Here is a 72,089-nt window from a genome sequence, read left to right as displayed (position 1 = left end):
GATCAGCCACCACACTTCCTTTGATTGCTTTTTGTGAAGTGTATTGAATGTCATATTCTGTTAAGATCATTTGCCATCTCGCTATTCTTCCAGAGAGAGCAGGTTTTTCGAACACGTATTTGATGGGATCCATCTTGGAGATTAGGAAAGTGGTGTGATTTAGCATGTACTGTCTTAGTCGGCGAGCTGCCCAAGCTAAGGCACAACAAGTTTTTTCGAGTAGTGAGTATCTTGTTTCACAATCGGTAAACTTTTTGCTAAGATAGTAGATTGCGTGCTCCTTTCGGCCGGATTCGTCATGTTGTCCTAGCACACACCCCATTGAGTCTTCTAACACAGTTAGGTACATTATCAGAGGTCTGCCTTCCACAGGTGGCAACAAGATTGGAGGTTTTTGGAGATATTCTTTGATTTTGTCAAAGGCTAACTGGCATTTGTCATTCCACCTTTCCACTTGATCTTTCTTCAACAGTTTGAAGATCGGCACACAAGTAGTAGTCATGTGGGCAATGAATCGGGCGATGTAATTCAGACGTCCCAAGAATCCTCTGACTTGTTTCTCGGTACGAGGTATAGGCATTTCTTGAATGGCCTTAACCTTGGCGGGATCAACCTCAATACCTTTGCTGCTGACGATGAAACCTAAGAGTTTGCCGGATCTTACTCCAAAGGTACACTTATTTGGGTTCAGTCGCAACTTGTATTTCTTGAGCCTGTCAAACAACTTGTGTAAATGACCCAAATGTTCTTCCTCGGTGTTGGATTTTGCAATCATGTCATCGACATACACCTCTATTTCTTGATGAATCATATCATGAAATAGTGCTACCATTGCACGTTGATAGGTGGCTCCTGCGTTTTTCAGACCAAAGGGCATTACTTTGTAACAAAAGGTTCCCCAGGGTGTTGTGAAGGTTGTTTTTTCCATGTCTTCGGGTGCCATCTTGATTTGATTGTACCCTGAGAATCCGTCCATAAAGGAGAATACCTTGCATTGTGCGGTATTGTCAACCAGTACATCGATGTGTGGTAAAGGGAAATCATCTTTGGGGCTTGCCCGGTTTAGATCTCTGTAGTCCACGCACATTCTGACTTTCCCGTCTTTTTTAGGTACAGGGACGATGTTAGCTATCCATGGAGGATAACTTACAACTTTTAGGAATCCGGCATTGAATTGTTTTTCAACCTCGTCTTTGATCTTTTTTGACATATCAGGCCTACTCCTTCGTAGTTTCTGTTTGACTGGAGTGCTACCTTCTTTGATTGGTAGGCGATGAACTACGATGTCCGTGTCAAGGCCTGGCATATCCTCATAGGACCAGGCGAATATCTCGACGTAGTCTCGCAGCATTTGAATCAGTCTTTGCTTGACGCTGTGTTCTAAATCAGCCCCTATTTTGACTTCTTTCTTTTCTTCGTTGCTGCCCAAGTTGATGACCTCAATTGGCTCCTCGTGAGGCTGTATGGCCTTGTCTTCTTGTTCTAGCAGCCTTGCAAGTTCTCTTGGCACTTCACAATCTTCCTCACTTTCGTCCTCAGTTTGGTAGATCGGATTTTCAAAGTCATGACGGGCAATAGCAGAATCGTTGTTGACTGGATCCAGAGTGTATGTGAATCTGCATGTTAATTATGTGAGTGTGTGTGAAGAAAAAACATAGCTATTAGAAAGCGAAGAAAGAAGGAAAAAGGATCACAAAATTTAAATATGCAAGCGTCCCATGATTTTATTGAATGCACATGATCATGATATGATAAGCCCTTATAGAAGGACCGGTGTGCTAAGGCACACGGCTTTCAAGCTCATGGTTCGATTGTTCAGGAACCACTTTTATCTTTGCACATTATACACAAAGAAAACAGGAAATGGCATTTACTCCTGGTCAAAGGAGATCACATCCTCAGTTTTCCAGTTGTTCAATCCACTGTTGTGAGCAGGGGGGACCCAGCTGTTCCAGTTGCAGTTGTCTTTTTCATCTTCCACAGCATTGATTTCATTAGTGGGAAAATGAGCCGGTGATCCTTCGGGATAAGGGATATACTCTGCTGGATACGAGAGCCCAAGCTGAGATATCTCTGTTGGCTGAGCGAGATGCTCAATAAGGCCGTCCCATGCAGTCGGGATGATGTTTTGAATAGAGACTTGTGCATCTTGATGAGGAGTGTATGCTGACAGAAAGCAACCCTCGTTATTTGGTATTTCCCTGGCTTTTTCAAAAGCGAAATTGTCATCGTAATGTTCATCCCATCCAGTTGGGACAATGTCCTCCATAGGAATTTGTGAGCTCGGAGGAGCGGAGTATTTCACCATATAGTCATATTTGCCGCTGGGTTCTCCTAGCGTGTCCCATACTTCTTTGGATGGATTTTGATATTGCTCAGTGGCGGGACTTGTGAAAATTTGATCATTTCCAACTTCATCACCCCATCCAGTCGGGGTAAGGTCCTCCATAGCAATATAGGAATTCTGAGGTGTGGCATACTGATAATTATACCCGCCGTTTGGTTCTCCCACAGCATCCCACATTCCCATGGAAATGGGTGGAATTTCATCTGGATATGGCTGAATGATATGGTTCAAGAACACTCCTTCATCTTCAATAGCGTTTACTTCTTGGCTGACGAAGTGTGACATTAATCCTCCAGAACAAGGACTTTGATCATTCTTTTGATTTTCACTATCATAGCCCAAACCTAGCTTGTCAGATTTGTAGGGTATATCGGGAAGCTGTCCCCATACTGTGCAATCACCCTGTTCAATCATGGCTTTGGCATCTTTGAGAGAAGCCATAGTTGTAGTTGGAGTAGCAGGAATATGCTTGGTGGTAGAGACATCTGGAGAGACCACCTCAAATGATTGGCATGGAGTTTCGATGAATTCGTCCTCCAACTCGACATATTTGGAATTGCTTAGGTGACTAACCACATATTCCTCTTCGCCATAGACTGTGGCAATCTTTCCTTTTACTGGATATTTTAACTTCTGATGCAGGGTAGAAGTTACAGCGTTTGCCCCATGTATCCAAGGGCGTCCAAGTAAACAGGAGTAGGCTGGGTGAATTTCCATTACGTAAAAGATAGAATCAAAGATTTGAGAACCCACTCTGATTGGGAGATTCACTTTTCCGTATACCATTCTGGTTGACCCGTCAAAGGCTCTTACCACAACATCGCTTGGTTGTAACACAATTCCTTCGAAGTCAAGCTTTTCTAGTACTGTTTTTGGTAACACGTTCAGAGAAGAACCGTTATCTACTAGCACATGAGATAGAGTAGTGCCATTACATTCAATGGAGATATGTAAGGCTTTGTTGTGATTTTTTCCAGCAGGGGTTAGATCCACATCAGAGAAACCGAGACCATTGCTCACGGTTAGATTGGCAACACAATTCTCAAATTGGTCGACTGAGATCTCTTGAGGCACATGCGCAGATTTCAGGAACTTCATCAGAGCTTTGGCATGAGCTTCTGAATATTTTAGCAGAGATAGCATTGAGATTTTTGAAGCAGTGTGCCCCAGTTGCTCAACAATATTGTAATCACTCTTGCAGATGATTTTCAATATTTCCTCCATTTCTTGCTTTGATGGATCCTCAGCAGTGATCTCCACCGGGGTTTGAATTTGTTCAACTTGTGGCTCTTTGCCTCGAGCGTTGACATTTTGATTAGGAACTGGGACTCGGACTGGACCAGCAGCAACATTTGGAGAAATTTCTGGTGAAAAGATTCTTCCACTTCTCGTGATTTTGCTGGTACCCACAATATTACCCACAGTTGGAGTAGTTAACTTTGCGGTCTCTTCAGTCGAGGTACCCTGCTTAACTCCATGAATGTAAACATTAGTGTCATATCCCCATGGGACAGCTTTGTCTGAGGAGTATGGAAATGGAGTTGGACTAGCAATGACTACTGATGCCACTTTGAGTGTAGCAGAAATTTTGAATGGAGCCTTGGCAGAGATTTTGAATGGTAAGCTGGAGATCACTGAGGCATCCTCTATTCTCATCCCGTTTGCAAAGACTTTGCACAGCACGTCCATAGAAGGGAGCCTCTCAAACATAATGATACGGCGATCCATCCATTTTTGAATTCCCATCCTCAGATTTTCAAAACCATTGGGCAGGCATGAGCAATAAAAGCAGTCGGGGTCACACCCTGGGAAGTAACTAGCTCGGATTAGCTTTCCTTTGACTTTGTAGAGTGGAGTTGATAATTCGTTCACATCATAGATGTAAACAGTGTCCAGGATAGCGTTAACAGTTTTGTCATGCTTTGGCATAGGTGCAGTGATGACATTTGGAGTTTCTGGAGAATCGAACTCAATTTCACCAGCATCTATCATATCTTGTATTTTATTTTTCAGGGCCCAGCAGTGATCTGCGTCATGTCCTGGACAGTTTGAGTGATAGGCACATGTCGCATCAGGGCGATAATTCAGAGAGGAAGTGTTGACATTCCTTGGAGGACCTCTTAAGGTGATCAGATCTGCTTTTAGCAAGTGCTGCAATGCCTGAGAAATTGGCATGTTGATTTTGGTGAAATTTCTTCTTGGTGCATCTGGTCGATGCGTATATTTTGGCTGTTGATCTTTTTGAGGCGCAGATGCGGAGATCAGAACTGCCCCTACAGATTGATGCTGCTCACTTTTGCGACTTTTTTGAATTTGAGCTGCATTGACCTCATTTCTCCCACTGATGGGCCTTTTTGTAGTACCAGAGGTGGAACCTATCTGAATTTTTCCATTTTGAATGCCACTTTCGACACGTTCTCCGGTCAGTATCAGGTCAGTGAAACCTGATGATGAACTTCCCAGCAAATGGCTATAGAAAGGGCCAGTTAAAGTGCCCATGAACATGTCAACTAGTTCGCGATCAGATAAGGGTGGTTGAACTCTTCCAGCCATATCTCTCCACTTTTGTGCATATCCTTTAAAACTTTCTTTTGGTCCCATAGACATGCCCCTTAGTTGAGTACGGGTTGGCGCAAGATCAGCATTGTATTGGTACTGTTTGTAAAAAGCAGCAGCTAATTCTTCCCAAGTATGAACCTTGGTATTTTCTAGCTGATAGTACCACTCGAGTTGTGTACCCGACAGACTTTCTTGGAAGAAGTGAATCCACAATTTGTTATCCGTTGTATGAGGTTGTATCTTCCTCACATAGGATCTCAGATGTAGTTTCGGGCAAGAAACTCCATCATATTTTGCAAAGACAGGAACTTTGAATTTTGGAGGGATAACAACATCCGAGATGAGCCCCAGATCATTGAAATCTAGGCCAGGTATTTTTTGTATCTCCATAGCTTTCATACGGTCTTCCAGCTGTTGGTATTTTTCAATATCCGGTTCGTCCCCAGAATTATCATTTTCTTCATTTGAAGAGAGAGAGAGGGTTTAGCAGAACCCTGGTTGCTTTGATTGTCTTCTTGTTCATCATCACCGACTGTTTCAGGGATCGGTGGCTTTGTGAACTTTTTGACTGGAATTTTGATCTTTCTTCTCAGGTGACTCACACCTACAGATCCTTTGGGCTTCTTTTTCTTCTTGATTATCAGGGCTTTCAGTTCTTGCTGCCCCTTTGCCAGTTCCAGAATTGCCACTTGAACTTGGGCATTCTGTGCTTCGAGATTCTTGATGCTCATTTCGGATTCCATCTCTTCTGACTGAAATAAACAGCGAGAAGATGAGAAATCCGTCATGTGAACCTGTTATGAAATGTGTATGACTGGATGCCATGTGTATGCAATGTATGAAATGTATATGCAATGTATATGAAGTGAAATGTGTGTGCAATGTTTCAAGGATCTTAGAGTTTAGATTTGTTAAAGAAGAAACAAACGTTAGTTAATCAATTTATTTCTCTTTTTCTTTTTTTTTTTTGCTTCTTTTTTCTTTGCCTCATTTGGGCTTACAAGACAGAAATAAAATAAATGATCCTTCAGGTCTCCCGTGGACGCTTTCTCTTTGCCCCCAGGAATGTGTTGATCTGCTGTTCTTCTTGAAGCTTTCCGGTGAGCTCCAATATCCTTCTCTCATAGTCTTGACAGTATGATTTGAAGGTGTCTCTTTCCTCTTTGAGTTGAACCCAAGATTTTTGCAACTCTTCTAGGTCAGTTGTCATGTCCGGGTGTAGAATAACTTGAGGTTCATATCCTTCGACCTCTGGTTCAATAGTCACAGGTAGAACAGCAGGATATGGCATAAGGAGTTTCTGAGCATGAATGCGGACCCATCTGAGGTAGGGTTCCATAGGAATAGAATTCCATTGCCCCAGAGTTTTGCTTTCTATTCTATAGACACTTCCCCATGCATGTATGAACCTTCGTCGGTGTCTATGAGAATCATTCTCGTAATCAAACACAATGCCATGGATAATCATGTCATGAGGACCGTTGCTCCTTGCATATCTAAATTGGCGTAGAGCTAAAGAGGGATTGTAAGTGATACCTCCTTTGATGCCAAGGAGTGGCACATTAGGGTATTCTCCACAATGATCAATGATAGTAATGTCTCTTTGAAAGAAGTTGTTCCACCGGATATCTGAATGAGACAAAGACATAATCCTGCGAGACCAATGCATTCTTTGTTCATTTCTCAACACTGATCGGGGAAGATGAAATGTAAACCACCTAGCCAGTAGTGGTATACAGCACATGAGAGTTCCTCGTTTCTTCATGGTACGAGTGTGTAGAGAATGTAGAATGTCTCCCAGCAATGTTGGTACCGGGTTACGGATTAGGAAAAGGTTGATGATGTGTATACTTATGAACTGGTCGGGATTTGGGAATAAAACCAACCCATAGATCAAAAGTGCCATAACTTCCTCAAAAGCTGGATAACTTTTGTTTTCTAGCAGTAGTCGAGCCTTTTCCAATAAGAATTTGGCAAGTAAACCCTTAACTCCACTCTTTGTTTCCCAATTGGACTCGATTTCTGATTTCCGCAGATGTAAAGCAGCAGCAATGACTTCAGGTTTTGGAATCCTTTCTAAACCAGTGAAAGGTAATTGATTTCGAACAGGCAATCCAATTAGTTCAGAGAATTCTTCCAAAGTGGGTACCAACTGGTAATCAGGAAAGGTAAAGCAATGATGTTCAGGGTCAAAGAACTGGAACAGGACCCGTATCATGTCTTCTTCAAATTTTGAGGTAACCAAATGGAGTAGGTGACCATGCTTTTCAGTGAATTGAACATTCCTGGGGAATTCTGACACCAAGTCTTTTAGTTCAGACGGTACCGTTGAGATGTTGATTCGGATGTAATCTTTGGTGGCGGGAGCCATTACCTGCAAAAACAAAGGTAAACTCTTTGATCCTTGAAGTGTTTGGTGCAAAAATGATATGCTTATGATGCAAACATGTGGCACACAAAAACAAATCAAACAATAGCCTTAGGTTTAAAGGCTTGTATGGAGCTGATAGGTGATACCCTCCCCACTGAAGTTGAGTTGGTTAAAACCTGTCCTAGAATTGGATTTGGGTTCTATGATCCTTGGAAGTAACATCTCAATACGGCGCTCGAGCGGCCGATCAAAATATTCCTCGAGGATAACTAACTTCGATCAATTTCAAAGCTAGCCACTTAATAGGCCACAAGTCAAGTTCAACTAAAAAGGTTCTAAGACAAATTAGTGTTTAATGACATTTCGGAAGCCTAATATACTCCTTGATCGTTTTCAAGGGACATCAGTATAAACCAAAGTATCGCACTAATGATGACTACCAGATCAACCGTATCGGTACATGCCGTACAGTTTCCTTGGTCTAATGTCATATACTTAAGGTATCTCGAGATTCGGGTTAGAATCTTTCACACAAGCAAAATACCCAAGCAAGCCTTTGAAAAATAGAGCAATCAAGTCAATCAATTGAAAACATCGAAGTGATCTATTCTCTTAAGGTAACCCCTTTTGAAAACATTTTGTTTTTTTTTTTTGAAAGTATCTCCCCAGCAGAGTCGCCAGTTCTGTGGACCTCCGATTTTTTTTTTAATACCGGGCCATACCTCTGATCTGTAGAGATACGTGAACTGACTCTTTTTTGTCGCTTAATGCTTTCGCATTTTTTTTTGAAATTCACAGAGTCGCCACCGACCTTTTATTTTATCCAATTAAGGAAAGGTTTATAAAAGAAACAGAAAAAAGACCTTTAAGAAATTCTGGGTAAGGGGGTAGGTTATACAAAGGGAAGGTGTTAGCACCCTTTGTATCCATGGTTATCCATGGGCTCTTAAGTTTGCTTAGCTCACTTGTTTTTCGATCACTTTTCAATTGCTCTGAAATTGCTCATATGTGGTTTCAAATACTTTTGTAAATTGAATTTTGTAATGATCCGTGTGTGGATGTATACAAAATGCTTGTTTATCTTTCGAAAGATGTTTTGAAAAGAACGTTAACTTTGTAATAACCCGTGTTTGGATGTATACAAAGTATTGTTTTTTTTGAAAGTTTTGAAAAATCAACAGTGTATGAGAATTTTGTTTGTTTTGTTTTGAGCAAGCAAACTAGGAGGTCTACCCTGAGTTGTAAGGTCTTTATCCTATTTCCTTTAAAAATCTATCCTTTCACCGGATATAAAAGCAAGGTTCGATTTTGTACTCAAAACAGTGGAATTTTGACTTTGATTTTGAAAGATTGAAAAGGGATTTCCTGAAGAGGTGCAAGTGTGATTGTGATTGGATTCAGATATTTATCTTTGAAGTTAGTGATCTAACGGTTCAATTTTATCTTTGACATACACGCAGTTTATATGTGCTGGAAATTAAAGTGCGGAAATGTAAAGTGCGGAAAGTAAATCTACGCTATTACATCGATTGTGCGGGAAATGTAAACTAGCCTATTTACATGAATTTGACATCCTATACATTTATCTAGGAATTTTAAATTGCAAGAAAAATAAAAGGCATGTTTTTGGAATTTTTATGATTGGTTTTAATTATAATTAATGCATGATTAATTAAATTAAAATGAAGAAAAAAGATGAAAATAGATTTAAACCTAGAAATTAAGTTTAAAATATGTACAAAATATTTGTCAATTAATTTTAAAACAAAACTAATTTTTTTGGAATTTTTTGAAATTTGATTTGAAATTGATTTAAGTTAATTAAAACATAATTATGCAAATAATTATACAAATAATTAAAACTTAAAAAGAAAATTATTCAAAATATGTACAAAATTAGTTTATAATATATAAACAATATTTAACACAAAGAACAATTTTTTTTATGATTTTTTGATTGGTTAAAATAATTAAAAAGCAAATATATAAATATATACTAATTAATTATGTAAAATATTGAAATTTTGAAGAAAAATAAAATATTTTTATTTCATAAAATAATATATTATTTTAGAAGTCTAAAAATATTTTTTGTTTATTTTTTTGATTTTTAAAACTATTTTTAATTAATTTAACAAAGAAATTAAAATAAAATAGAAAATAAAATAGAAAATAAAAGGGATACTTATCCTGTGTGATGGGCTGGAAAGTGCATGGTATGGACTGTTTGATCTGGCGCGTTGGATTGGCTTTGAGATTGATCATGTGGCTCAGATTGAAGAGAACATGGTACACTTTTGTTGACCAGTCACGTGGGATTATCAAGACTTTTAGTAAGTCAGATTGGCCCCACTTTTGCCTGCGTGGACGAAGACAAGTTGACTGACGAACCACGCTTGGACGCGTGGTCGTCTTCAACCTCCATCTCTTTTATTTTTTAAAACAGATAGCGGGGGTTTTTAACCTCCCCTATTTGTACGTCAGAAACGCCATTTTTGATGGCTTCGTTAACCTGCAAAAATAAGTGTTAGGGATAAAAACAAGTGACCCAGATCTACTTAAAATCACCTCCTGAACACGACGATGGTGTTAGTTTTGCCATTTGAGCGCTGTAACTATGGATTCGAAGAGGTTAAAGCTTAAGTATGCAAGAACACTTGTTAATGGCATAGAGCTATCCTCACGTGGAAACTCACATGTTAAAGCCCAGACCTGCCCTATAGGACCTCATGAACTCATTAGAATGGTTAGTTTATATTGAGGTTAATTAAATATAGGAAAACGAAAATTGATCATGTATGAATATGAAGAACACTCATGCACATGATACGACTCTCATGGGACCACACAAAGAGTTTGTTCTTACTTTATATGATCTTAGAAGATGATTGGAATGATTGTTTTGTATTGATATTGATTGGAAATATGAAATTGAAAATTACAAAGTTATGGAATTTTGAGAGAATTTTGGTATGTTTCTATGCTATGCTTGAGCTGTAATTTCGTGGGTGTCTTGGCTCTCTTTGTTTATGAAATATGCAGCTTCATTTATAGGCCTTGGAGTGCTTAAATTTGAAGCTAAAAGCAATGATTGCCTTTGTTGAATTTTGACTTTCAAGCTTGGAACTCAAGCAACCTTGGCTTGCTCTTTCCTTAGCCTTTCCTTGCAGCTTTCTTGCTGCATAATTAAGCCACATGTGTGAGCTTTTAGCTTAGAAAATAAGCTATGATTTATCCTTCCTTTTTTTCCTTTTTAATTTAATCTTAAATGATAAAATTAAATCAAAAAATGGAGAAAAATGATGTGGGCTTTGTCTTGGTCGTGGGAGGCCCATAATATCATGGAAATGATGTTTGAATGCTGAAAACTTGGCCCCATTTGGAAAAAATGCCATTTTGAACAATGTTGATTTCATGTATTTTCCCAAAATTTAGCCAACTTCAACAAGGTGTAAATCCTTCAATTTTTGTCATATGAAGGAGATCTTTCACTTTTTGGAAACCTCAAAGAGTCCTATAACCAATGCCTTTGGTCTCATGTCAAAATGATTTTTGAAGCTCCTTGTGTGTCCTTTTGAAAAAAGTGTCTTTTTGTTGACTTTGAAAATGACCTGTAATGTCTTTGGTCATATTTTTCAAATGGTGAATCCAATTACCATGGGATCAATGGCATTTGAAAGATAATTGAATTTCCTTCAAAACAAGCTTTGGTTTGAATTTTTTGGATGAAGGATGAGAGAGTTATGATCAGTCAAAGTTGAGTTGACTTTTCAGGCAAAAACCCTAATTTTGAATCTTAGGGTTTTGTTGATTTTTGATCTTTCCTTGATGAATTATGATCATCCAATGATCAAATGATGAATCCTTTGACAAAATATGGACTTTGACAAAAAATTTCATTTTTGACTGTCTGTTGACTTTTTGGTCAAACGGGTCGTCTGTTGACTGTTTGAGCTGCTGACGGTGCGTCTGAGTGAATTGAAGTTTGAAAATTTGTATGATGGTACTTTGAGATATATGGATGTGTATGAAATCCATTTGATCTCTCAAAAACTTGTTGCTCCTGTAAAAACAAAAAAAACCCTGATTAGGGACTGTTTGTGTAGGAGACAGTTAAGCGTACCTGATTTTTGTGCAGTGTTGAGTCTCTGCTAATCGCGTGATATTCAGAAGACTTCTAGCACAAAGATCTTGGAATTTTGAATTGTGAAAGATTGATTTGATTGATGGTACAAAACACTGAGAATTGTACTGCCAGCAGTTTGGCTGTCGACTGACTGTTCAGGTATTGACGTAGCAGTTAGAGTGAAAAATCAACAGTCAAAGTTAATTTTCTTTTTTGTTGTTGTTTTTTGTTTTTGTTTTATGTGAAAAATGAAAGTTTATTTACATGACTTGTTAGAAAAACACAGACATAATAAATAACTAATGTTTACTGTTACCAGTACAGTCTGAGTTTCCTGATTCTGCGCCTGCAAAAAGATTTAACTCTGTACCAATTGTGTCAGTACTATTTATCTGTAAATAAATAAATAGCATGTGTGAAGTAATAAACAGTATTTGGTGTTTGCGTAAGAATAAATTCAACTGCAAGCCAAATTACTGTATAAGAAAGATTCTAAAAACTAAGTATTTCATATGTCAGGATATTTGTTGAAATAAAAATCCATGATTATATGAGACCCTTAATTTTCAGATTGGAGTTTTCTTGAAAAATATGTGGGCAAATTTTGGGGTATAACACATGTCTTTAAATTAAAGAAATCATTATATGGACTGAAGCAAGCTCCTAGAGCTTGGTATGAAAGATTAAGTTCTTTCCTTCTGGATAATGGTTTCACTAGAGGAAAAGTGGATACTACTCTCTTTTGTAAAACCTTTAAAAAGGATCTTTTAATTTGCCAAATTTATGTTGATGATATTATATTTGGAACATCTAATGCTACACTTGGAAAGGAGTTTGCTAAGTCTATGCAGGCTGAGTTTGAAATGAGCATGATGGGAGAACTCAAGTACTTCCTTGGGATCCAGATCAATCAAACATCAGAAGGAACGTATGTTCATCAAACCAAGTATGTGAAAGAAATTTTGAAGAAGTTTAATATTTCTGAAAGCAAAGAAGCAAAAACTCTTATGCATCCAACGTGTGTCTTAGGTAAGGATGAGGTAAGTAAGAAGGTAGATCAGAAGTTGTACAGAGGTATGATTGGATCTCTTCTATATCTCACTACTTCTAGACCTGATATTTTATTCAGTGTTTGTCTGTGTGTAAGATTCCAATCAGATACTAGAGAATCTCACTTAACAGCTGTTAAGAGAATTCTGAGGTATCTGAAAGGTACTACTAATGTTGGTTTAGTCTACAGAAGATCTAAAGAATACAACTTAGTAGGATTCTGTGATGCTGATTATGCTGGAGATAGAATTGAAAGAAAAAGTACTTCTGGAAGTTTTCAATTTCTTGGAAGTCATCTGATCTTCTGGTACAGCAAGAAGTAAGCTACCATTGCCCTCTCTACAACAGAAGCAGAATATGTTTCTGCTGCTGGATGTAGTACACAGATGCTCTAGATGAAGAATCAACTAGAAGATTATCAAATATATGATAGTAACATTCCTATATTCTGTGATAATACTTCTGCTATTTGTTTATCTAAGAATCCAATCTTGCATTCCAAAGCTAAACATATTGAGATCAAACATCATTTCATTAGGGACTATGTTCAAAAGGGTGTTCTATCTTTGAACTTTGTTGATACAGACCATCAATGGGATGATATCTTTACAAAACCCCTTGCTTAAGATAGGTTTAAGTTCATTCTGAAGAATATTAGTATGGATTTATGCCCAGAATGAGAAGATGAGAAGTTCTGACGTATGAATTAGTTCTGAAATAAAGTTGTTTTATCTTCTTATAAGAAGTTCTGATGTTGATCAATTAGAAGTTCTGATTCTTTTATCACTAACGTTTCATTATCTAAGTTGATTCAGAATCTCTTTTAAAGTAAAACAGCTGTCACCAGCTTTTCCAGAAGATGAACACGTGTTCATTCTATTTGGACAAGTACGCGTGCAGTTGAGGTGACGCCGCCCTAGGTAACTGTGAAAATCATTTCAAATATTATCTTATCTCTCTTAACGCCATTTCTCATTAAATGCATTTGATTCTATGTTTTTTTTTTTCTGTAATCATGTTCATTCAAACGCATATTGCATTTCATTTCAAATCCGTCTCTATATAAACTCATCTCCATAACAATTCATCTCTTTACATTCATCTCTCTCCTTCTCGTTCTTGCATAAACCCTAGTTTCTAAACCGAATCTCAGAGTGAATTCATGCTTTCATCCACAAGTACTCAAAACAAAATGTCTTCTGCACATCTGGTTCTTCTGGTTACTGCTTGGAGCTTGATGATGGTTAGTACTATCATCCAATCAGAAATTGGAGATCTCTTGAGGAGAAGAAGTTTGTAGATGAGCTAGAAGATGAACCATGTCTTGCTATGGTTGTATGGAAGCCCCAATTCTCTGTCCTGACTGGAGATTTTCAGTCTTTATTCAACTGGCTAAGGGAGAATCCCTCAGAGAAAGCACCAGATATGGTATATCCAGCTGTTGAATATCCTTCATAAGTTGCTGCTCCTACACCTCCAAAGAATCTGGCTGAGATTCTTTAAGCTTTTGAGAATGAAGATTCTGATATCCCTGCTCCAGAATATGCTGAAGATGCTTCTATGTCAGAAGCTGATGCTGAGAAGCAAAGTGCTAAGAATCATCCTGCTGAGAAACTTCCTGTTCAGGAAAATCAAGATGATGTTCTCATGATTGATACTGCTGTTGAGCATGCTATTCCTTTGGATGATAGTTGTGAAGCTTCTTTTGATGAACCTTCTGTTCTGGTGAACGCCATGAAGGCTCTTCAAAATAATCAAGCTGATCTTGCTTCTCGTTTGGATAAGCATGAAGATACTCACAATGAGTTTCGCTCATTCATGAAGACGCATTCTGCAAGCACTTCTGAGATTCAAAACCTTCTGGCCAAAATAGTTTCTAAGCTAGGCTAGTCGTAGTCCTTTGGTCTTAGTTGTTTTCTTGTTTCTTGCATTTGTTTCTTGCATCTACTTCTATCTTTGTATCTTCTCATATTGTTTGTTTTTCATCTGAATCTTTTATATGCTTTTTGATGTTATGACAAAAAGGGGGAGAAACGTGATAATTGATTTGGTTTACTATATCAGTTGCTGGGATTAAGTCTCAACATTCCTAACAATATTTGCAAGTTCTATGTCTTTGAGATTTTTTGCAGGATTGAAGATATTCTGAAAAAGCTCAACATGAGAAGCAAATACATGAGGAAAAGCAATTCTATAAAGAAACATGTTCTTGGAATTTGAAGCAAGCTTAGTGCTGTGAAGCTTCAAGATCAGAAGCAAGAAGGAAGAATGTTATGATATTCTCGTGACAGAATATGCTCTAACACATTCTTATCCCTCATATGTTCTGATACATATTCTTTTTAAGAACTTATCAAAGTTTGCTCTGATAGTTTTTCTAGCATTGCTCTGATACATGTTCTTTCTTAAAAGAATGTTCTGATTCATTCATGCTCTGACTTTTGTCGTCTAGTTTGTTCTGAAACATTTCAGGAGTTAAAGATGCTCTGATGAGGCTCTGGTACATTCAAGAATGTTCTGATACAATCAAGCATGCTATGATTCAAGAAGAAATTCAAAGCTCTGAAGCTGTCCTATGGAAACAAGAAGCAAAAGCTCTGAATGTTCTGAAGTTCTAGGAAAATGTGAACGTCTCGACTGAAATGGAAAATACTTAAGGAAGTCTTTTATTTATAAATTCTTCTAGTATTTATTTCAGGGGGAGATTGTTAATCTCAAGGGGAGATATATTCACACACTATGTTTATATGCTTATGCTATAACTGTGTAATTGTCTTTAGTCATCTGATATTCTAATTGCAAATTCATATCAATTATATATGTTTTTGTCATCATCAAAAAGGGGGAGATTGTTAGAACAAGAATTGTTCTGATCAATATTCTTAGTTTTGATGATAACAATGTATATGAATTTTGTATAAGACAATGTGGTACTCTAATCCTATGCACTTTCCATTTCAGGAAATATATGATGAGTATGCACAATTCAGCGCAAGAAGCACTGACTCAGAAGGTTCAAGTATGCAACATCAGAACATGCTCTCGCAAGAAATCAGAAGATGGTCAAGCAGAATCATAACATGGTCTAATTGAAGCATCAGAAGAACTTGAGTTCAGAAGCAGAAGCACTGAAATTCTTATGGTATCACGCTAGAAGCACTTCAAAGTCAGAAGACAAGAAGATGCTCTGCACCAAGCTTAATGACTCTGATATTCAAACGTTGTATCTACAAAGATCAGATCAGAAGCAAGTACAAGATGGTAGGCTACGCTGACTGACAAAAGGAACGTTAGAAGCTATTAAAGGCAAATTCAGTTAAAGCTGGAAAAGCAAGGCTCGAGGTAGTTGACAAAAGAGTGAAACATTAAATGCAATGCTGTATGGATCACGCAACACATTAAATGCTCCCAACGGTCATCTTCTCAAAACGCCTATAAATAGTGAAGTTCTGATCAGAAGCAAGGTTACCAATTTAGGAACAACTCTTTCAATCTTGCTGAAACGCTGCTGAATCAAAAGCTATCAAACTTCATCTTCAACCTCACATTAATTTTGTAATATCTTAGTGAGATTTAAGCTTAGAACTTAAGAGAAATATCACAGTTGTGATTATAGCTTATTAAGAAGCATTGTAATACTCTTGTAAGAACTTGTTTACATTAATTTGTAAAAGGTTCCTAGAGTGATCAAGGTGTGATCAGAATACTCTAGAAGACTTAGAAGGTATCTAAGTGGAAAACCATTGTAATCAAGGTTGATTAGTGGATTAAATCCTCAGGTGAGGTAAATCACTCTAAGGGGGTGGACTGGAGTAGTTTCGTTAACAACGAACCAGGATAAAAATCATTGTGCAATTGTTTTTATCTTAAGAGTTTTTAAAGTCACACTTATTCAAACCCCCCTTTCTAAGTGTTTTTCTATCTTTCACCTCTGTCCAACAACGAGAGTTGGAATCAAAAGAGGGGACTAGTGACGAGTCAAGGTCTGAAAGGGGACCCGTAGCCACTTAATGAGAAAGAAGAAAAAAATTAATTAATTAATTTTAATTTTTTAAATTGTAACATTTAATATATATTTTAATTTCAATTTTTCTGAATACCTATCAAAATTACATTCCATTTATTAAGAGTATGTTTGGCAAAAATAGCGGTTGGATGATGAGTTAGTTTATAGTTTATAACTAATGACTGATAGCTTATAACTGATGGGTGATGACTGATAATTTATAACTGATATTGATAATCTAATTGAAATGTTTAGTAAATTTAACGGTTCAACTAACTTATAAATGTAAAATCCCATAAAAAATATTTAATACATAATTATTTCATTTTAAATTAAAATAAATGTTAAATGATAAAAGTGAGTTTTTGTTAAAATAATAAAAATATTAGTTGAAGAAAAAATAATAAACTATAAGCTATAAGGTAAAACGTTATTTGAAAAACATATGAATAATAAATTATAAGTTAGTAAAATAAGGGATAAATACATTTGTGATGAAAAAACCATTATCAAACAGGTCTAAATTGTCATATGAACTTATAAACTATAAGCACAAAAATGAGCCTTACCAAATAGAGAGTATAATTTTTTTGGCGCTAATTAATTTTACAATTTTAAAAAGTAAATAAAAATTTTAATTAATAATTAAAATAATAATGTTAAAAGAGAAAATTGATAATGGATTGAGAGTGTAAAATTTTTTTACACTGTCAATTAATGACGACCATGTATTCCGCTAAATCAAATTGAAATATTTTAGTTAATTGTATGACATAGCAAATTATTATATTTTCATTGGATTACAATATAAAATTGTTTTATACCGTGTACTTCTCCAACTTTTTCATTGGTTTACACTATTTTTGAATTAAAACTAAAATAAATGTAGCAGATTGGAAAATTTGTTTCTTGTGGCATCATGAGCATTTTTTTCGATCTGGCAGTTAAATAAATAAAAAAAACTTCCAAAATTAAATTTGTTTCACGTTGCGACATGTGTTACGTATGCAAATTCACAATCACAAAGTGTCACAAATCCCACAGCCAAACTGCACTTTGTATTTGCATCAACAAACTCCCATTTTCTGCTTTCTCTCGGTAATCTATCATCTTCATCAACTTTTTTTCTCATTTACATTCACATTATTGATCATTATTCTTTCTTACATTGCATGTTTTCTAAATGGAATTTTTAATTTACCAAATTGATTATGTGTAGTTGATTCTATCTGGTTCTCTTGTTTTTATCAATCTTGTTTTGTGGCTTTGGATTTATAGTGAATTTAAAGAGACATGGGAAGACTTTTCCTGATCGATCTTGAAGGAGATTTCTATAGCTGCAAGCATTGCAAGACATGTTTTGCCCTCGTTGATGATATCATTTCAAAGGTTTTTAATTTTGCTTCCTTCAAACTTTAATTTAATGTATGTATTCAAATATAGAATTATGCTATTTCATTAATTATATTTGCTTTTGAGTAATAATTTGCCACCGAGTTTCGTCATGTGCGAACGTGTTAGTCAACGAAGCACAGACTCCAACACAAACATACCGACACAGGACACGACAAAGACACTCTTACATCAATAATCTCAATAACATAGGACACCGACACCACAACATAGATGATAATATATGAATTTCATTTATCCATTTATTATTAAAAAGTGTTAAAAATATCCTAATCAAAATAGACTATATGCATCTGAATCCTTAGTCTCGCGATACATTTTTGCAAAATCAGAACTTGCTAACAATCTAACCCTTGTTTTCTCTTAGTCTTTCCATTGCAGGTATGGGAAAGCTTATCTTTTTGATAAAGTGTAAGTTTTCTTTCACTCTCTCATTTTCAAATTAACACAAGCATTATTATTAGAAGCCTTTTAATTCCTTCAAATAACATCTTGCTAATCTATATTATGATAGTGTAAATGTCACGGTCGGAGAGAAAGAAGACCGGATAATGTTAACGGGAATGCATACTGTCGTCGACTTATTCTGTGTTACCTGTGGGTCCATTGTTGGATGGAAATATGTAAGGCCGGCCAGGTTTTAAATCTCATGATTTTTTATTCATCTGTTTACCTATAATTTTATATTTAATTTTATTTAAGGAGGCTGCTTACGAGAAGTCTCAGAAGTATAAAGAAGGAAAATTTATCCTTGAAAGGTAATCAATTAATCAACTATGTTAAGGTGTAATATGTAGTTTTTACTTTATCTTTTTGTCATAGTTACTACATATCATATCATAATTACAATCATTATTTGACATTATGTTGTACTAAAAAAGCATACATATCATCGAAAAATAGTGATTTGTTTCGATTATGAGTAGGAATCATTTATTATTCTGCATTTTGATTGTATGTGATTTATTTTCATAGGTATAAGGTGTTGGGGGCTGATGGATCCGAATACATACCTCCTCTAGAAGATGCCGAAGATGCTTGATTTACTTTAACATCATTTATGTTTTAAATTGTTAATTTTTATGATTCATTATGTTAAAATCTAGTAGTTCAAGAAATAGGTACTTTACATATTTGTTATATATAAATCAATGCATAACTATAACACAAATGTTTTGTGGCTTTGATGGGAAAAGGCTTTTCCATTTTCATTGAGAAACTGGGTTTTATTTCCACTATTAGCAGCAAAGTAGATGGACCAAAATTACATTTAAGTCTATAATTTTTTAGGACCCTTTTCTCAGTCACCACTTGTTGTTCAATTTTTCAAAGATGATATTAGCTTGGTTTTTCTTTTGATTTCTGCATATGTGTGGAAAAAAATTAGTATTCTTATCTCCAAAAAGATTCCAACCGTGGTCAACGAGTGAGCATTTTATACTTAGAACCACCTTTGTGAGAGACACACCACTTCTCCACCTAAAACCTTAAAGTAATAGGTGTGTGAGTTCTCTCACTTATAAAATGTTCATTCTTCCCTTTTCTAATCAATATGAGACTTCTTCCTCACACTTGATTCTCAACACTTCTAAATTTGTCTGAGCCTTCTTTTCTTTCTCTTGCATAACATCAGAAAGACCATGAATCTCTATGTCAAATTGGATTTCTTTATGAATCGTTTTAGCTTCAAAAACTTTCGTCTTCACATTGCCAAAGTTACTTTTGTTCCATACCTTAAGTCTAGCTTTTAGAACATCAAGTATTGGATACATGGGCGGACCTATTCACAGGCAAGGTGTGGCTATAGCCACACCAATTTTTCATTTTTTTTCTTTATATTATATATAATTTAACAACTAACCTTAAAATTTCATTATATAATAATTTAAACCTAATAACTTAATTCAAAATCCAATTAATTATAAATTTAATTAAAAATAGTATTAATTTTTCTAAAATATAAATATTATAATAGAATAAAATTAAATAATATATGTTTTTATATAAAAATAATAATAAATCCAACCACTTATAAAAATATAATATATTTTATCACAAAAATTTAATAATAAATAAAATGAGTATATAATAAACATTTAAATATTAAACTTATAAAATATTAGTACATCTAAAATATATGTTTAAAAAAATTAAAGTAAAAGGATTATTAAGGAATACAATAATTAAATTTAGAATAGGGTGACAATTACACCATTAACTCTTCGGCATATAGAATGCTCATTGTGTGCATATGAGTTATGCTTTCATGAACTCAAACTAAAGTATTAAGGCCGTGTTTATTAATCAAACTAAATAAATAGATGTTGAATATCGTATTCGTCTAAATACATCCCTTATAGATATTAAGTTTCTTTTGAGATGTAACGTGCCATTTAGAGGGAGTGGCGAGCCCCTTAACTCTTTATTTAAGGGGTCATTTTTTGAGTTGGTAGACACTTTAAAGACAATTAACGCAGAGATAGCTAATGAAATAAATTGCGCGCCGGGAAATAACCTTTATGATTGCTCATAAGATTCAAAAGGATGTTTTTTAGCTCACTTTCAAGAAATGAATGATAGACGATTTTCATTGTAATGTATTGCATTAAAAAAATATTATTAATCATTTTTATATGATTTAGTTTGTAATGTTTAGCCCCACCAATATATAATTTCTAGGTCCGCCCCTGATTGGATATGATATCAAGATCATGCAAGGATCACATTTTGAAAAATTTGAATTGTGAAATGAATTTGAAAATATGTAACTACTTGTTTACTTAACTGGTGCAATAATTGAAAGTTCAGAAACTCATAATACATAGGTAAAGAGAAAAATGATGGTCCAAGTAGAAGTAGTCATAAAGCCATCAATTTATGAAGTTTTTTAAAAACGATGCATAAAAACATTTTTTTTTCAAGAGTTTTAATTTATTTTCTAAAAAAATTTTAAAAAAGTAAATTTAAAAAACTAGTGATAAAGACAGATATGATGATCCAAGTAGAAGTAGTCATAAAGCCGTCAATTTATGAAGTTTTTAAAAATTGATGTCTAAAACCATTTTTTTCAAGAGTTTTATACTATTTTCCAAAACATATTTAAAAAAATAATTTTTTTTTTGAAAATTTAATTTTTATAAAAAAATTCTGAAAATTATTTTAAAAAATTCATCTTTTAGAAAAAGATATTTTCATCAACAATACTTTGTTGTAAAAAATATTTTGAAGTTATATTTTTTTGAAGAAATTGAAAAAAAAATAAAATTTGATATTTTAAACAAACTTTAAAAAAAAAGGCTTTAAGTCTTCCTACTTTAACTTACTAAGAAATAATTATGTTAGAGGCTTAAAAATAAAATGGCAAATAATGGACTTAATTATTTAGGTTTTGTCATGTAGATTTTTTTACACCAATATTAGTAGAGGATATAATAATATTTTTAAGAAAAAAATTAAAGGTTGTGCACTTAAATAAAAACAAGACTTTATCTATAAAATATATTGAGAGAATTAAATTATTCAATTTATTAAAATATCATTATAAAAGTTTAAAAACTTAAAATCTGTTATAAATGAAGATTAAAGTGGATGTTCATCCTTATTCTTCTTTTTAATCTTCCTATTCCCCATTAATATATGTGACTTTCCATCTCACTTGGATCCTATAAATAAGACTCACACTGTGATGTAAATGATATTTTTTGGAAGAAGATAATACAATATTAGTTTCTCCATTCTCTTCCTCTCTTTGATCTCTCTATTGTTTTAGTTAGTTTTATAACACGTTATCAGCACGAAGTTCTACCAAACTTGGAGAAATTTTTTTCTATGAAACAAATCATTTCAACAATTTCATAAAATCCTGCATGACTATTACCACTACATGAAGTCACTTCCAAGAAGAAATTTTAAGCAACTACTACAAATAATAATGTCTCACATGTAAATGTCTGCATGAGGGGGAGAAATACATATGTTTTGCACTCTTTTTTCCTTCACCATGGTTTTGTCTAACTGGGTTTTCTTGGTAAGGTTTTTTAACGAGGCAATTCACATTCAAAGGATATTGTACTCTTTTTCCTTCACTAGAATTTTTTCCACTGGGTTTTCTCTAGTAAGGTTTTAACGAGGCATATCCTCAATGGACATCCAAGGGGGAGTGTTATGAATAAATATTATTGTGGATGTCCATATATATTCTTATCTTTCATCTTCATATTCCCTATTAAGTGGTATAGTAAGGTTATGATTTTTCACCTTCCTAATGTCCTATAAATAGAGACCACTTTGCAATGTAAAGAGATCTACTTGAAAGATGATAATACAATATTACTTTTTCTCTTGTCTTTCTCTCATTCATCTTGTTAGAGTATAAATTATTTCATAATTAGAATTATAAATCTATATATTTCATATATATATATATATATATATATATATATATATATATATATATATATATATATATATATATATATATATATATATATATATATGATATAATTTTAGTGATATAATTTGATAATTACATGATAATATGTTCATATGCATGTGTATGATCAAAGTGTTAAATCATAAGATATTATTAGGATGATCAATGTTTGCGGATACAATTTCTTTATTCACATTATTTCTAAATATTAATGTTTTAACAAGAGAATTAAAACATTGCAATCTATTAAAGAATATATCAATAGTCTAAAATTGCTACATATTTTAAAGTTGTTATAATAGTGCTTAGATTTATCATATAAATCTTAATTAAACTATTCTTTTCTTTTTACAAGTATAGTGTATGGATGACATTTGTTAGTCCATCTTAAAGGCACACGAAAGTAAGCACATATTTTGATAGAGTCGAGATTCGAATGAACTTTAATCATTTATATTTTATTTTTGTGTGTTCTCTTTGTCTTTCCAAATATTTTCGTCATAGATAATTCACATGATTTATATTGGAGGTATTGAATATCTTTGTATTACACAAATGAATTTGGACATAAAATGTATAATAGAAAAGCTACCGACTTTTCCCTTGGGCTTGTACTACACTTATATTAATACAATTTAAGCACATGTCATTGTAAACCAGTAGTTTACAAATTACACTTAAATGTGTCGTTGGTAAAAACCGATTGGGTCATCTCGAATATAATATGATGCGAATAATTTGTATTGAAGAACCAGAAGTTTCTTCAATCCAGTCAATTTTTGTGTGTTTCTAAAGGAAAATAAAAATTTGAGAAATTGCGATTTTATGAAATTAATTGTTGTATCGACTAAAATATCATGCATATGTGTCTACTCACAACCAGAAGTTTGTGAAATTATTTTCTCAACTAATTAGACTAAGATCTTGTTTTCTGGATTTTTTAGAAATTCTTGTATAAGTATCACATATATTATTAAAATTGATATTGAATATCATATAATATATGTTCATAAAAAGAAAATGGACCCGAAGATCCATTCTTTAGACGTCTAAAGTTAATTATATGGTTGATACTTATGAGATCATCAATTCTAAATTATATATTTGAAACACCCAAAGTATGATATTAATATATTTATTCACATTAAGCCAACAAGATACTATATCTTAGTCCTTCCTAATTTATTCTACTACTTCTCATCTTAGTGAACATTTGGATGTGTTGTGTATATTCCAATTGCTCCAATATAATACATTAAGATGAGTCATGAAAGAATATTAGAAAAATATAATTAATATGAATCTCAATTTTGAGGATATACTTTGAGAAAATAATTAAATACTTGATTGCAGCCCAGTAGGCTGATTATCACTTGATAAATTAATATTCCCAATATTAGGGGGAGGAAATAAGTAGCTGAAATCATGAACAAGACATTCAAATGAACAGCTGAAATCATGAACAAGAAGTTCAAATGAATAATTTAAAATAAGTTGTTGTCTTGATCCTCGTACAAATCAATATGAACCAAAAGTTTAAAATATTATTCATTTGCAAAGTTTATGAAATAAATTATCAGCTGATAATACTCCACTCAAAGTGGATTCTCCTATATTGGATAATATAATATTGCAAATGAGTTGTTCCTGCGCCTGAAGCGTGGTATGAAAGTCGGTTCCAATGTTAAAAGTCCTCTACTAAGAAAAGAAACTAAAGATGACCCAAGTGAGGATATGAAAATGCTTAGAGCACTTTGACCTAATTTAATTTTTCAGTTCCAGAAGAACAAATCAAGTACTTGAAATATGAAATAAAGAGATTTCGATAAATTATGTCCTGGATGAAATGGAATGGAACCGAAATTGATATAACCAAATAAAGTCAATATTGACAATGTCTTTGTATACAATATAGAGCTAAAAGTGATCAATGATAACGAGGATCATGAGTCAAAGTCTATTAAAGATTGTAGACTAAGTGAGAATTGGTCAAAATAAATATATTCAATTGAAGAAGAATTAAACTCACTTTACAAGTTACTTACTTTTGGACCTGTAGTCCGAACACCTCAAGGTGTGAAACTAATTGGATATAAATGAGTTTTTGTGAAAAAGAAAAATAAGAATGATATAAAGTTTGATTTATTGCTCAATTATTTTCACAAAGACCTAAGATTGATTTTGATAAAATATATTCACCTGTAGTGGATTCAATCGATTTTTGATAATTAATTAGCCTTGTAACACATGAAGGGCTTAATTTGAACAAGATGGATGTAATGCCATCTTATGTGTCTAGCGTTCACTTAATAGTGACATTTACATGAAACTCCCTGAAGGGTTCAATATACTAGAGACACGTAATTGTGGATCTTGAGAAAACTACTACATCAAATTGAACAAGTTTCTTTATGGACTGAAAGAATTTGGATGCATGTGGTATAATCGCCTCAGTGAATATTTACTAAATGATGAATATACAAATAACTTAATTCGTACTTGTATTTTCATAAAATGATGTGGAAAAGAATTTGCAATACTAGTTATCTATGTGAATGACATACATATTATTGGAACTCCTGAAGAGCTTCCAAAAGCTAAAAATTCCTTAAAGAAAGAGTTTGAGATGAAGGACCTAGGAAAAAAAATTATGTCTAGGATTACAAATTGAGAATTTGGACAATGGAATATTTGTACATCAGGAAGGTTATATAGAAAAGTATTGAAAACTTTTATATGGACAAATCTCATTTGTTGTCTATTCCAATGATTGTTATATCATTAGAAGTAGAGAAAGATCCTTTCAGGCCTCAAAAAAATGATTATAAAAATTACTTGGTCCTGAAGTACCATATCTTAGTGCACTTGGAGCACTAATGTACCTTGCTTATTATACACATCTCGATATATCGTTTGTGGTCAATCTATTACCAAGATAAAATTATTCGCCTACACGAAGACATTTGAACGGAGTCAAACATATACTTCATTATCTTAGAGATGCTGGATTCTCACAATAGTAGATCAGAAACAGGTTATTTGTTTACATGTGATGGTACAACCATTTCATTGAGATCTATGAAATAACTCATGGCAACAACTTCATCAAATCCTGCATAACTATTATCACTACATGAAGTCACTTCCAAGAAGAAATTTTAAGCAACTACTACAAATAATATCGTCTCACATGTAAATGTCTGCATGAGGGGGAGAAATACATATGTTTTGCACTCTTTTTTCCTTCACCATGGTTTTTTCCCATTGGGTTTTCCTTGTAAGGTTTTAACGAGACAATTCACATTCAAAGGATATTGTACTCTTTTTCCTTCACTCGAATTTTTTCCACCGGGTTTTTTTCTAGTAAGGTTTTAACGAGGCATATCCTCAATGGACATCCAATGGGGAGTGTTATGAATGAAGATAAAAGTGGATGTCCATCCTTATTCTTATTTTTAATCTTCATATTCCCCATTAATATATGTGACTTTCCATCTCACTTGGATCCTATAAATAAGACCCACATTGTGATGTAAATGATATTTTTTGGAAGAAGATAATACAATATCAGTTTCTCCATTCTCTTCCTCTCTTTGATCTCTCTATTGTTTTAGTTAGTTTTATAACAAAATCTAAGTTAAACTATTATAATAAGGAAGTAAAATATATGAATAAAATTATAATAATTTACAAAAAAAAATCACAAATTTCACTCAAAACAAATTAATGAATACATATTGCCATTTAATCAAACAATTGGAAGATAATTAATGACATCGAAAGCAAATGCATAGCAGAATATTGGATTCGTATGATACATTTGGTGGTAACCAACGAAAATAAATGGAGTGACGACATTAAAGTAGTATCAAATGGTTTCGACAGAGATGCAATCAATTAGTGATTAAAAATGATTTTGGTGGTTTCACATATTTGTATTTGGTTTGATCCAACTGGAAACGAGTCCTCACAGCTGTGAAGTTTTATTATGATGCTTGGGTAACTTGCTCAAGTACGACACCTTTAACTTCTTAATCACAAACAACTTTACAACTTATATTTTCTTAATTTCAGGAGACTAACAAACACTTCTAAGCCTTCCGAAACCTAAAAAACACTCAATCTATCTTAAATATATTAAAAGACTAGAAAAAATTTATAAAATGAATATGATTTGTCAGTGTGTATGATATTAATTTTACATACACACATAAAGACGCGTTCATTTATCTATAAAGACTGGTCACTAGAATATGCGTGTTATAATTCAATTGAGTTTGCCATCAAATACCATAATAAACTTACAATTTCTGTTTTTTCTCTCGGTAATCATTCATCTCCACAAAATCCTTTTTCCTCATTCACATCAACATTATCATCATTCTTTATTTTCACTAGTTTTTTCTTTTCTTTGGTGTTTCAGATACACTACATGCTTTTCTAAATACTATTTCTCAGTTTGTTGTGTGGATTTTTGTAGAGAATTTAAAGAGAGATATGGGAAGACTTTTCTTGATCGATCTTGAAGGAGATTTCTACCGCTGCAAGCATTGTCAGACACCTTTTGCCCTTGCTGAGCATCTCATTTCAACGGTTGTTCATTTTCTTTCCTCAAACTTAAATTCATTATAGTTCTCATTTTTTTCAAAATCATAGTCTGCTGCGGACAATCTAACCCTTGTTTTCTCTTAGACTTTCCATTGCCCTTATGGACGGGCTTATCGTTTTGATAAAGTGTAAGTTTTCTTTGACACTCTCACTTCACTTCTATTGCTATGTACGTTGATTCCTTCAAATGACATCTTGTAATCCATATTATGACAGTGTGAATGTTTCATTCGGAGAGAGAGAAGAAGAGATGCTTATCCCTGGATTGCTTTCTACTATGATCGACATATACTGCGTTAAATGCGGGTCTATTCTTGGATTGAAATATGTAAGGCCGGACGATTCTTGAATCTCGTGATTTTTTGTTTATTTGTTTCCCCTTAATTTTATATTTTATTTTGTTTTAGGGGTCCACTCACGGAGAGAATCAAAGGTACATGCTTGTCATTGCAAGGTAATAAATTAATTAAAAATATGTTTAAGCATAATCGGTAGGTTTTACTTTATCTTTCTTGTCGCTCGAGTTATTAATATGGTTGGAATGTAGGAAATTATTTTATTTTTGTAAAATTCTCCGACATAGCATATTTATAGTGCATTTTGATTACATGTGTTTTGTATATTACATAGGGTAAAGATGTTGGGTCCTGGTGAAGACCCGGGAATTCCTCCTCTTGAAGATGCTTGATTTATTTATTTGAGGATCATTTCCATTTTTATAAATACATTCTTGATGCTTTATCATTCATTGAACTTTAAGAATTAGTAAGTACAGTTAGTAACTTGAATTGTAATCATCATTGGTTTTTGGATGTTGTGACTATTGACTGTGTCACCTAGCTTTCTTCAATTTTTGTAAGGGAATAATAGCGAACTAAGGTGTAAAATTGATTCCATCAGTTCTGTCAAAATATTTTTGTAGAGATATAAAATTGATTTGGGAGTTGATGTGAAGGAATAGAAAAATGAGTGAGGCATAAAAATTGAGAGTTCAGTTCACACACTCAACAAAATTACAAACATTGTTGTTTTAAAAAAATAATTGTGTTAGCGTGAATTGAGGCATTTATTTTTATTAATGATTTTTATTCAATGCGTCATAATGGTGCCTAACAGGTAGACATTAATATAAATTTATGCATTTTTAAATTTAAAAAGTGTATTGGTTGTGTTTAGGGCAGGACCAAAATTTTAGTCTCACACCCTCATCTATGTTCGTCTAACACCGTCCCTTTTTGTTATAAATTTTGTGCGGCGGATCTAAATGAGACGGGCATGCCCGTTTTACAGCTTGAAAACAATATCTCTTTTAAAGTAGTGCTATTTAGTATGAAAGAAATTGAAGAAGAAAGGCAAGAACAGGACCGACCCAATCAATACAGAGGTTCCGTTCTAATTTTAAAAATGAGCCCAAAAATATAAATTCAATTATAATAATTAAAAATGACACATAAAAAATACAATTATGTATTAGTCAATAATATATTTAATTATAATTATTTTGAGTTTTGATCTATCTCAATTTTTGTATGTACTGAATTTTTATCATGATATATTTTTTTATTTATTGTATTTTTATTATAACATTTTATTTATTTCGATTAATATTTATGAAAAAAAATTGAATCTTTCAAAAATTTGAGGCCTTCTGAAATATGGGGCCCTGTGCTGTAGCACTTCCCGCACATGCACAAGGCCGGCCCTGTGCAAGAATGTACGGATGATATTATTTTAGAGTAAAATTTTTAATTTATTTTAAATTTAATTTCCTATTTAATTGGGATCATGGGAATGGTGGTGATAATAAATGGTTGAAATTATTCTTACCTTTCTTATTTTCACATTTTCTTAACTATAAGCATTTTTCTTTGTAGTTATAGTCTCAAGTACATTAAAGAAGTGTATAGATTTATTTCTTCTTTTTATTTCAGTATCAATACATTATGTATTGTAATTATAATTTTTAATAGGTGAACATTTTATTTTACAAGATGGTATCACAAAACTTCCGATCTTCGAAACTCGCTTCTGTATAAATTTACTTGAAGTCGTCAGTAAATTCCCACCCTTCTTTTATTAAGGATTAAAGTTAATTTTTTCAATAACATTTTTCAGATTGTAATTATTTAACATCTTTGTTCTATTTCTAGCCATCTTTTAACCTTTATCACTATCAATTATCATTTCACCCACTAAGATATTAACTTTTTCCAACAAATAACCACACTACGTGTTAATGTAGGGAAATTTCTTTGTAGACCCTCTATGGGGAGAATTCCTGCTGAAAACTCAAAAATACCCTTACTTCGGAGATGCATCTCCGAAGTATTTTTTTCCAGATTTTCCCAAAATTCGGAGATGCATCTCCGAAAACACCCATTTTGTGGTGTTTTCGGAGATGCATCTGCGAAAGCACTGAAAATTAAAATAAACGTTGTATTTTAACTGTTAGGTATTTTTTCGGAGATGCATCTCCGAAAAAATCTGTTCATATACAATTTTCCCTCCTTCATTATTTCATCATTTTCATCACAAACCCTCTCCAAAACCTCCATCATTCTCAATCAATTTTTCGTCTCAAAATCAAATTTCAAACGGTTGATCATACTAAATGGAGCATAGAAAGTTACAATTTGAGGTAAACATCATTCATTTTATCTCCTATTCCACTACATTGTTGTTGATTTAGGAGACTGAAAACTGCGTCAGTTCGAAAGTACATTTCCGAAATAAATCACCTAACAAATTTAGAAAATGTACTTCCGAAATAAGGTTTGGCAGAAATAAAGAAAATATTTTTAACAGCTATAGTATATTTTTGCATATGTTAGCTATGGTGCATCCGGACAACATTGTCGCCGATGACTTAGAAGTTCCGGAAGAGGTCAACGTTGATAAAGAGCCGGTTAACGATGTTAAAACCTTGATCGTTGCGGGAGATGTTCGACAACAATTTACAAATGATATGAGCTTCTCTTGTCGTGAACAATTGTTTTATTGGGTTCGAAGTGAAGCTAGTAGACTTGGATTTGGCATTGTTATATTAAGGTCCGACAATGGAAGTAGTAGACGGAAAGCTTTTGTCGTCTTGAATTGCGAGAGGGGTGGGAAGTATGTACCAACAAACCGGATGTTAAAACACGAAGACACGAGATTGAGAAAGTGTGGGTGTCCGTTTAAGTTGCGTGTGACTCGTAGGATTGATGATTTGTGGCGTTTTAGCGTCATTTGTGGAGTTCTTAATCATGCCTTGGAAACCAAGCTACACGGGCATCCAATTGCGTGTCGGTTCTCCCGCGAAGAGAAGAATGTTATTTCGGACTTATCGACAATCAAAGTGGCGCCGAGAAACATACTTGTCGATTTGAAGCGAAAAAAACCGGATAGTGTTTTAAATATCAAGCAAGTATACAATGAACGGCACAATCTTAAAGTCTTGAAAATGGGCACGAGGTCGGAAATGCAAAAACTTTTGAAACTTTTGGGCGATAACCAATACGTTTCAAGCTTCCGAACGTGTGAGAACAAAGTTACAGTGCGTGAAATATTTTAGAATCATCCCGAAAGTATCAAGTTGTTCAACACATTTCCAACCGTTCTTGTAATGGATTCGACGTACAAGACCAACAAGTATTTTTTCGATCTGGCAGTTAAATAAATAAAAAAAAACTTCCAAAATTAAATTTGTTTCACGTTGCGACATGTGTTACGTATGCAAATTCACAATCACAAAGTGTCACAAATCCCACAGCCAAACTGCACTTTGTATTTGCATCAACAAACTTCCATTTTCTACTTTCTCTCGGTAATCAATCATCTTCATCAACTTTTTTTCTCATTCACATTCACATTATTGATCATTATTCTTCCTTACATTGCATGTTTTGTAAATGGTATTTTTAATTTACAAAATTGATTATGTGTAGTTGATTATATCTGGTTCTCTTGTTTTTCTCAATCTTGTTTTGTGGCTTTGGATTTGTAGTGAATTTAAAGAGACATGGGAAGACTTTTCCTGATCGATCTTGAAGGAGACTTCTATAGCTGCAAGCATTGCAAGACATGTTTTGCCCTCGTTGATGATATCATTTCAAAGGTTTTTAATTTTCCTTCCTTCAAACTTTAATTTAATGTATGTATTTAGATATAGAAGGATGCTATTCCATTAATTATATTTGCTTTTGAGTAATAATTTGCCACCGAGTTCCGTCATGTGCGAACGTGTTAGTCAACGAAGCACAGACTCCAACACAAACATACCGACACAGAACACGACACAGACACTCTTACATCAATAATCTTAATAACATAGGACACCGACACCACAACATAGATGATAATATATGAATTTCATTTATCCCTTTATTATTAAAAGTGTTAAAAATATCCTAATCAAAATAGACTATATGCATCTGAATCCTTAGTCTCACAATACATTTTTGCAAAATCAGAACCTGCTGACAATCTAACCCTTGTTTTCTCTTAGTCTTTCCATTGCAGGTATGGGAAAGCTTATCTTTTTGATAAAGTGTAAGTTTTCTTTCACTCTCTCATTTTCAAATTAACACAAGCATTATTAGAAGCCTTTTAATTCCTTCAAATAACATCTTGCTAATCTATATTATGACAATGTAAATGTCACGGTCGGAGAGAAAGAAGACCGGATAATGTTAACGGGAATGCATACTGTCGTCGACTTATTCTGTGTTACATGTGGGTCCATTGTTGGATGGAAATATGTAAGGCCAGCCAGGTTTTGAATCTCATAATTTTTTTATTCATCTGTTTACCTATAATTTTATATTTTATATTGTTTTAGGAGGCTGCTTACGAGAAGTCTCAGAAGTACAAAAAAGGAAAATTTATCCTTGAAAGGTAATCAATTAATCAACTATGTTAAGGTGTAATCCGTAGCTTTTACTTTATCTTTCTCTCATAGTTACTAGATATCATATCACAATTACAACCATTATTTGACATTATGTTGTACTAAAAAGCATACATATCATCGAAAAATAGTGATTTGTTTCGATTATGAGTATGAATCATTCATTATTCTGCATTTTGATTGCATGTGATTTATATTCATAGGTATAAGGTGTTGGGGGCTGATGGATCCGAATACATACCTCCTCTAGAAGATGCTAAAGATGCTTGATTTACTTCAAGATCATTTCTGTTTTGAATTGTTAATTTTTTATGATTCATTATATTAAAATCTAGTAGTTCCAAAAATAGGTACTTTACAAATTTGTTATATATAAGTTAATGCATAAATATAACACAATTGTTTTGTGGCTTCGATGTTAAAAGGCTTTTTCATTTTCATTGAGAAATTGGGTTCAATTTCCAGAAGAACCAAAATTGCATTTAAGTCTGTAAATATATAAGTCAATGCATATATATAACTCAATTTTTCTTTTCATTTTTCCATATGTGTGGAAAAAATTAGTATTCTTATTTCCAAAAAGATTCCAATTTAAATTTGCTTTCTCGTTCCAAAACACTTCTTACAAGTTGAGAGCTACGTGTAGATTAGCCCGAGCCTTCTTTTCTTTCTCTTGCATAACATCAGAAAGACCATGAATCTCTATGTCAGACTGTATTTCTTTATGAATCTTTTTAGCTTCAAGAACTTTCGTCTTCACATTGCCAAAATTACTTTTGTTCCATTCTTTAAGTCTAACTTTTAGAACTTTAAGTATTGGAGATATCAAGATCATGCAAAGACCACATTTTGAAAAATTTGAATTGTGAAATGAATTTGAAAATATGTAACTACTTGTTTACGTAACTGGTGGAGTAATTGAAAGTTCAAAGACAGAATGATGGTCCAAGTAGTAGTCATAAAGCCATCAATTTATGAAGTTTTTAAAATTGATGCCTAAAACCATTTTTTCAAAAGTTTTATTTTATTTTCTAATTTTTTTTATTTTTTATTTTAAAACTAGTCATAAAGACAGATATGATGGTCCAAGTAGAAGTAGTCATAAAGCCATCAATTTATGAAGTTTTTAAAAATTGATGCCTAAAACCATTTTTTCAAAAGTTTAATTTAATTTTCTAAAAATTTTTTAATTTTTTTTTAAAACTAGTCATAATGACAGATATGATGGTCCAAGTAGAAGTAGTCATAAAGCCATCAATTTATGAAGTTTTAAAAAATTGATACCTAAAATAATTTTTTTCAACAGTTTTATTTTATTTTCTTAAAAATATTTAAAAAATAAATTAATTTTTTTTTTGAAAATTTAATTTTCATTAAAAAATTCATCTTTTGGAAAAAGATATTTTCTTAAACAATACTTTGTTTTGAAGTTATACTTTTTTGAAGGAATTGAAAAAAATTAAAATTTGATATTTTAAACAAACTTAAAAAAAAGAAGGCTTTAAGTCTTCTTACTCAAACTTACTAAAAAATAATTATATTAGAGACTTAAAAATAAAGTGTCAAATAAGGGACTTAATTATTTAGATTTTGTCATGTAGATTTTTTTACACCAATATTAGTAGAGGATATAATAATATTTTTAAGAAAAAAATTAAAGTTTGTGCACTTAAATAAAAACAAGACTTTATCTATAAAATATATTGAGAGAATTAAATTATTCAATTTATTAAAATATCATTATAGAAGTTTAAAAACTTAAAATCTAAGTTAAACTATTATAATAAAGAAGTAAAATATTATAATAATTTACAAAAAAAATGTCACAAATTTCACTCAAAACAGAATAATGAATACATATTGCCATTTAATCAAACTATTGGAAGATAATTAATGGCATCAAAAGCAAATACATATCGGAATATTGGATTCGTATGATACATTTGGCGGTAACCAACGAAAATAAACGAAGTGACGACATTAAAGTAGTATCAAATGATTTCGATGGAGATGCAATCAATTAGTGATTAAAAATGATTTTGGTGGTTTCACATATTTGAATTTGGTTTGATCCAACTGGAAACGAGTCCTCATAGTTGTGAAGCTTTATTATGATGCTTGGGTAACTTGCTCAAGTACGACACCTTTAACTTCTTAATGACAAATAACTTTACAACTTATATTTTCTTGATTTTTGGAGACTAACAAACACTTCTAAGCCTTCCGAGACCTAAAAAACACTCATCTATCTTAAATATATTAAAAGACTAGAAAAAATTTATAAAATGAATATGATTTGTTAGTGTGTATGGTGTTAATTTTACTTACACACATAAAAACGCGTTCACTTATCTATAAAGATTGGTCACTAGAATATGTGTGTTGTAATTCAATCGAGTTTGCCATCAAATATCGAAATAAACTTACAATTTCTGTTTTTTCTCTCGGTAATCATTCATCTCCACCAAATCCTTTTTCCTCATTCACATCAACATTATCATCATTCTTTATTTTCACTAGTTTTTTTCTTTTCTTTGGTGCTTCAGATACACTACATGCTTTTCTAAATACTATTTCTCAATTTTTTATGTGGATTTCTGTAGAGAATTTAAAGAGAGATATGGGACGACTTTTCTTGATCGATCTTGAAGGAGATTTCTACCGCTGCAAGCATTGTCAGACACCTTTTGCCCTTGTTGAGCATCTCATTTCAACGGTTGTTCATTTTCTTTCCTCAAACTTAAATTCATTATAGTTCTCGTTTTTTTCAAAATCATAGCCTGCTGCTGACAATTTAACCCGTGTTTTCTCTTAGACTTTCCATTGCCCTTATGGACGGGCTTATCATTTTGATAAAGTGTAAGTTTTCTTTGACACTCTCACTTCACTTCTATTGCTATGTACGTTGATTCCTTCAAATGACATCTTGTAATCCATATTATGACAGTGTGAATGTTTCATTTGGAGAGAGAGAAGAAGAGATGCTTATCCCTGGATTGCTTTCTACTATGATCGACATATACTGCGTTAAATGCGGGTCCATTCTTGGATTGAAATATGTAAGGCCGGACTATTCTTGAATCTCATAATTTTTTGTTTATTTGTTTCCCTTTAATTTTATATTTTGTTTTGTTTTAGGGGTCCGCTCACGGAGAGAATCAAAGATACATGCTTGTCATTGCAAGGTAATAAATTAATTAAGAATATTTTTAAGCATAATCTATAGGTTTTATTTTATCTTTCTTATCGCTCAAGTTATTTATATGGCTGGAATGTAGGAAATTATTATTTTTTTAAATTCCGCGACATAACATAGTTATGGTTCATTTTGATTACATGTGTTTTGTATATTACATAGGGTAAAGATGTTGGGTCCTGGGGAAGACCCGGGCATGCCTCCTGTTGAAGATGCTTGATTTATGTACTTGAGGATCATTTCCCTTTTTATAAATACATTCTTGATACTTTATCATTCATTGAACTTTAAGAGTTAGTAAGTACAGTTAGTAACTTGAATTGTAATCGGCATTGGTTTTTGGATGTTGTGACTATTGACTGTGTCACCTAGGTTTCTTCAATTTTTGTAAGGGAATAATAACGAACTAAGGTGTAAAATTGATTCCATCTGTAATGACAGAATATTTTTGTAAAGATATAAAATTGATTTGGATTGGTGTGGAGAATTAGAAAAAAGAATGATAGAAAAATTGAGAATTCAATTCACACGCTCAACAAAGTTACAAACATTGTTAGTTTTAAAAAACATATTATTTTAAATTGAGGCATTTTAGTTAATGATTTTTCATTCAATGTGTCATTTTCCTTTTTAAATTAACTAACATGAGAAAACACATCTCTATTTTTTTATATTCGAATCTCAATTGTATTATTAAAAGTGATAATTGTTTAAAATAATATACTCCATCCGTTTAGACAGAAAATTTTAGTAGAGATATAAAATTGATTTGGGGTTGACGTGGAGAAATAGAAAAATAGAGTGACATAAAAATTCAAAGTTCAGTTCACACACTCATGCAAAATTACAAGCATTGTTAGTTTAGTAAAATAATTGTGTTAGCTTGAATTGAGACATTATTATTATTAATGATTTTCATTTAATGTGTCATAACGGGGCCTAACGGGCCGACATGTTGGCCATTTCATGTTTTACTAACAGTGGGCTAGACAAAGAGTTTAGTCTCGTAGTAGGAAAATTTTACTTTGTACCCTTACAATTATACATATATCCCTACACGATAAAATTTTGGACCAAAATACCCTTATATAAATAGTTTATATTTTAAAAAATTTCACTTTTTCCTCACATTTAAGAAAAGTTTCCGGAACACCCAAGAATAGTTTCCATTTGAGTTTGGAGTGTAGGGGTATGGACGGTTATTACCTTCTTTAAATTTAAATTTTTAAATAGTCTCCATTTTTAAATTTAAATTTTTAAAAATAGAGTGAAAAATGGAGACTATTTAAATTTTTAAGTAGTCTCCATTTTTCACTCCAAACTCAAATGAGGATGGAAAAGTAAAACTCAAATCTAACTCAAATGGGTTCGAGTTGGATTCAGATATCCCCACCCCGCCACCTTCTACTTTGTGAAATCAATTTTTTTAATAAAATACTCATTTCTTTCAAAATTAAATTATATTATATATAATAAAATAAAATAATTTCCAATAAATACGTTTTAAATATTTTAAATAATAAATACAAATCAAAATATCAAAACATTGGCCACATATTTAATATTCTAAGTTATCAAAAATAAATAATAATATACACAATGAAATAAACGGGTCGACCCGTCCCCATATATTATAATCGAGAAAAACTCAAACCTGAACCCAAACCAAGTCAAAACGGGTTTTTCCCGTCAACTTCGGGACGGATTCAGGTGGGTACACGCGAATACGCGTTTTGCTACCATGCCTCATACCCTTTAATGTGCCATTTTTCTGCGCACTTTGACGGGCACAGACATTAATATAAATTTATGCATTTTTAGACTTAAAAAATGTGGTGCTTATGTTAGGGGCAGAACCAAAGTTTTAGTCTCACACCCTTAACTAAACGAGACACGGATATGCCCATTTTTCAATTTGAAAACAATATCTCTATTTCATTTTATACTTTATTCTTGATTTATTATGAATTTGATATTTATAAAAGATAATTTTTTAAATATTATACCGTAAATAGTACTTTGTAGTTAGAGTCTCAAGTCCATTAAAAAAGTGTATAGATTTTTTTTTCTTTTTATTTCAGTATCAATACATTCTGCATTATAATTACAATTTTTAACAGGTCAATATTTTGTTTTACGACATGGTATCATAAAACTCCCGATCTTTGGAACTCGTTTCCGTATATATTTACTCGAAGTCGTCAGTAATTTTTCACCCTTCTTTTATTTAGGATTAAAGTTAATTTTTTAAATAACACTTTTCAAATTGTCGTTGTTTAACGTCTTTGTTCTATTTAATCATCGTTTAACATTTCTCATTATCAATTATCATTTAATCCACTAAGATATTGTTTTTTCCAACAAATGACCATACCACGTGTTATTGTAGTCACCTCTATTTTTGGTGATCCATTCGCCAATTTTCTCTCCCGACCCTACTCGTTCTGTTTATGTTGTCAAAATTGAATTTCCACACATTTTTTGTTTTTTTTTACTACGATACATTTTTACTATATTATTTGTTCAACACATGTTATCTAGTTAACGAAAGAAGTTATAAATTATGGTATATCTTCAATAATTATTGGTAAGAGTTCTCTCGATATATTAATCTTTGTGGTAATATTACTATCCTTCCATACTTCGCCTTTGATTCACCTATTAATCTTTGCACTCTTGATTTATTAACCTTCAATTCATTTGATTCCACATTACTATTCTTATATACTTCACTTTTAAGTATTCTTTATATCATTGTTGATGAGGGTATAATGTTCGTGTTCTTTGCACTAGAAATATTGACTTACAACTTTCATTCAAGTTACAATTTTTACTTCATGTTTCTGCACTTTTCAACAATTTAATTTTCATCAATAAACTTATTCGTGATCAGAATTCTAAAGTTACACTTTTTTACTTCTTATTGTGTTCATTTTAGAGCCTTAACACCGGGGAGACAATTGGAATTTTCAATAAAAAATAAGGGTTAAACTACTTCTCTAAGGAGATAAGTGGTCCAAAATTATTGTCCTTTTATCTCTCTAGTCCAAGTCATTCTCTTTTTGCTTCCCAAATTTTACTTCACTATAATTATAAGTGTCTTGGATATCCTCCATTTTATATAATTAATTACACATTTTCTTCTTTGTTGTCCCTTTTAAGTAGGATTGTAAATTAGAAAACCAAACTCTAAGATCACCTTCTCGTTTTGGAGTATTTGCACAAAGTCTTCTTTCTTTAGTTTTTTTGTAATCTTAACTCATCTAACCTGTACATTAAATTATCAAAAAAATTCATATTTTCATATTGTAGTACTTGGTTAGGTTTTCAACCCCAGTCCTTGAATTTTAAATTCTTGTTCGAAAAGCATTTTAACACTTGGAAACCATATATGAAGATTTACTTCAATTTCATTTGAAATCTTTAATTTTTTAGTTTAGTGTGTTCTAAAGGGAGTTCACTACTAAAACGTGTGGTAGAAAACAAAAATTTCCCTTAGATTAATCCTTATGAATGAGCATGATCAGTTATAGAATGGTTACCTGTTAAGGTGATTAATCTTTGATGCATAATTGGGAACAATCTTGAGCCTCAATGAATAACAACATCTGTATTTAGTCCACACTAATAGAGTGCCTTCAAACTCAGTTCCAAAATGTGGACTTAGACCCTTTAATTATGATACTGATGTGATTACATTGGTTGAAGATGTTAATGGATTTGAGTTGGTAGATATTTCTTCTAATACTGATAGGAACTGGAATCATCACAACCTCGTTCTTCTTCATGATATGCATGTTTCTCATTACACATGCTGAGAGAACATTACCATAGCAGTTTTTAGGCCCCGAGCAGAATTAAACTCTTTCAGAACATCAATCAGTTTGCACTTATAGAAGATATAAGAGAGTAACCTTACATAAGGGACACTCTTTTTGTTGTGCTTTTGGGAATCCTTGATTGATTCACAGAGATGATGAAAGATGTAGGCAGAGAGATTCAGGGGTTGTTTGTTGATCAGAAGCCATAGAGAGTGTTTGTGATCCCATGAAATCTGATCCGAAATGCCTTCTTTAGGAATTAGATAGTTGATGATAATCTTCAACAATAGTATAAAAGGAAGATGAAATCAGGACTACGATGCAAACTCATTTAACCTAGCTTAATGCACATGAAATCGGGGCTACGATGCAAACTCATTTAACCTAGCTGATGTAGTTTAAGAAAATACGTCATTCCTTCAAGAGAATATCTCAGTCACACCTTAACATACTTTGCTCCATTAAGCAATATGGTGGAAAACTCATCACCAAAAAATGTAACATCACATGGTTAATAAAAATGCAGGAGAGAGGCTAGAACGTGATTTGTTATGAAAAGAAATCTTCTAATTCTATTTTGAAGTTTTTATTTGAAGGATAACTCAATCCTAATAAAAAATGTAAATATTTTACTGCAACTTTATCATTAATTTTAGGGTTAATTATGCCAGGGGTCCCTACAAAAACGCGACCTTGCACTTTTAGTCCTTGTAAAAAATTTCTTAGAGAAGTGGTCCCTGCAAAAATTAGACGTCGCCATTTATTATCCATCTTGTTAGTTTTCACTAACGGAGGATGACATGGCACGCCATGTGGAGGACAGCTTGACAAATATCTAAAAACGTTTGAAATTGCGGGGGTTTTAAACCTCTTATAAACTAACCCAGAAACCTTATAATATAGCCATGAATATTTTTGCCACAAGATTATCAGCACCAGGCCTAAGAACACCAAAAGTCCCTCTCAGAATCATTAATAACAACGAACTCACATTTCTCATTGCGTATAACACTCCTCTGAAACCATTCAGCTTCGATTCAATTGAAACTCTCTCGTCAAAACGCAATGAAAGTGGTTGAATCCTTGTTTCCGTCAAAGCACGATTCTCTTCTTCCAACCCAACCACTTCTCTTCTACAAACTGATATCGCTCTTACAATATGCATCATATAAAAAATCAAATCACAAAACAAAACAAAAAGTTTTTTTTTTACATTTTGTTCGTGTTAACATGCAAAAATTGGATAGATAATTCGAGAAAAGATTGAATTTTTTCTTGTGGGTATGAATGAAACCTGGCGAGATATTTGAGGGGTGATGTGAATATGAGAATCAAGAGTCGAATTGATGTTAGAAGAAGCAGAGTAATAGTTTTCTATGCCTGAAATGCCAGACTTAAGAACATGACAAGCTTCCCAAAGCTTGGAGCTTTCATCCATGTATTCATCAAGCCATTTGTCACCAACTGGAAGATGAAGTTTTTGAACCAAAAGGGTCAATTGGGTATGCAAAGATCGAAGTAAAGAAAGAGTTCTTTGAAGTAATTGAATAGACCTGAAATTGTTGGTTAAGAAAACTCTTTCTAGATTGTCAATTCCTCTTGATGTTCTTAGATTTGGTGCTGATAAGTTCTGAAACCTTGTAATAACACATGTGTCAAACTTGCTTGCAAGGTGTTTGAGAAAAGTCCAGAACCAATTTTTTTGTTTTTTTTCTGGGTTAGTTTAGAAGAGGTTTAAAACCCCCGCAATTTCAAACGTTTTCAATTATTTGTCAAGCTGCCCTCCACGTGGCGTGCCACGTCAGCCTCCTTTAGTGCAAACTAACGGGAGGGACCAATATTGGGGAAGAAAAATTTTGCGAGGATCATTTGTTGAAGAAAAATTTTAGAGGGACTAAAAACGTATTTAACCCTTAATTTTATAACAAATTTTAAAAATATCTTAGAATACGTATTAAAAATTATATATTTTAAAAAAGTCTCATTTTAATATTTATTTTAGTTGGGTCGACCCACTTCTTACCTATTACGCCCTCTGTTTCACAATGAGTGACCCAACACACCATTTCACAAAGATTAAAAATATATATAAAAATATGAGAGAAAGAGAGAGAATATTATTTTAATTATAATACCCTTATCATGTATTGGAAATGGTGAAATTTTTATTAATTAGAAAGTAGAATCAAAAAAATTATATTAAAAATTGAAATAAATCAATTATTTTGAAAGATCATTTTATTCAAAATGAATCACTTATTATGAGGCGGAAAATAGCCTTGAATCATTGTATTCTATAACGTCTACAATTCCTTAATGACCCTGTCAACAAAAACCAAATGGTTATAAACATTTTATAATAATTTTTTATAAATTGTAATGAAGACTACATTAATATACCACATCATAAATGAATGAGATGACTACGTCATTAAAATAGTTGATGGAGGTATAATCTTACAAAATTAAAACACTAATTTTCAAAATTTGGGCTTCGACCCTCTCTCTAATAGAAAAATAAAAATAAAACATATAGTATTATTGATAGTGGGTGTATTAGGGCACAAGGACATTCGTTGTGTATGCAAAATTCAGTGTCATCAATCGCACACACAAACAGTACTTTGTATTTGCAATTAACAAACTCTCTCTCTCGGTAATCCTTCATCCCCTCAAACACTTATTCCTCGATCACATCACATTTTCACTTACATTGCATACTTTAAAAAAATTTGTTTTTCTTGTTGGTGGATTTCTTTCAAAAAAATTGTTTTTCTTGTTGGGTGGCAGAGAGACATGGGAAGGCTGTTCTTGATTGATCTGGAAGAAAACTTCTATAGTTGCAAGCATTGCCAGACTCATTTTGCCCTTGCTGATGATCTCATTTCCAAGGTTTTTATTTTTCCTTCCTTCAAACTTTACTTTAATAACCTATTTATGTAAGGCTTTTATTGTGATAGTGTCTATAATTGGTTGATCACATTATCACAGTTTTTATGTAATAAATTGTGGTTTTTCACGCTGTAATTTCTTTATGGATGCGACCGTTTCTTAAAACCCTAATCATGTAAACATGTTAGGTTTTTTGAGAAGTGGTATTTCTATAGATGAGTCGTGTGAAACATTTTTAGTGTAAACACTCAGTGACATAGATCATGTATATGACATTGTCATTTCATTTTCTTGTATTTGTAAATTTTCCTTTGTCAATGTCAATACTTATGGATATGGCACAGTCTCTATCATTGTATTCAAAATTCATAAAAGAGTTCATGAATCATGAATTTATTGGCTAAAGTTTTTTGAGTGGCTATTGGCTTATGAATTGTTATGGACGATGTTCTGATTAGAAAAAGTTTTTTGAGTGGCTATTGGCTTATGAATTGTTATGGACGATGTTCTGATTAGAAACTGTTTTCTTAAACTTTGGTTACATTTACTGGACTTGATTGATTCCTGATTGTTCACAATACGTTTTTGCAAAATCCGAACCTGCTGATGATCTATCCCTTGTTTTCTCTCAGTCATTCCAATGCAAGAATGGGAGAGCATATCTTTTTGATAAAGTGTAAGTTTTCTTTCACTCTCTCAAATTCAAATTACCATAAGTATTATTAGGGGCCACTCTATATATAACACAATACTAGCATTGTGTTATATATTTAGCTTGAACATCAGAATAAAAATGTGTGCCAAATATGAAACCATGTTAGTATATTACTTTTTATGCATCTAAATGTATTTCCCTCATAAAATCTTGCTAATCCATATTATGACAGTGTGAATGTCTTGGTCGGAGAGAAAGAAGACCGAATGATGACCACTGGACTGCATAATGTCGTCGACATATTCTGTGTTGCATGCGGGTCTATTGTTGGATGGAAATATGTAAGGATGGACAGTTCTTGATCTCATGATTTCTGATTTATTTGATTATTACCTTTAGTTTTATATTTTATATTGTTTTAGGTGGTTGCTTATGAGAAGCCTCAGAAGTACAAAGAAGGAAAGTTTATCCTTGAAAGGTAAACAAATTTTCCAACATAACATAGCAGTTACTTGCAACCATAATTTGACAGTATGTTGTACTAAACAGCATATCATCGAAAAATAGTGATTTCGTTATTCTGCATTTTGATTGCATGTGCTATATGTTACATAGGGTCAAGGTGTTGGGGCCTGATGGATCTGAATACATACCAGCTCTAGATGTGGAAGATGTTTGATTTACTTCAGGATCATTTCCGTTTTGAATTGTTAATTCTTTATGATTCATTATGAATTTAAAATCATGTATTTCAGGAATATGTACTTTACAAATATGTTATTTTGGAATTGGTTGCAATACAACTTTTATAAGTGGTTACATTTAGTAACTTGAAATTTTAATCAGCATTTTTTTTTTTTTTCAGTGTGTTATTTTCATTGCTATTAAACTATAAGCAGTCATCATCCTACTCTGTCAAATCTTAGCATCATGTCATTCTCCTTAGTTAAAATCTTGGTGATGATGATTCTAAGTAGGAGTAAGATAAGGGAAAAGTTTTCCAAGACTTTAGAGTTTAGATGCATGGGATACCAAACATGTTTTAGAAGATGAAATAAGGTTTTGTTGAACAAGTCAGAGCTTGAGAGAAAGTCGTGAGGCTCTTAAGAATATAGTGGAAATTAGTAAGATCATTTTGAATTTTGTTTCTTTTTTGATGAAAGATGATTTTCATTTGGTAACACACAAACCAACTAATGATTGAATTTCATTTTGGGTTTGTCAATTCTTTGTTGTGATTCGATCAACGATTCTGACATTAATCAAGGTAATAGGCGGTTTGCAAAATCGGAGGATGTGTCGACCAAGGTTTGGAAGATAATTAAAGAACTAGGAGTGAAATGGGATGAAGATGATGAGGTATTTGAAGGCATTATAAGAGAATTAGAAGCCAGAGATCAGAAATTCATAAAGGCTAGGAAGGAGAAACAAATTAGGGTTCCATGAATATAGCAACTTTCAACATCAGAGGGTGTGGCAACTCCATCAAAAGAAGAAGATTAAATCAAATTATTTTAAATGTAAAGGCTGATATGGGTTTCATTCAAGAGTCAAAGGCGCAACAAATGAAGGAAGGTTTGGGTTGTAGCTTGTGGGGATCGAAGGATTACAAATAGTCAGTAAAGGATTCTGATGGCCTATCCGAAGGGATCGTCATAATTTGGAGGAAGGGTGTAATTCTACCTCAATACAACTTCAAAGGAAAAGGCTTATTGGGATTAAATGCAACATGGAAAGGTATTAACTGTTACTTCTTGAACGTTCATTCTCCATGTAATTTATCTGATAAGAGACTGTTATGGGTTGAGTTATTACACTTAAAGAAATATCTGGATCCTGGGGAATGGGTGATTGGTGGAGATTTTAACGCAATCAAATTAAGGGAGGAGAGGAGGGGTGCCAACCCTAGGGGTAGATCTACTGAAATGGAGGATTTCAGTTCTTTTATCAATCTCATGGAAGTGATAGACTTACTAGTAGTTGGGAGCATCTTTACATGGATAAGCTCTAATGGCGGTGCTTGCAGTAGTTTAGATAGGTTCCTTTTATCGGCGGAATTGGTGAATATTTGGAAACTTGTTGCACAAACTACAGGTAATAGGGACATATCAGACCATAAATCGGTTTGGATTAAAGCTAGCAATCTTAATTGGGCCCCAAAGCATTCAAAATCCTTAGGTGTTGGTATGATCATGTAGACTTCAAAAGCTTTGTTAAAAAAGAATTAGACTTATTTCATGTGAAGGGTATGAGATATTTTGTGGTTAAACATAAATTCAAACTCATTAGGGACAGCCTTAGGGTGTGGAATAACACAGTGTTTGGTAAGATAAATCTAGACTTAGAAGAAGGGGGTGGAGGAACTTAATAATTTGGAGGAGGAAATGATATCCTCGTATAATCAAGTTGATTAGGGTGTTGAGGAGAGGAGAAAGGTTGTGATTGAATCTATTTGGCAGAAGTTACATTTAAAGGAGGGTATCATTAATCAAAATTCTAGACAAAAATGGATTCAAGAAGGGGATTTAAACACCAGGTATTTCTATTCTATATTGAAAAAAAGAAACAAAATGAATTCCATTGTGACCATACAATCTGAAGCAGGGTTTAGGGAAGTGGTTGTTGATGTTAAAAATCTAGTGAAGAATCATTTCTCTGCAATACTACAGTCCAATAATACCATTAGACCTAACTTGAATAGTCTTGATTTTCTTAAATTGTCAACCAGTGAGTTTGAGGGTTTGGAGGTAAGATTCTCAAAGGAGGAAATTAGAGAGGTGGTGTTTAATAGTGATGGGGACAAAAGTCCACGCCATGATGGGTTTAATATGGACTTTTTGAAAAATTGTTGGGATGTGGTTGGAGATGATATAGTGGGTTTTGTACAAGAATTCCATACTACTGCAAAACTACCAAAAGTAATGATTGCTTTCTTCCATGCCCTGATACCCAAAACACTGAATCCTCATAGTCTAAAAGAATATAGACCCATATGCCTTATTGGGTGCATGTATAAAGTTATTTCCAAACTTATTACATCAAGGCTAAGAAAAGTAATTCGTAAGATTGTGCCTAGCAATCAAACTGCTTTCATTCCTGGTAGACCGATATTAGATGGTGTTTTGGTGAAAAATGAGATCCTTGACTTGGCCAAGAGAAGAAGGAAGGAATGTTTGTTATTCAAGTTAGATTTTGCACAAGCTTGTGGATTGGGATTTTTTGAGGTGTATGTTAAGAAAAATGGCATTTTGGGGATAAGTGGATGAAATGGCTGGAAGTTGGGGTGTTCTCGAGTAGTATGTTCATCTTGGTAAATAGAACTCCAACTGACGATTTTGTTGTAACAAGGAGATTAAGACAAGGAGATCCATTATCTGCAAAAGATGGAACACATATACATGTCAAAGTATCTGTAAAAGATGCTCCTAGATATCGCAGCAGGAATGACTACCGACACAATGTTTTAGCAGCATGTACTTTTGATTTTAAGTTCACTTATGTTCTCGCGGGATGAGAAGGGTCTGACTCTAGAATAATAAAGAATGCATTAACACGTGAAGATAAACTTAAAGTTCCTCACGGTAATATAAGAATAACCTAGACTTATAGTTATTTATATTATATATTTTAAACTGTTGCATTTATTATTTACCTTTGCTATAGGAAAATATTATCTTGTTGATGCTGGATTCATGTTGACTAGGGGATTAATTACACCTTATAGAGGAGTTTGGTATCACCTGAAAGAATATTCGGCTAGAAATCCACCCCAAAATTCTAAAGAGTTGTTTAATCTTCGACATTTGTCTTTACTCAATGCAATTGAAAGGGCCTTTAGTGTATTGAAAAAAAGATTTGAGATTTCATCTTATTCAATAGAGTCAAATTATGAAGTCAGGGCTAAAAAATTAATCATTTTTACATGTTGCATTCTTCACAATTATCTAATGAGTGTAGACCCAGATGAAGACCTTGTAATGGAAGTAGATGCTTAACTTGCAAAATCAAAATGTATCTCTTGACAATCATCAAGGTTCAAGAAGTGATAGAGATGAGCTTGATATGGGTGGGGTTATAAAAGAAAGTGTAGCACATCAAATGTGGTTAAATTATCAAAATAATGATTTAGCTTAAAGAGTTTGACTTGTATTTTATATTATTACTTTTATGTTTGTTGTTCCTTGATGAAGTAGTACCAAATTTATTAGGATGTTTGTTATGATATTGCAACTTTTTGTTAATGATATTTAATAACTTCGTTGTGTTATAATTGCTCATTTTCATAGTTTATGGCATCGAATAAGCAATTACCACATAATAATTATAATTCTGGAACTTTGACTTAGAATAGAGTCACATATGATGCTCTTGTTGATGCTTTTATGCATGAATATGAAAAGGGGAACAAAGTCAGCGGTATATTCACTACATCAACATAAGAAAATATTGAAGTTGAACTTCGTGCATTGTTTGGAAACAAAGTTAACAAGGTGAAGATAAAAAATCGTTGGAAAAATTTGAAAATAAAAATCACTGAATATTATGACATTTTTAAAGGTGGTATGAGCGGATTTTCTTGGAATTCAACTACAAAATTATGGGATGTCGAGTCAGAAGTTTGAGATGCTCTTATTGAGGTAACTTTTGATGAACTTTTTGTATTTTAAAATATTTTTTTCATCAATAATTGTATAACTTTTATTAATATTATATCTTTTATTTATCATACTTTTTTAAGTCAAAACCAAAAGCATCAAATTGGAAAATGTGCCACTTCCAAATTATGAGAAGATGTTGATACTTTATGGACCTAACCAAGCTGATAGAAAGGAATCTGAAACTTTAAAAAAGACAAGAAAACAAAAGTCGTCGGTCACCAATGAAGACTTTGTTGAAACTATTTAAGATGTTGATGACCATGTTGCCTGGAATGAGGTGAATTTGGAAAACATTGGCGCTACTTACAATTTTTCTGTATTTGAAACACAAGATACAAATAACAGTATTGCTGAACTCCAAGAGTCAATTGTCTTGGTTGAAAATACACTAACAGAAGGAAATGTTGCAATACGAAAAGAGAATGAAATAATGAGAGAGCTCCAAAAACAGGAGATGCCTCAAATTTTAGGAAAAGAAACATGGAATTTAATTAAGGAGTGTGGATGTGATGCAAAGTCATTGTCGCAGATATATTGCACTATCATGAAAGGTGCTGACAAACTTAGGATGATTCTCTAGTGTCCACTTAAAGCACACAAAGAAGTGATAATGCAAATGGTCTTTGGCTCATCTGATTGATTATCTTATAATAGCCTCATGACTTTTATAAATTTTTTATTTACAATTTAATATGTTTCTGAATATTTTGTTTACAACTTTATATGTTTCTAGATATTTTGTTTAAATTTGTGTGATTTATGAATGAACAAGTTTTTTTGGTAAAATTTAATCAAAATTGTTTTTACTAAGTACAAATAACAATATTTGTAAGGATAAAAAGGTAATTTGATTTTAAAATTTCTCCCCTCCCGTCCCTTCTTTGAACCCAACATATATTTAGTTAAATTCTCTCTCATCACTTCCTCTTCATTCCCCTCCCATCCCGTCTCTTGAACCCAAACGGACGCCAATTTATTTTAAAATGGATAAGAAAAATAAATTGATGAATATTATCAGGAATTAAAAACAATTAGTTCTTTCAAAAATCCTTTATTTATCACTATTTGGTAATGGCGTATATTTAGGGTTGGCAAAATGGATGGATTGGATGAATATGGATTGAATGGTTAATGGATGAACCAAACCAATCCATTAATCCATTAACCATCCACTAAACTCTCTTAATAAAAATCCAATCCAATGCATCCATTAAAGAATAAAATCCATCCATTAACCTATTTCTAATTGACGAATATCCATCCATCCAAAACATAAATAAAATATTCTTAATTTCTTTTTAAACTTCATATAAAAATAATTTAAATATTTAAAAATATTTTTTTCGTTCTTCCGAAAAAAACTTGAATTTTTGTTTTTCCGAAAAAACTAGATTTTTCGTTTTTCCGAAAAAACTCGACTTTTTTATTTTTCCAAAAAAACTCGAGTTTTGTTTTTCTGAAAAAACTCGATTTTTTTCCAATTTTTCCGTAAAAAAATTCATTTTTTCATTTTTCTAAAAAAACTCGATTTTTTTTTGTTTTTTCCGAAAAAAATCGACTTTTCGCTTTTCCAAAGAAAACTCGACTTTCTGTTTTTCCGAAAAAAACTGACTTTTTTGTTTTTTTTCGGAAAAACTCGACTTTTTCGTTATTCCGAAAAAAACCCGGTTTTATCGTTTTCCTGAAAAAAACTCAACTTTTTTCGTTTTTTCGAAAAAAACTCGATTTTTCCTTTTTCAAAAAAAAAAAGCGACCTTTCTTTTTTTCGAAAAAACCCGATTTTTTTCGTTTTTTTCCGAAAAAAAACTCGATTTTTTTTCGTTTTTTTTGAAAAAAAACTCGATTTTTTTTCGTTTTTCTGTAAAAAACTCGACTTTTTCGTTTTTTTCGAAAAAAAACTCGTTTTCTTTTTTTCGAAAAACTCGATTTTTTCGTTTTTCTAAAAAAACTCAACTTTTTTGTTTTCCGAAAAACTCGATTTATCATTTTTCTGAAAAAACTCGATTTTTTCGTTTTTTTTTGCGAAAAAGACTCGATTTTTTCTTTATTTCCGAAAAACACAACGTTTTGTTTTTCCAAAAAAAACTCAACTTTTTCGTTTTTCCCAAAAAAAACTCGATTTTTTCGTTTTTCCTAAAAAAACTCGACTTTTCGTTTTTCTAAAAAACTCGACTTTTCGTTTTTCCGAAATAAACTCGACTTTTTTCGTTTTCCTAAAAAACTCGATTTTTTTGTTTTTTTCGAAAAATACTCGATTTTTGTTTTTTCGAAAAACCTCCATTTTTTTCAAAATAACTCGATTTTTTCGTTTTTTTTTCGAAAAAAACTCGATATTTCAATTTTATGAAGAAATTCGATTTTTTGTATTTTCAAATTTTTTATTAAAAAAAACTATTTTAGTTATTTTTGAAAAAAAAATTTTAAGTATAAAATAAAAATAATCCATTGGATTATCAAAATGTGTTGGATGGATTGGATCTATCCGTTTATATAAATGTATGGATTCAATCCATACATTAACTTATTTTTTATGTGGTGGAAGGATTGGATGGATTTTTTAGTGAATGAATTGGATGAATTTTAGCTTAATGGATTCAATTGCCACCCCTAGGTATATTCCCTAAAAGTGTTCTACCAGTATTACGATAAATTAACAAAATAGTTATACCCTATTATTTGGTGTGTATATCTCTTTTACTATCAATTCTCATACCCCTTAGGTGAATTTCAAATAAAAACCTATTTTACTGTGATGCATCCGCAAGTGCACGGAAATATCAAAATAATATAAAAGATTGTTGAATTCACAGAGACTAAAAATCCAACTTCTTCTATGTACTATTGCTATATAAATCTAGGGCTAATCGAGTATATTTTATTTTGAGCAGGAAAATAAAGAACGGGAAATAAAATTGGTTTTAAGAGAATATTAATAAAGTATGACCGAAATATGATTTTCAATCGTACCTCTAGGACTCAGATAAATATCGGCATTTTTGTTCTTAACCTATAAAATGCTTTTCAAAAGAAATTATCGACTTAAAAACACTACTCACTCTCGCTCAACTCACGTTATGGTTTGACACCGCAATTACTTTGTTGTTGATCACTCAACTGCGGGTTCGAACCAATTTTTGAAAACCGATAACTCCAATTAATCACTAAAGCACTCTTGCTATTTTTAGAAAATTAAATCTAATTTTTACTATCGAGTAAATATCTCACACTATCGTGTTGTTGACCGGTACCTTAGTGTTTTTGCTTTCGCGCAGAACCTTTTTAATTTAAAACTAAAAATTAGAACCGAATAAATAGTTTAACATTTAAAGAAAAGTGCTAATGGTTTTTATCAAGCCCCGTCGAAACGACGATCCTCACATCCCGGACTCTAGAAATTTAGCCGGACATAATTGACATGAAACTCATAATATTATTATTATTATTTATGCATAATAGAAATATGAACATGGTGATGATAATGATATCTGAAACTTAGGAAAAAACAGTAGCCATCTCAATTGACAAAACAAATAAAAGAAGCAATAATATTTATGACTTAAGTAAACAAGTGCAAAAAAATAAATAAGGCAAATGCTTATAAAAACTAACTGCAGTGCGGGAAAATAAACACGGAAGAATTGGAACGCAAGACTTTTAAATCAAAATAATGGCAAGATTAAATAAATATGAGAAATGCTAACCAGTGCCATCAGGGTAATGGTTAAGACTTTAAAATAGTAAATTTATCTTGGTAATCTGCGTATTTAATGCCTCGAAAATTGAAATGTTAAATTTTCTATAAAATATTTTTTTTAGAATACTTAACCATTGTCCTGAGAGCACTGGTTAGCAAGATCCAATAAATATTGTTTCAAGTAGGGCTGACAATGAACCAAACTAACTCGAAAATAGTTCGAAACTCGATTCGAAAATTAAATCGTTGAACTAGGTTCATGAACCAAATGAGCTGAGTATGAGCTAAAAACTAAATTCGTTAACTAAATGAGTTGAACTTGAACTATACATAGTTCGACTCGTTAGGTTCATGAGTCAACTCGATTATATATGAGATAGATTATATTTTCTTTAAGAGTAGGTTTGAAGATTTGCTCTAAATCTTAGTATAATATTTTATTTTAATCTAACGGTTATAATTGATAATTTATATTCCCAAATGAGAAAAATATTTCTACAAATAATTATACAAATAAAATTAACATCGTATAAATTCCAATATTATAAATTTTATTTTATTTCTATATTTTTTATTTAAAAAATCTTAATTTAAAATGTCAAATATATATATATATATATATATATGTGTATGTGTGTGTGTGTGTGTGTGTGTGTGTGTGTGTGTGTGTGTGTGTGTGTGTGTGTGTGTGTGTGTGTGTGTGTGTGTGTGTGTGTGTGTGTGTGTGTGTGTGTGTGTGTGTGTGTGTGTGTGTGTGTGTGTGTGTGTGTGTGTGTGTGTGTGTGTGTGTGTGTGTGTGTGTGTGTGTGTGTGTGTGTGTGTGTGTGTGTGTGTGTGTGTGTGTGTGTGTGTGTGTGTGTGTGTGTGTGTGTGTGTGTGTGTGTGTGTGTGTGTGTGTGTGTGTGTGTGTGTGTGTGTGTGTGTGTGTGTGTGTGTGTGTGTGTGTGTGTGTGTGTGTGTGTGTGTGTGTGTGTGTGTGTGTGTGTGTGTGTGTGTGTGTGTGTGTGTGTGTGTGTGTGTGTGTGTGTGTGTGTGTGTGTGTGTGTGTGTGTGTGTGTGTGTGTGTGTGTGTGTGTGTGTGTGTGTGTGTGTGTGTGTGTGTGTGTGTGTGTGTGTGTGTGTGTGTGTGTGTGTGTGTGTGTGTGTGTGTGTGTGTGTGTGTGTGTGTGTGTGTGTGTGTGTGTGTGTGTGTGTGTGTGTGTGTGTGTGTGTGTGTGTGTGTGTGTGTGTGTGTGTGTGTGTGTGTGTGTGTGTGTGTGTGTGTGTGTGTGTGTGTGTGTGTGTGTGTGTGTGTGTGTGTGTGTGTGTGTGTGTGTGTGTGTGTGTGTGTGTGTGTGTGTGTGTGTGTGTGTGTGTGTGTGTGTGTGTGTGTGTGTGTGTGTGTGTGTGTGTGTGTGTGTGTGTGTGTGTGTGTGTGTGTGTGTGTGTGTGTGTGTGTGTGTGTGGATTTTAAAAAATTACTTTTAAGTCCGTGAAATAAGCGATTTGAACCTAACAAGAGTAATCTAACGAGTTGAACCGAGATGTTCGTGAATTTCTAACAAGTCGAGTTTAAGCTGAAAAAAAGTTCGTGATAAACTCGAACTCGAATTCAAACTCGGCCAATTCTTAACGAGTCGAGTTTGAGCTCGAAAAAAAGTTCGTCTTAAACTCGAACTCGAAATCGGTCAATTCTTAACGAGTCGAACTGGGCTGAGGCGAGTTCGACTCGACTCATTTCCAACCCTAGTTCCAAGTACATGAAGATGAGCCAATCAATAGTGTGTCAATTGCCCGATGTGAACAAATTGACATTTTTACACGGTGAATTTACTGCCTATTTCTTACTAAAAATTTGAACCCCTCAAAAGTACAAAACCTAAGTCTTTTTATAATAAAATGCCTTAGAACAGAAGTGAAATTTGTGGTTAGAGCAGTTGAGAAAATCATGGGATGAGTTGGAGAGAATGTACTTGAGCAATTGCTCTTTTCTAGATGGACACATCTTGGCAAACGCCATAGGTTATGAAGAACTCCACCTCCTTGAAAGTAGGAGGATGATAATAGGCCCAAACGAATTACAAACAGGCCATAAGCATTTTAATGATTATGTCTTAAGTAAAATCTTTTATTCTCTATTGTATTTTTCTTTTAATCCTTTCTTGAATTGGGCTTGGCCCATTAGGGTTTAATTCTTATCTTGTATTTAAGAAACTCTTGAATGAATGAAAAGGGTAGAGAATTATCACAAACTTTTCTTTATTCTTATCTTAGCAAAAGTAGTTTTGTTTTTATCCTTTTGAAGAACCCTAGATCTTAGAATTAAAATAGTTGTTGAATCCTTTCTATCAAATTGGTGCTTTCATCTTGAATCCATGGCTCATCCCAAACCACCCAACCCTAAAGAGATTGTAGAGGAGGCTGTCCAAACAGCCCACTTGCACCTTGATAATGCTATGCAAGAAACCCAACAACAAATGGATGAGAGGTTTCTTAAGACTCACACAGATATGGAGCAACTTCATACTAGAATGGACAAGGCGAAACAAGTTTCAGATTCTAGATATGATAACATTATGGGTTTGGTTACTAAATTAGCTTCCCAAGCTGATAAACAACCTTCTGGTACTATTTCGGCCGTTACTGTTCACGGCAGCGGTATTGTTCACGGAGGCGGTACTGTTCACGGCAGCGGTACTGTTCATGGCAGAAATGTTAATTCACCTAATGCTGCATCAGCCGCTGCTGTTCACGGCAGCACTATTCACTCTGCCAGCTCATCAGATACTAGTCTAAACCTCCCTAATTTGTCTACCAATTTCCTACACAACCCTATTCCCTTTTCACCCAATACCCTTCACACACCTTATTCAGCCCCAAGTTTTACACGCATCCCTACCACTCTAACTTTTCCTAACAGCCCTATCCCAACCAACCAAACCCTTTTCCCTACTCAACCTTTTCCATCCTCTTTTTCACCATATCATAGATTATTTATACACAATCCTACATGGAACCCCCAATTTTTACCACCAGCGGCCCTTTTCCTAACCCTATTTCCCAATTTTCGCATATCCCTCACTCCCAACACCCTCAAACCACCCAACTTCCCAACCTTCCGTCCTTCCGCACACCTAAATTAGAACTCACTATGTTTGATGGTTCCCAACCATTGGAATGGTTGTTCCAAGCGGAACAATTCTTTACATTTTATAATTTGTCGGCTGAAAACCGTTGTCTTTCTATATGATGGGAGAAGCTTTGGCTTGGTACAAATGGATGCACCAAAATCATGAGTTAGGGGATTGGAATTCTTTTACTAAGGCGTTAGAACTTCGCTTTGGTCCATCTACCTACGCTAATCATCAAGCTGAATTATTCAAATTAAAACAAACTCATTCTGTTGTGGAATACCAAGCCCAATTTGAAAAGTTGGGTAATCAAGTGGTGGGATTATCTCGGGATGCTATCCTTAATTGTTTTATTTCTGGTTTAATTCCAGAAATTCAGAATGAATTAGCCATCCACAAACCAATCTCCATTTCTCAAGCTATTGGGCTTGCAAAACTCATTGAATCTAAAATCCGTGATTCCAAGCCTAAAACCCAAAAACCTTTTACTCCTTACACCCCCAAGCCAACAGCCACTTTATCAAATCAACCCAATTCCACTTCAACTACAAAACCGGTGCCACCCTCACCAATCCCAAAACTCCCAATTAGAAGGCTTTCAAGCATTCAAATCCAAGAGCGCCGCGCTCAAGGCCTATGCTTTAATTGTGATGAAAAATTCATTCCGGGTCATAAAAGCAATGCTGGAAAATTCTTGTTACTAATTGAAGATGATGACACTGTTCAAGCAGAACCCAACACCGAGGCTGCAGACCTTCCTTTACCTATGGACCCAGCTGACACCTACTTTCAACTTTCCCCTCAAGCTGCTAATGGTAAATTTTCTCCCAAAACACTAAAATTCAATGGTTCCATTAAAGGACTTTCGGTTTCTGTTCTGATTGATACAGGAAGCACTCATAACATTTTACAGCCTCGAATCGCACACCACCTTAAACTAGATACTCAACCAATCCCTAACTTTTCAGTCATGGTGGGAAACGGATCCAGATTATCCTGTTCAGGTATGTGTCCTAAAGTACCGATCAAACTTCAAAATAGTTCATTCTTCATACCTTTTCACTTATTTCCAATAGAAGGGGCAGATGTTGTGCTAGGCATGGAATGGCTAAGAACTTTGGGTCCTCTTATGGAAGACTTCTCAATTCCTAAGATTTCGTTCACCTACAATAACAACGACATTACCATCACCGGTGACACCAACTCTCTCATTTCACCTTCTTCCTACAATAATGTTTATCACCTCCTTCAAACAGACTCTATAGCATCCTTACATCTTTTAATTTGCCAACCACTGGATGAATCCAACTTCACCACCACCCTTTCTGACCCCAACACCCTAGTCACACTTCAGACTCATCTACCACACAAAATTTCCTCCATACTAAAATCCTACTCAACCATATTTACCACACCCAAAGGTCTACCTCCCTCTAGACCACATAACCATCATATCCCACTTTACCCCAACACAGCCCCAATTAATGTGAAGCCTTATTGTTATCCACACTCTCAAAAAGATGCGATGACCACTATCATAAAGGATATGCTTGAAGAAGGTATCATAAAGCCCTGTAACAGCCCCTACTCCTCTCCGGTTTTACTAGTGCAAAAAAAAGATGGTTCTTGGCGGTTTTGCGTAGATTATCGAGCCCTAAATGCTGTGACTGTCCGTGACCGGTTCCCTATTCCTACAATAGATGAACTTTTTGATGAATTGGGTTCAGCAACTATTTTCTCTAAGATTGACTTACGATCTGGCTACCACCAGATTCGGGTGACTCCTAAGAATACTCACAAAACTGCGTTCAAAATGTTTGATGGACACTATGAGTTTTTGGTAATGTCATTTGGCTTAACTAATGCTCCTAGTTCTTTTCAATCCGCAATGAACGATCTGCTAAGACCATACCCAAGGAAGTTCGTGTTAGTTTTCTTTGACGATATTCTCATTTACAGTTCTTCTATTTCTGATCATGCAAAACATTTACAATTGATTTTAGACTTGCTTTTATCTAACAGGTTTTATGCCAAATTATCAAAGTGTGTGTTTGCTGTTCCTAGTGTTGATTATTTAGGTCACATTATCTCAAGTGAAGGTGTAACCCCAAATCCTGAAAAAATTCAAGCTATACTAGAATGGCCGAAACCACGCTCGCTCACGGCACTTAGGGGTTTTTTAGGACTCACCGGCTTTTATAGAAGATTTGTTCGTCATTACGCCTCTCTCGCCGCTCCTCTCACCGATTTATTACATTTCACTAAGTTACAATGGAATACAGCAGCTGACTCAGCCTTTACAACTTTGAAGAAAAAAATGACAGAAACTCCAGTCCTAGCTCTTCCAGATTTCAGCAAACCTTTCATTCTCGAAACAGATGCTTCCGGTGTGGCTGTCGGTGCTGTCCTCTCCCAAAATGGTCACCCTATCGCTTTCTTCAGTAAAAAGCTCTGCAATCGTCTTCAAGCTTCGTCCGTGTATGTCCGCGAAATGTTCGCCATTACGGAAGCTGTAAAAAAATGGAGGAAATATTTAATAGGCAGACATTTTCACATTTTCACAGATCAGAAAAGCCTAAAGAATTTAGGGGCACAAACTATACAAACTCCCGAACAACAGAAATGGGCTACTAAATTACAAGGTTTTGAGTTTGATATTCACTACAAACCTGGAAAAACAAATCAGGCTGCTGACGCCTTGAGCCGCATTTCGCACGATGACGACGCCTTGCTGCTTTCAGTTTCTTCCCTGGTTCCCTTAATCATCAAACAACTGAAACACTATTACCAGACAGATCCAGAAGGAAAACAGAGTATGGCTACAGCCCAAGAAAATGTCTCACCACAGAACCAATTTCAAACCAAAGATGGACTTCTTTATTTCAAAGAAAGGATTTTCATACCTGACATTTCTCAGTTGCGGACTAACATCATCACGGAATACCACTGCATTCCAGAAGGCGGTCACTCGGGCTTGCAACCAACTTTGGCTCGTTTGTCTTCTTCGTTCTTGTGGCCTGGAGTTTACACAGACGTAAAACAATTTGTTAAAACTTGCAGTATCTGCCAACAGAACAAATACATGACAACTAAAAAACAGGGACTGCTTCAACCACTTCCTACACCTACACAAGTTTGGGAAGATTTGAGTATGGATTTCATCACACACTTACCAAACTCATCGGGACACACGCTGATTTAGGTGATATGCGACTGACTGACAAAGTTCTCACATTTTGTTGCACTTCCTACGAAATTTTCAGCCAAAGACCTTGCTTTGCGTTTCGCCGTGGAGATCTGCAGGTTACACGGTATTCCCAAGTCGATTGTGTCTGACCGTGACCCCCTCTTTCTGAGCACCTTTTGGAGAGATCTTTTCCGTGCGCAAGGAACAACACTAAAGTACAGCTCTGCGTACCACCCTGAAACATATGGACAAACTGAAGTCATGAACCGTTGCTTAGAGACATATCTACGTTGCTTCACGAGTGACAACCCAAGAAAATGGTTTAACTACTTACACTTAGTTGAGATCTGGCACAATACAAGTCACCACTCCGCCATCAAGATGTCACCCTTTGAGGCCCTGTACGGACGTCCTCCTCCTTCGTTCCCACAGTACACGACTGGATCTGTTTCGCTACCTTCCTTGGAGGAGTCCTTACAACAAGACAGGAGTTACTAGCGACGTTACAACGGAACTTAGACAAAAGCAAGAAGCAAATGGAAAAGTAGAGTAATAAAACGAGATCCGATTTTACCTTTGAAGAGGGTGATTTAGTTCTGCTGAAGCTTCTGTTAAGTGCCAAAATGTAGTTATTTTGTGTTTGTAAATAGTGGAACTTATCGATACTTTTTGTTAATACCGTTTGAATAATTCCCCGTTTTTGTGTATATTTGTGTCGTTTGTGTTTTGTTACATTTTCGCGTAAATATGTAGCGTTTGATAGTTTTGTTGTCTTTTTGTAGGTATTTATGCGTGTTCGAAGCTTTGAGGAATAAAGTGTCTAAGACACGGCGGCGAACACGCGATTTTACCAATTCATCGGCGGACAAGGCTCAAAATAAGGATGATCAAATTCATCAATTTGGTTGAAATTTGTTCATTGTTAGATAGAGCATGGAATAAGCTTTCCAACGCTTCGAACCGGGCGCAAATCGGAGTTACGGTTCTCAAGATATGACCAAAACAAGATTTGCTGTTCTGTTGAGCGGGCTAAGCGGGCTTGACCGCGCTAAGCGCGGTCTGGGAGCATTTTTGACCCGTTTGGAAGAAAGTTGGGCGCTTAGCGCGGGTTTTTGGCGCTAAGCGCGGTCTGGCGGCTTAAAACCAATAAAAAACAGCCCGCTTAGCGCGCTGGGCGCGCTTAGCGCGGTCTGCGACTTCAGTTTTGGTATATATGTTGTAAAATCATATTTTTTAGGTATGTTTTGGGTATTTTTGAACCCCAACTCATCAACCTTCAATTTTTGGTAGATTGAGCTTAGAAAACAACATTTGTGGCTTGAAATCGGAAGATTCTTGGTCGGGAGCTCGATTGATCGTGATTGACACCGCGAAAGATTTGGTTTTCTTCTCCTCCTCTTCTCTTTGTAACCACTTTTGTTGGGTTTGTTTGTAAGTTTACTCTAAACACATGGATTTTTGTTACTCTTTGTACTAGTTGTATAATATATTTGCTTTACAAATCTTAATCGGTGTTTCCTTGATCTTTTTGCTTAAATGCTCTGGATTTGTGTTGTTGTAGACATAGACATCACAAATCTTGATTAGGAGGATATCTGTTAGCTTTTGATTCTAGACATAGGATTGGGGTTAACATCCACATAATATCTGAGTTTAATGTCTCTGTGTTGTTTGATCGGTTGAGACATCGTCGAAAGAGCAATATAGTTGAATTTCCGTCGATGTTGCAGAAATGGACATTGATGTGAGGGATATGTGGTGATTCTGACGAGTATTGTAGATTGAGTACGGCGGAGTGATAAATCTAAGTTTGTGAGGAGTAGTTTAGATTCAAACCAGATAAGCTATTCTCTATCAAGAATGAATTTATTTTATGTTCATATGTTATATTTTTCCTGTTTACTTAAAACCCATTAAACCCAAACTCAAGAACTAAGAATCCGTCGAACGGCAGTTCGGTATCACCAATCTCTGTGGACACGATAATTCCCGGATAAATATTTCCAAATCTTTTGTTGCTTGCCGCTTTACCGCTCTAACAGCTTCAACCTTATCGACAGAACTCAGTTCAACGACGCACCTCACAGAAGCTCTCCAAACGCTTCTTTGGTTCGTTCAAAGTTCTTCACCGCATCGGTCTGGTAGCCTACAAGTTACAGCTTCCACCAAAGTCCAAGATCTACCCGGTATTTCACGTTTCTCAGCTCAGGAGGTTCCATGAATCCCTATCGGTGAATCCGTCTTCCAGCATTCCTCCGGACTTTGAACCACTGATGGTAGAGCATCAAGGGACAGACGAGAGTTTTGTTACCATCATAAGTTATGATGGTAAGCTAATATAATATATCTTATGTTATCTTTTCTATAACTATTACCAACATAATTTCTTAAAGTTATTATGGCTTTTCTTCTCTGTTAACTTTTTCATGTCTTTATTTTGTTTAGATTTAATGACCAAACAAATAAATTTTTAAATTAGGTTTTCTTATACTTCTGCTAAAAAATAATACACATCAATATTATCTAATAGTAATTAAAATCGATGCATATATATCACATATAAATATAGAACAATATGTCACAGTCAAATACAAATTATTTTTAAAATCTACAAATACAAATACAATCAATTTTTCTAGAGAGACGCAACTCTAGGTAACTCTAAATTATGAACTGAAATATCAACATTCCTTCACCCAAATAATTTTTTTATCCTTGATGGAATCATCTGAGAGATCTGTTTTCGATATTCATAGCACACCACCAAAACAAATATGAAGATCCCTAGCCTAAATAAATTCAAACTATTACAGACAAAAAAATCATCAAAATTAAATATGAAATAACACTTCCAAGTAAGAGAACAACTATCATAAATGGTACGTGAAGCTGCAACAGTTTAACAAGCACTAAAGTCGTGTAGTAACGAGTAACCATAAAAGTCAACACCATTGTAAGTAGAGATTTTTCCATTTTGTATTCATTTATTCAAATCCGATTATTGCTAACAATAGCCCAAAATATTGGAAAAATAATCTTCCAACTTGATTCAATCTACAAATGGTAATGACTTGTTAGACATCCATGAAAATGATTATAATTTTTGTAAAAAATGAGTTATAACTTATTATAAGTTGAATGAATGGAGAAATGGTGAGAATAAGTAGTAAAAGTTTTAGTAGTGAGTAGAATTCAATTAACTTGTTGAAACTGATGAAGTTGTATTTGCAGGTGTAGTTCCTTCAATCATTGTTCTTTTAATTTTGATTGTGATTTGATAAGCTCAAAAAAGTTTTAATATTATTTGGAATTGAAAATGAAGAGTATTTGTAGGAATTTTGAAGTGAAGACACAACGAATTTGGATATCTCATAAAATCTCAAATTTATGAATGACGATATGTCATCAAATCTCAAATTTATGGATGGTTAAAGGAAAATTTTTAAACCGATAGGAAGAAAAAATCTTATAGAAAGCTTCGATTTCAATTTAGGTCTTTGTGTTTTTCTTCTTCCTATCTCTTTTCACTTTTTTCTTCAAATGTCCATAAATTTGAAATTTTATGGGATATCGTCATCCATAAAGTTGAGATTTTATGAGATATTCTTCCCTTCTTGATACTCTAAAAAGTCTCAATCAAGAATTGTTGAAGGAATATTGAAACTTTGTGTCTTTATTTCTAAAGGCCTGCAAATAGTCTTCATTACCAACTCAAAGCAATATTGAAGCTTTCATTGAACTTATCAAATCAAACTTTACAAGAATGATGGCGGAAGAAGCTACACTTGAAAATACAACTTCATCGATTTCAACAAGGTACTTCAATTATAATCACTCCTAAAACTTTTACTACGTGTTCTCTTCATTTCTCCATTTATCCAAACTTATAACAAACTATATTATTTCTTAAAAAAATATTATTATCATTTTCATGCATGTCTAACATTTCATTACACTTCGTAGATTGAATATAATTAGGAAAACTATTTGAGCAATATTTTAGGCTATTGTTAGCAATAATCAAATTTGCATTCATGAATATTGAAGCATGGAAAAATATCTACTAATAATGTTGGCTTTTATGGTTACTCTTTACTGCACGGATTTAGTTCATTGTCAAACTATTACAACTTTACGTATTATCATGATGGTTATTCTCTTACTTGGAAGTGTTATTACATAGTTTTGATAACTATTTCACTGATGATTGTTTGGATTTATTTAGGCCAAAGATCTTCATTTTTGTTTTGATGGTGTGTTATAAATATCAAAAAGAGATCAATCAAATTTTTTCAATAAGGAGAAGAAATTTATTTGGTAAAAGAAATGTTGAGATTTCAGCTCATAATTTAAAGTTATCAAGGTTGAGTCAATCTAGAGAAATATAATACTAGTTAAAGACATGTCAAGTAAGTTTCAAATTTATAATACACATTGTTGCAAATATAATGAGATGAATTAAGATCAATTTATCATACGCACGGTTAAAGAATTTATGGATTCAAATTAAAACTCTTTCCAAATTTCTAACATAAAATTTTTAAATACCTTTAAAAAAAATAAATCAACTATTTTGAAGAGATAAATACCTATCAGTAAAAACAATCAATTAGGTGAAAGGATTGTACGTTATTATCTACTTACAAAAGTCATCTCCACATGGCCTAAAAAGCAAAAAAAAAAAAATCAAAATTAATGCTAAATCATTATTTTCTTTTACCTACACTTTTGTATGTTTTCATTAAAAAAAATTATTAAATATATAATAGTTTTATATTGTGCAAACTAAATTAACAAAATTATATAAAAATTGTGAGACCTAATTTTTTTGCAAGTGTTTAAATTCTGAAAGAAAAAAAAGAAAGAAAGAGAAAGTAAATATAATTTTATTGAGTGCAACAACTTCATACCTGGTAGGAGCAAGTGGAATGAAATTATTTCCTTGTGCTCTTAAATTGTATTGAAACTGGAACAAACAACGTGAATGATGCTAGTTTTTTTAACACCATTAAAAAATAGTAACACAAGAAAGAATATTTATAAATAAACATAGTGGTTTACTAATCAATTTTTTACCGTATATTTAGCTATCTAGTTGTGTTTTTTATGCTATTCATTATTATTATTAAATATATAATAATTAATATGAATTTGATTTATTTTTTTTTTGACAGAATTAATATGAATTTGATTAAAACTGAAAAAGTTCCTATTTAAGAGACGTGAATTGAGGTATAATTAAGCAGTTTTTTGTTTATTGTTTTTAAAAAATCGATGTATAATGAGTTAAGTTATTATTGAGGATTTACTATTATTAAATATCAATATTAATATGGATTGAATAAAATATAACGAATTTTATTCACGGATCTTAAAAAAAAAAAAAAAAACTTAGTATTACATTCCCACAAAATTAGGGTACTATCGAGACTTTTTTTTTATCAAGTAACTAAGGATTGAAATTCACCCTTTAATTCTTAAAAATAATTTTACAATTATTTATTTAATATGATTTGATAAAATATATAAATAAATTTATTTTACATCATCTATATATAAAGTTAATATTTTATAATAAAATATATATTATTATGAAATAAATTTTGGCTGTGGCAAAAAATAAATTGATTTCTCGGTGCGATTTTGACGCTAAAAATCATTCGAACCGCGAGAGAAAAAATATTCGGTTTGGTTGGCTTTCAAAAATAAAACTGAACCAAACCAACAAAACTAATGCGGTTTGTATTGCTTCGGTTGGTTCGGTTTTTTATATAGAAGAAAATATAATTTTATGTTTAATCGTTTATACATTACCATAAAAATAAAAAAAAATTAATTATCAAAATAAATTTTTAATTTGATACATCAAAATGCTCTTACAATTTTATCTTAGATCTAAAGAATGATATACATGAAATAACATTCGTAAATAAATATTATACAAAGAATACGATAAAATATAGGGTTAAATATATTTTTTATCCTTATAAATATCTAAAATTTTAGTTTTAGTCCCTATTAAAAAAATGACATATTTTGGTCCCTACAAAATTTTTATGCCTATAGTTTTAATCCTTACTATTTTCTTAAAATTTGAAAAGTATTTAATTATCCTTTAACTTTTAACTTTTTGAATAATTTTTTTCATACATGTTTAGAATACCGTAAAACATTAATTTACCAAATTTTAAAATAAAAAAAATTAAATATGAATTTTTTAAATTTCAAAAGATAATGATAAAAGTAATGAAAATCTCGACTTAGAAAACAAATTTTGAGTTTCTTTTTTTCAAAGAACTTTTTATAACGATCTCAATATGTATGAAAAATAATCATTCAAGAATACACATTGATTTAACAGCAGGGACTAAAATTACGTGCATAATAATTTTTTAGAAATTAAAACATGCGATTTTTTTTACAGAGACCAAAAGCAAAATTTAGTAATTTTATAGGGACCAAAAACATACTTAACCCTAAAATATATTTAGTCAAAATAGTATTTATAAATGAATAATATTTTATTTTTTTTGATAATATATAAATTAAAATAAATATCATACAAAGAATATGATAAATTATACACTTAATACTAGTTAATTTTTCTAAAAAATTAAAGAAATATAGCTTGGTCAGTAAGATTTTGTAAATTATATTTGTAAATTAACTATATTATAAATTATACACTTAGTCATATAAGTCATACTATAAATATATATAAATAGTCATATAAGTCATATTTGTAAATTATATTTGTAAATTAACTATATATATTTGTAAATTAACTATATGTAAATTATATTTTGTAAATTAACTATATATATTAATAATTTTTTTCAACTATTATTCTAATATGATTTAGATTTGTAGAAATATATTTAGCATTGATACCCTTGCACTTTACAATAACAAGCTAATCTTCAGCCGCTAAATATTTAATAAACTAAATAGTTGAAATATTAATAAATTTTTATTAAATATTGATATATGAAAATTTAAAAAGTTAAAATGTTAAATAGTTAATTTATTTAGTAAACTAAGGCTCTGTTTGGCATGCCACTTTTTGAGCTTATGTCTTATAGCTTATAGCTTATAAGCTCATATAACAATAAAATACCTGTTTGGTAACGGTCTTTCCATTACGAGCTTATAGCTTATTTTACTAGCTTATAGCTTATTTTTCAGACGCTATTTCAAATAGCGTTTTAGCTTATAGCTTATAGCTTATCATTTTTTCTTCCATTTTTATCCTTATTATTTTAACTAAAATCCACTTTTACCCTCTATAATTTATTTTAATTTAAATTAAAATAATTATATATTAAATGTCCTTTATGTCATTTTAATTAATCAACTAGTTGAACCGCTAATTTTATCAAACACTTCAATCAGCTTATCAGCTATAAGTCATCAGTCATCAGCTATAAGCTATAAGCTATCTGTCATTAGCCATCAGCCATAAGCTACCAGCTATCAGCTAGCTTATCAGTCAACCGCTATTTTTACCAAACAGAGCCTAAATAGTTGAAATAGTTGAAATACATTAGTCATTAAATATTATTTATTTTATTTCAAATATTAATCTAATAAATAGTTTATATATTACATATATAATTTCTTTCAACTATTTCAACTATTAGTCTAATAAATAGTTTATATATTACATAAATAATTTTTTTCAACTATTAGTCTAATAAATAGTTATATACTACATAAATAATTTCTTTCGACTATTTCAACTATTAGTCTAATAATTTATATATTAATTATTATATAGTTTATATATTAATAGTTGATAGTTGAAATATTAATAAATTAAATTATTTAATATATAAATTGTTAACTATTAAAAAGTTTATATATTTAATAAACATATGAACTATTAAATATAGTTAATTAATAATTAAAATATTTCAAACTATTTAATATATAAATTAGTGTATTTTTTTAACAAAACAAAAATTAATACTTAAAACAAAACAAAATTTACTTCAAATCAAATTATTGCATTATGTAATATATACATTTGTATTGTGGTTGTTAAACAGAAAACTTAAATGTAATAAATGTTTTATAATGGACAGATAAAATTATATTAATTATATTTAAAACAATTTATTAAATATACACTAAATTTAGACATATTCTCACATTTTAAGAATATTTGTATTTTTTAATAAAATTTAATATCAAATATAATTACATTAGAATATATTTTAATAAAACTTGTGCAAGGCACGAGTTATTTACATAATCCTTAACATAATACTAATTACTAAATCAAGAGTACTGGAAAATAATTCTTTTTCTTTATAAAAAATTATTTAAACTTTATTTTCATTTTTGTTAACCATGTTCTCTAGTATCCCAACCTCAAATTTAAAATGTTGTTAGTTTCAAGAGCAACCACAAACTTAATCATTTTCATTAACAATGCATAGTAAAATTTCCACCTAACTCCAAATAAGGTGGGAAAACCAATCTTCCAAGTCGATAGACTTTTAATTTGGCTATGTCACCAAATAAAAGGGCTAAGGGTCAAAGGGGTTTACAATAGATAAATTCATTATAGGGTGTCTTGAAAAGGTTCGGAGTTTAATTAAATAAGCGCCTCAGTGTGTATAACATATCAGACCAATCAATAACTCAAAAAATAACAAGTTTTAGAGAATAAGAAATTGCATATATACTCTCAATAACAAGGAAAATGTAAAAAGGTGAAATGTTTGAGAACAAAACTTACTTGTAGGTCTATGGAAATTGAGTGTGCATCAGTTAGATATCCTTCTTTTTCTTTACATGGCAGTTTGCATTCAGAACTTACATGATAATTGAGCTCGTGTTCTTTTACTTGGTGTCTCTTTTCTTTTGCTCTTGTGGTATCATTGGTTAATAAACAATGATTTTAAACTATAAGAAGATAATAGAAAACATATTGTTTCATCAACTCTAAGTATCTACTTAGTTGATAAAAAAGGGAAAGCAGACAAAAATAAAAAGAAGACTTGAAACATAAACTAAAAATACATCAAAAGAAAAACAAAATGATCAAAAAGATAGTGAAACATAAACAAAATAGAAAGAAGACTGAGAAAAGGGTTAAAGTTGTTCTAAGCTTGTAACATCTCTCTCTCTCTCACACACACACACACTCTTTATTCATCAAAATAGTTCTCTATGTTTTGCTTGCTTCCAAACCACTCATACACACTTGGAGTAGGCATATGTAAGTAGTGCTCATCCAAATTTTCTCTGAATTATGGATCAAACATTGGCGATCTGCATACAAATTTGCAGAGATATTTATGGACCGGCAGGCCATTCCCATCACAAAATTATGGATTTACTGAAAAAGTTATTGATTGACTTCTTATGCTTGTAGTGCTTCTTGACCATGTGATTGTTATTGTTCATGTTCCTTTTTTATTGTTTCTCCTAGTTAGCTTACTGAATCTCTGCACATTCCATTTATGAAGATTTTGTTAATTTCACTTCTTCACGGAAAAAATAGATCACCATCTTCATTAGGTACTCATGCTTACATGCATAATTCATTTATAACACAACAATGCTCACACTTTTGGTATCGAATTAAGATTCTCACTAGTAAGCCGAGTTGGATTATGGCAAAACTATTAGATCCATTATGCTTCTAGTAGACACAACTCTTCCAAAAGTTACTCCCATTCTTCATTTATCGAGCATTTTAATGAGTGTCTTCTCTTTTGAACACTGCATTATATTCGTCATAAATTTTGTGGTATTGTTGTGTTATAAATGAATTATGCATGTTAGTAGGTGTACCCAATGAAAATGGCGATCTATTTATTCCGCCAAGAAATGCCCGATAGATGAAGAAGCGCTATAATTAAATTACATACCTCCCAGTTGTTACTTGATAAATTTGCGTTGAAGGTTCACTATTTTGCTTTTGATAAATGGTTACTAGATGTTAGACATGATTCTTTCAAGTCCCTCATCATAGATTTAATGACTCAGATATGTCTGCAACCCTAGATAGTTTGTATACATGTGCCAACGTGATGCAACTTTTAACAAAGGCATCAAAATTACATTTTGGTCAATCTACTTAGGCTATCTATAAAGCATAATTATTCAAGAGAATTTTTTTTAGAGGGGCTCCTGGTCAATCTACTTAGGCTATCTATAAAGCATAATTATTCAAGAGAATTTTTTTTTTAGAGGGGCTCCTGACAAAATTTCAATAATATCCCCCGAATTCAGATATGCATATATGAAATATTCAATATTTCATTTTCAGAGAGTTTTCGGATATGTATATATAAAATAACTCAATATTTCGTCTTCGGAGAGTTTTCGAATATACATATCCGAATTAATAGACTGTTAAGAATCAATTAGGATCAAGGTGTATCAATTATATTAATTGTATTACCTTATTATATACAATTTATATACATATATGCGTTAAGGTTTCATAAAAGTTGCAAATCATCCTTGCAAAAACATATTAGAGTTATAAGAAATGTGGTTAGGTCTAACACAACCCTACAAAACCGGCTTGTAGGGTGAGGATTGCCCCCATTTATAAGGACATGTTCAGGCCATATATTGTCCGATATAGGACTCTTAACACACCCCCTCACGCTCAGGACTAGACAACTGGAACGTGGAAATAAATTGTGGGTGGCCCGATAGCAGAAACCATAGAAGTTTTATTTTTGTGATCATAAAATAATAAAGTATATTTCGTCCTATCATACAATTTTGATACTATTTGATTCATACATTACTTATTTATTTATTCTAGATTACAACAGTATACTTTATAATCTCATCAATTTTTATATTATAGTATATTATTTTTTGTAACCTTTAATTTATTCTATTAATATTTATGTTGAAGTAAATTTAATTCATTTATATTTTATGAACCATTTAATAATTTATTTATATAAACTAAATTAAATGATCCAACTCCATTTTATAATTTCTTTATATAAACTAAATGATCCAACTTTATTATTTTTTTAATTATAAAATTTAAATCATACCATTTATGTTAGCATGTTTATTTAGAATCAATCTAAAGTCATCAACATTTTTTAAATTAATTATATTTTTATTTTTTTTGGTAACATGTTTTTTATACTATTTCAATTTTTTATTATTTATATATGAATCATAAATATATTTTTTCATATATAAAAATATTTGGATGAATGATATACTTTCTAGAAAATATATATATATATATATATATATATATATATATATATATATATATATATATATATATAGTTTTGTTTGTTCCGTTTCATATAATAGAAAAAATAAGATAAAATTTTATTATCTTAATATTATTTTTATTTAAAATTTAACATAATAAATTAAAATTTAAAATTTCTAATTAATATAATTGATTTATATTTATTAAATTATTTAATATTATTTATATTTTTAATTAGACGAAAATATTGTTGAAGTAATTGATTCAATTGATGACATTTAACATTTTTCCATTTTAGTTAATTTTTTCAGTAAAATCTATGAAATATTTTTTTTCAATATTATTGTAAAAATTTTTTTTTATCATTATAGATTAGGTTGACTTTCTAATGAAATACTTTTTAGTCACTACCGAACAAAAGTTCAGGATTATGTATATTTTATTTTTATAAAAAGTTTAACTCATATCAAATTTTAATTTAAATTATTATATATAATAACACAAATTATTTTGATGTGATTAATGCAACACCATAACAATTGAAATTGCAAAATCTTTAACTAGATTTTGACCACGGCCGATATTAATTATATCATTTTGTATTCGATTGTATTTAAGCTAGAACAATATTTACCAAACAACAAATTAAATTTCAGTGATATTTTTGTTTCTTTCTTTGATTAAATTTGTTAGATGAATCTAGTTTCTTCTACTCAATCTGTCCAAGAAAATTGGATATTCTTCAAAATCTGCCACATTGAAATTTCTCTCTAGAGTAAATTTGTAATTTTTTTATCTTCGACCACCTATTGGCATGATTTTAATTGAGAAATTATGGAGATGAAAAATAAGGAATAGAAGAATGTTGTTGAGCAGAACCGTTGGCTAAAGCGACTGGTCTTCCTCTTTTTTTTGGTGGAGCCATTTCTCTTGAGACTAAAAAGGTTTGAAGAACTTTGAGATATTAAATTAATAAAATAGTTAAACTCAATTCTTTGGTGTATAACCCTCTCTTTCAATAACAATCCCCAAATTTCTTAGGTTAATTCGAAATCTAAATATGTTTTATTGCACATTAATTTCTTGATCACAAAATTATAATTCTTTATTCCTAATGTAATTACTAATTTTGAACAATTAAATTAAATCGGGTTTCTAAAGTTAGGATCAATATTTATTCAAAACCTAGGTTCAATTCATACATATGTCAACATGCAAAAGGAATTAAGAGTAAATTCAATTTAATAATACTAGAATTTCAATTTTATAGAATACTACTTTTACAATTGCATGGTTCAAATCTATCATATAAGAAGAGTCTACCTTTTCTTGATCATTTGGGCTATCCACATCAGCAACTCTTCTCTCAAAATTCCACGTCAGCTTCAACCTTTGGTTCTTCAATTCACAATTCACGTTAAAATCTAGCGGTTACTATCTCCATTAGACTTCTCATGTTCAATGGATGTTACCAAATTGAAAGTGGTTTCAACAATTTTTCTACTCTCCATATTCCTATCAATTGCACGAGGTTGAAAAACAAGATTTTATGGCTTATGGCTCCGATCAATTCTCTCGCATCTTCTCCGCTTTAACGTACCATAATTTCCCCAAACTCTAACCCTCTTCTTCTTCAATCGATCCCTTCTCTGTTTTTTTTTCAAATGCCGCAAAAAATCCTCTATTCTCCTCCATAACAAAACAGATATCCATCTTTCTCAAATTCACTGCATCACAATATGAATCGAACAATAAAAAAATGGAAGACAATACAATACCAATTGGAATCGTGCGGTGGAGCGGCGGCCGCAGTCAGAGAAGTGTGGCCCGCGGTTTCGTTCGATTTTGGCGACAGGAAATTTATTTTAAAATTAGCCCCAAAATTTTATATCATATGCTCTATTGAATTTGTTACTAATGTACTTTACTTTCGCAGGCGAACTTCTAATAGTGCCGCTGTTATTGAGAAGTTATGTTTGCTCGTGAAGAAATCGTCGAATGCTGATGATTGTGAAGATGGTGAGTAATGGCCTTATTCAATACGTCGCTGATCGATTCGAGTTTTTAATACTTTGATTCAATTTACATTTATCAAACGTTATTCTTTGTTATAAGAAATTGAGGTGTTGAAATTTCAGAAGGTGAAAATGAAATCAAACGTTTTAGTACTTTGATTTTTTTATGCTGATACTTTTGATTTTTCAGGTTTTTTCATTATGTTGATAATTTTCAAACTAGGGAATCCATCCATCAATTAGAGGAGAAGTTTGGGAATTTCTACTCAATTGCTATGATGCCAAGAGTACATTTGAGGAAAGAGAGGAGATAAAACTATTCTCCATTTTCTATTTATCAAGAAACTTAACTTTTATGTGATGGACTTACATATCTATCATGTTTTAATTTACTATTTTGTTTCATGTACAGGTTATGTACAGGTTTTTGGTACCTTAAAACTCTTCCCTTTCTTAGAACTTGGGTTATCATTTATCATCATGCCTTATTCTATGATTTACTACTGTGTTTACTTTTATTCATGAATTTGTGGTCAACTAATTCTGCAGGATTTGAAGCACAAGCCAATAATTTCTTAACCCAATAATTCTTTCGCGAAGGTCTTCTATTTGTTAGTAAATTATGTTGCAGAATTCAGTAATTAATTTTAATTGTTAAAAATATATTTTGACATATGACATAAATATACTGTCACAGGCAAGAAGAACGGGTGAACTGGACAATTTCATTATGGATTGTCTGTATGTTAAGTTATTAGTCATGTGTATTTGAATACTTTGGGTTTGATTTACATGTTTTATATTTATTAGTGTTTGAGGAATATGGTGGACATAATTGGTTTTGCAATATGACTATCAATGGATGGGAAATGATTATTCCTCTTACCTTCTTTGGCGGTACCGAGTATGTTATTTTTACTGCTTTTTGAAACATAAACTACAACTTTTTAATCAGTCTCATTTGCGAAATACATTCTTAAAATCGGTACTAAATTTGCCTTTTAATTTCAGTTTGTAGTTTGTAATTTCTGTTACAAATTTGTGCAGGCAACTATGTGAAATATGAGTCTGTTGACCAAGTTTGCACCCCAAAGAGTAAAAATCAAGGTATGTCTATGTTGAACATTACTTGGTCAGATGTTTTGTTAGCTTCAGATTGGCATGAGCAGTGCTATAGGCATGAGAAGAACATGACTGAGGCCAGTGACAACTTAGTCGATTCTCGATATTGAGTTGGAAAAGACGGAGGAGAATATGAGGAAACGTGAGGTATGGTTTATATTTTCTTTTAACCTTAAGTAGTAGTTCCTATTGCGAAAATCATATTGTAGTATTGAGGTTGATGTTTATATTTTCTCAAACCTGCGCCTGGTAGCAGAAGGCAGCATATAACTTATATGCACGCCTTTTTACCGGATTGGTATGTCATAAGGAACCATCAACTTTGGAAGATCTTGAGAATTTCCTGCAAATCATGAACCAGTAAGTTCTTTTATTTCAAAGATTACACATTCTTTATGAACACATAATTTGTTTGTTTTCTTAGAATTTGAAACTTTAAAGTGCAAAGGTTCTGTTAACAGGGAATGAAGCTTTTGCTCACAACTGCAAAATTTGTGGTTGCAATCTTTGGAGTGGTGGTAGGAGTATATGGGATGAACTTTGAAATTCCATTATTTGATGTCACATCTGCATTCCAATGGTTCCTTATAATAACAAGAGTCGTTGGAGTTTGTATATTTTCTGCATTCGTATGGTTCTTCATACAGAAGACTCATGCCGCTTTAGGAAGCTACACCGACATATGAACATGATTAACACGACGATGCTTTGTCTAAATTATTCTGTT

General features: G+C 32.4%; 4 protein-coding genes and 1 long non-coding RNA gene across 5 annotated transcripts; 4 read left to right on the top strand and 1 right to left on the bottom strand.

Moving 5' to 3' along the window:
* The first annotated feature begins 17,723 nt into the window (after window positions 1–17,723).
* On the top strand, window positions 17,724–18,935 carry LOC131637197 (protein yippee-like At3g08990). Its single transcript, XM_058907784.1, has 5 exons — window positions 17,724–17,848; window positions 18,240–18,283; window positions 18,387–18,495; window positions 18,575–18,630; window positions 18,848–18,935. Exons 1-5 carry the CDS (start codon window positions 17,753–17,755, stop codon window positions 18,912–18,914), a joined length of 372 nt encoding a protein of 123 aa, XP_058763767.1. The 5' UTR covers window positions 17,724–17,752; the 3' UTR covers window positions 18,915–18,935.
* Window positions 18,936–30,912: 11,977 nt separating this feature from the next.
* On the top strand, window positions 30,913–31,791 carry LOC131637192 (protein yippee-like At3g08990). Its single transcript, XM_058907776.1, has 4 exons — window positions 30,913–31,008; window positions 31,399–31,442; window positions 31,543–31,651; window positions 31,732–31,791. The coding sequence occupies exons 1-4, from the start codon at window positions 30,913–30,915 to the stop codon at window positions 31,789–31,791; spliced, it is 309 nt and encodes a 102-aa protein (XP_058763759.1).
* Window positions 31,792–39,709: 7,918 nt separating this feature from the next.
* Window positions 39,710–40,883, bottom strand: LOC131637199 (uncharacterized). Its single transcript, XM_058907787.1, has 3 exons — window positions 40,841–40,883; window positions 40,111–40,437; window positions 39,710–39,975 (listed from the first exon to the last, which is right to left on the bottom strand). Exons 1-3 carry the CDS (start codon window positions 40,881–40,883, stop codon window positions 39,710–39,712), a joined length of 636 nt encoding a protein of 211 aa, XP_058763770.1.
* Window positions 40,884–41,380: 497 nt separating this feature from the next.
* On the top strand, window positions 41,381–43,149 carry LOC131637191 (protein yippee-like At3g08990). The gene is made up of 6 exons (XM_058907775.1): window positions 41,381–41,473; window positions 41,608–41,709; window positions 42,342–42,385; window positions 42,597–42,705; window positions 42,787–42,842; window positions 42,980–43,149. Exons 2-6 carry the CDS (start codon window positions 41,614–41,616, stop codon window positions 43,041–43,043), a joined length of 369 nt encoding a protein of 122 aa, XP_058763758.1. The 5' UTR covers window positions 41,381–41,473; window positions 41,608–41,613; the 3' UTR covers window positions 43,044–43,149.
* A 28,203-nt stretch (window positions 43,150–71,352) lies between these two features.
* On the top strand, window positions 71,353–72,056 carry LOC131637188 (uncharacterized). Its single transcript, XR_009294289.1, has 3 exons — window positions 71,353–71,509; window positions 71,619–71,722; window positions 71,824–72,056. It is a non-coding gene; the product is annotated as an uncharacterized LOC131637188 (long non-coding RNA).
* Window positions 72,057–72,089: the final 33 nt, after the last annotated feature.

Source organism: Vicia villosa, unplaced genomic scaffold (genome assembly GCF_029867415.1).
Source record: "Vicia villosa cultivar HV-30 ecotype Madison, WI unplaced genomic scaffold, Vvil1.0 ctg.001941F_1_1, whole genome shotgun sequence".
NCBI lineage: Eukaryota > Viridiplantae > Streptophyta > Magnoliopsida > Fabales > Fabaceae > Vicia > Vicia villosa.
The sequence above is the reverse complement of the archived record's forward strand: the minus strand, read 5'-3'. Positions and strand labels throughout refer to the sequence as shown.

Bases quoted from the DNA above. Each gene is read 5' to 3' on its own strand.
- LOC131637197 (XM_058907784.1), top strand. From the start codon at position 17,753: ATGGGAAGACTTTTCCTGATCGATCTTGAAGGAGATTTCTATAGCTGC. The intron at 17,849-18,239 runs GTTTTTAATTTT...GTTTTCTCTTAG, and splicing joins TTGATGATATCATTTCAAAG to TCTTTCCATTGCAGGTATGG. The intron at 18,631-18,847 runs GTAATCAATTAA...TTATTTTCATAG, and splicing joins GGAAAATTTATCCTTGAAAG to GTATAAGGTGTTGGGGGCTG.
- LOC131637192 (XM_058907776.1), top strand. From the start codon at position 30,913: ATGGGAAGACTTTTCCTGATCGATCTTGAAGGAGACTTCTATAGCTGC. The intron at 31,009-31,398 runs GTTTTTAATTTT...GTTTTCTCTTAG, and splicing joins TTGATGATATCATTTCAAAG to TCTTTCCATTGCAGGTATGG. The intron at 31,652-31,731 runs GTAAGGCCAGCC...ATATTGTTTTAG, and splicing joins CCATTGTTGGATGGAAATAT to GAGGCTGCTTACGAGAAGTC.
- LOC131637199 (XM_058907787.1), bottom strand. From the start codon at position 40,883: ATGGTGTGTTGGGTCACTCATTGTGAAACAGAGGGCGTAATAG. The intron at 40,438-40,840 runs GTAAGAAGTGGG...AGAACTTATCAG, and splicing joins TGAAACAGAGGGCGTAATAG to CACCAAATCTAAGAACATCA. The intron at 39,976-40,110 runs TTTCATTCATAC...ATATGATGCATA, and splicing joins CCCTCAAATATCTCGCCAGG to TTGTAAGAGCGATATCAGTT.
- LOC131637191 (XM_058907775.1), top strand. From the start codon at position 41,614: ATGGGAAGGCTGTTCTTGATTGATCTGGAAGAAAACTTCTATAGTTGC. The intron at 42,386-42,596 runs GTAAGTTTTCTT...ATATTATGACAG, and splicing joins GCATATCTTTTTGATAAAGT to TGTGAATGTCTTGGTCGGAG. The intron at 42,706-42,786 runs GTAAGGATGGAC...ATATTGTTTTAG, and splicing joins CTATTGTTGGATGGAAATAT to GTGGTTGCTTATGAGAAGCC.